General features: G+C 40.7%; 2 protein-coding genes, 2 long non-coding RNA genes and 1 pseudogene across 5 annotated transcripts; 3 read left to right on the forward strand and 2 right to left on the reverse strand.

Annotated features, from left to right (window-relative positions):
- The first annotated feature begins 452 nt into the window (after positions 1-452).
- Positions 453-8,642, forward strand: LOC139457692 (peptidoglycan-recognition protein SD-like). The gene is made up of 7 exons (XM_071239048.1): positions 453-681; positions 2,091-2,318; positions 3,115-3,160; positions 4,203-4,369; positions 5,311-5,560; positions 6,839-6,952; positions 7,729-8,642. Exons 2-7 carry the CDS (start codon positions 2,091-2,093, stop codon positions 7,956-7,958), a joined length of 1,035 nt encoding a protein of 344 aa, XP_071095149.1. The 5' UTR covers positions 453-681; the 3' UTR covers positions 7,959-8,642.
- Positions 8,643-10,250: 1,608 nt separating this feature from the next.
- Positions 10,251-33,876, forward strand: LOC139457695 (carbonyl reductase [NADPH] 1-like). Its single transcript, XM_071239050.1, has 8 exons — positions 10,251-10,318; positions 13,784-13,865; positions 19,202-19,380; positions 26,724-26,829; positions 29,733-29,868; positions 30,908-31,046; positions 32,436-32,499; positions 33,362-33,876. The coding sequence occupies exons 1-8, from the start codon at positions 10,286-10,288 to the stop codon at positions 33,472-33,474; spliced, it is 852 nt and encodes a 283-aa protein (XP_071095151.1). The 5' UTR covers positions 10,251-10,285; the 3' UTR covers positions 33,475-33,876.
- Positions 20,483-21,867, reverse strand: LOC139457997 (uncharacterized; annotated as a pseudogene).
- An 8,090-nt stretch (positions 33,877-41,966) lies between the features above and the next one.
- Positions 41,967-45,287, reverse strand: LOC139457693 (uncharacterized). Of its 2 annotated transcripts, none has more exons than XR_011652618.1 (4): positions 45,041-45,287; positions 44,509-44,567; positions 43,323-43,394; positions 41,967-42,566 (listed from the first exon to the last, which is right to left on the reverse strand). It is a non-coding gene; the product is annotated as an uncharacterized lncRNA (long non-coding RNA). The 2 variants fall into 2 exon arrangements; XR_011652619.1 differs by having other exon boundaries at positions 43,316-43,394.
- LOC139457694 (uncharacterized) lies at positions 45,131-51,227 on the forward strand. The gene is made up of 3 exons (XR_011652620.1): positions 45,131-45,633; positions 45,888-45,969; positions 50,864-51,227. It is a non-coding gene; the product is annotated as an uncharacterized lncRNA (long non-coding RNA).
- Positions 51,228-72,089: the final 20,862 nt, after the last annotated feature.

A 72,089-nucleotide genomic window follows, 5' to 3' on the forward strand; every position in this document is an offset into this window, starting at 1 on the left:
GAATATCTTCTTGGCAACCATTACCTCCAGAGATCATCTTCACTATCTTCTGCATCCTTGGTGTCTTCGTGACAGTCAGTTGCCACTGAGCATTTTCGTGGCAATCATTACCTCAAGAGGTATCTAAACCCTCTTCTGCCTCCAGGGTGACTTCGTGACAGTGAATTGCCATTGATATATCTTCTTGGCAAGCGTTACCTCCAGAGATCTTGTTCGACCTCTCCGGCCTCCAGGAGGTCATCGTGACATCACGCACGTGTGTCCTGAAGGCTAACACCACAACATCCTATATACAGCAGTGTATCACCAGCCAGTGTCAGAACGTATTCATCAGCAGTTCTGTGGAGCGTGGGGATATCAACATACAGGAAGTAGCCGGCTGTCATCCTATGACGTCAGGAGTCCGTGATGGGTTATACAGGAAGAGATCGTATATGGCGGTTAATGCGAGGGCAGCTGGACGCGTGGGGTGTGGAACGGTGGGATCCGACGGTGTGTTTTTCAGGGGGCTGTTAGGGAGGATGAAGGATAGTGTTCCCGAATATCAGTTGCAGGATGAGGATGTCGAGGGATTATAAAGACCCATAACCACCATGGACTCATCATACATTGTTCAGTCCACACCCACAGCGACATATCTGCAGGGACGGGATTGTTTGTGTCGGTCTATTGAGCATCAAGGTATTATATTTTTTATTATTATTATTATTATTATTATTATCATCATCATCATCATCATCATCATCATCATCATCATCATCATCATCATCATCATTATTATTATTATTATTATTATTATTATTATTTATTTATATTTGTTATTGTTGTTGCTATTATTATTATTATTATTATTATTATTATTTGAAAAATGCAACAAAGAGGGTTTGGGTGATCCTGGCACAGTTAGGCTGGTTTTCTTGACTTGACTTCTACCAGGAAGCTCTGCCCAGTCTGACCATCCCAGAACTTTTCGGAGAATGTGAAGACTCCTCAACACTGCAGCCTTCTGCATAACCCAGATTGTCAGAAGGGCTGTAGCAAACCCGCGTAGTCTCTCACTGTCAGTCAACGGATTTGGAGGTACATGTACCAAACCTAAGGCACCGAGAACAATGGGGAGTCGGACAACTTGCTACTCGGGATGCAAGCGTGACATTTCGAAAGCGAGGTCCGCATATTTGCCATGTTTTTCCTGAATCTTGTCAATCTCATTAGTGTCAAGAGGGACAAAAAATTCGGTGTTGTAAATTATTTCATTGCATTTACCAATAAGGACAAGATCAGCTTTGTTAGCCAGGGCCAAAGAAAGAACTTTGTACATTTATCATTTTCCATGACGCACTCAACATATATCATCATCATCATCATCATCATCATCATCATCATCATCATCATTATTATTAACCAATTATTATTATTACTATTAACCAATTATTATTGGTTACTACTCTACTTGTCATATTCCCATTCCTACACGCCAAACTGATCCCTGACATGCAGAGAGGCACGGGGTAGCCCAGTCGCAAGAACAGCGACATATTGCCATGATCCCGTGACCGTAGGTTCGAATCCCAACTCTCTTTGATTACGATGCTGGGTCTGGCAGTACCACACCCTTGCCCGTAGGAGTTATCAAAGTGACATACATCTATGACTTCTTATACGTGAGAGACTATGTTTTACGTCGATATTTCAAACCATATTCCAGCAAGTTCACGTCAGCGACATAAGCAATGGACTTTGCACATTTAAACCCACGAGGAACAACAAGAGACTCACACATCTCAATGGGCTAGCGCTGTAAAACAGGCTGTACAAGCTGCCACACATTGTGTCTCGAACGAGACGTTGAACCCCACCTCACCTCGCCTCACCTCACCTCACCCCACCCCACCCCACCCCACCCCACCCCACCCCACCCCACCCCACCCCACATTATGTATCTGTTCCGGCTCACACAATGAAAAAAGTAAAGTACTATTTTAACAACGGAAAGTATTTTCCTGGAAACTATAGGTGTATTCCTTCTTACAATAGCAGCGCTGTTTACAGAATTGCTGCTTATATAATTGATGCTTTTCCTGTTTCAGATGTTTCGCGTGCTTTTTTCGCTCCTTTTGGCAACATTCGCTCTTGGTATGAAAACTGCCGGAAAAAGATGCGCATGCGCATCAGTCGATACTGAAATAGAAATGAAATACGGATCAAGTGAAGACAACTTTGGCCTTCTGCAATCTCCGAATTGTCTCCCTTACCAAGGCCATCAGGAAGCCCTCGACGACGGCAGAATTTACGCCAACGTGTCCTACTACGGCCAGGTAAGTAAATGTGACCAACTGGATAATCTGTCAACTTGAAGTAAACTTAGATAAGACAAATATTATGATTTTTAGAATAGGAGGACCTACTGTATTGAGAGTGAGTAAGTGAGTTGGGTTTAACGCCGCTTTTAACAGTATTCCAGTTATATCGCGACGTGTCAGCTTAATGTGGGAGGAAAGCCCGAAGTGATGCAGGTCTCAGACGTTTACCACTTCGGTGAAACCCCCGAGCACGGGTATGGTGCTGACAAACCTAGAAACATAATCGGGGCGAACCGGGATTCGAACGCACAATAATAGGTTTCTGGCGTGCCCAAGGGACGCACAGCGAGTCGCGACGCCTTACACGACTGGGCCACCCGTGCCCCCTACAGCATTGAGACAACAGTGGACATACAAAGGTGAATATATGAATATTGCCGATGAATATAAATACCTTGGAATATTATTCACAAGCACATTAAACTTAAGTGAATCGGTGTTAAATCTTTTTACAAGATCAAAGAAAGTTTTCTTTCAATTGCATTCTGGTGTATTAAACCTGGCGTTGTTACACCTCACATTTTCTTTAAGCTGTTTGATTGTTAAAGCGTTCGCTCGTCACACACACACACACACACACACACACACACACACACACACACACACACACAAATTGTAGAGAATGAGCTTCACTTCCAATTACTACATTCCAACATTTTACAAGAGCCAATACCTCCGGCCCATTGTATGATGCATACACGCTCATTATGGTTATTTTAACTGGTTTGTTCTGTGTTTTTACATATTCCAGCCCGCCTGGGTTCTAACCTCGGACATCTACATTAAAGATTGCTACGGTATGTGCAGGCTTTCGTTTCCTTTGGCGTGCCATGATCCATTGTTTATGGGTTCGAATCCAGATTCGCCCTTGTTATGTGTCTTAGTTCGTCGCGCGTCTATCAATGTGTAGGAGTTACGATTATCACAAGTATGTGTTAATGTATGGAGTTACGATTACCGTAGCGCTGCGATTATCGCAAGTGTGAGTTAATGAAGGGGAGTTACGATTATCGTAGCGCTGCGATTATCGCTAGTCTGTGTCAATGTAGGAAGTTACCATTATCTTAGCGCTGCGATTATCGCAAGTATGTGTTAATGTATGTGAGTTACGATTATCTTAGCGATGCGATTATCGCTAGTCTGTGTTAATGTAGGGAGTTACCATTATCTTAGCGCTGCGATTATCGCAAGTATGTGTTAATGTATGTGAGTTACGATTATAGTAGCGCTGCGATTATCACAAGTATGTGTTAATGTATGGAGTTACGATTATCTTAGCGATGAGATTATCGCAAGTATGTGTTAATGTATGTGAGTTACGATTATCGTAGCGCTGCGATTATCGCTAGTCTGTGTTAATTTGGGGAGTTACCATTATCTTAGCGCTGTGATTATCGCAAGTATGTGTTAATGTATGTGAGTTACGATTATCGTAGCGCTGCGATTATCGCTAGTCTGTGTTACGCTGCGATTATCGCTAGTTTGTGTTAAAGAAGGGAGTTACGATTATCGTAACGCTGTGATTATCGCTAGTCTGTGTCAGTGAATGGGAGTTACGATTGTCTTAGCGCTGCGATTATCGCACGTCTATCAATGTTTAGGATTTACGATTATCGCAAGTATTTGTTAATGTATGTGAGTTACGATTATCTTCGCACGGCGATTAACTCAAGTATGTGTCAATGTATAGGAGTAAAGATCATTTTAGCGCTGCGATTATCGCACGTCTGTATCAATGTATAGGACTTACGAGTATCTTAGCGCTGCGATTATCGCTAGTCTGTGTCAGTGTATATCAGTTATAATTACTTTACATGGTATTCCTTGTTTGATATTCAGATTCATTTGACTGTGTCTGTGTCAAAGAAGATGTAGATGTGCATGAATCACATGACACGAGTGGTGTCCCCTTGGCGACCTTGACCACAGGACAGTGCAGAAGAATTCAGGGAGACATGTTCAACTGCACTAACGGAACATTCGTACCTGTTCAACACGGGAGTAAGGTACGGAGTCCAGGTGTAACTGACGATGTTATTGACTGTGTTTATTAACTCATTAATTGTACAGTCACGCTTTTAATCAAACTGCAATCCTTCGTCACTCGTATTGCTACTGTTGTTGGGTATTTTTTGTCACTGATGCGTCAAATCTGGAAATGTCTTCCGCATGTCTACCATAGACCTGTTTGAGAAGTTATGAGTGAGTGAGTATGGTTTCACGCCGCTATTAGCAGTATTCCAGCAATATCACGGCGGGGGACACCAGAAATGCGCTTCACACATTGTACCCATGTCGGGAATCGAACCCGGGTCTTCGGCGTGACGAGCGAACGCTTAAACCACCAGGCTACCCGACCGCCCCTTGAGAACTTACGAGGCCTTGCATGTTGTAACCTTGATGAAACAACTTTTGAGCAAGAGTCTTATGACGCTCTTGGACATCCTTGAAGAACGAGCATGCTCGGTTGCACCTCTAGAGCTGCTGGAATATTGCTCGACACAAAATGACAGTTGAATATTGGAAAGTTAAAGTCATCTGAAACAATAATTTCAACTAGAATCATTTAACAAACCTACTCTTCGGAGTAAAAAAACAAAATAGACTGGGCCCAAGAGAGTAAAATGTGGTGAATACCCAAAGAAAACTGTCCATACCAAAATTAAAGTGAGTAAATATTCAGTGCTTGAAAAAGTTATCTGGAACCCCGAGACTTGAATTTCGTTTCTTGACGCTACATGGTAGAACAAGCATGGGCAGATGACAGCCCCTTTTCTAAGACACCCTCATAAGAACCAGGATGCAATTGGTCGCTGTTAACCTTTGCTTGTAAGATGTGTAAATCGCTGTATAACAGAATAACGTGTCCCACTACCGTTTCACTAACATGATATGGGAATTGTGTCAATAATGAAAAAGCATCAATCCATTTGTTAAACCTATTCAGATTGGCTGGATCATGAAGGGGGAGATAACTTTCCACAAAGAATGCCTTACCGACAGTCATCTCGCGGGTTGTCCAGTCCTCATCACCCGTTCCGAATGGGGGGCACGCCCTGCGCATCTGGGGGTCGGGACTCTGGTGAAAACACCTGACTACGTCATCATCCACCATGGAGCTACGGCTGGTTGCAACAATAAAGAAGACTGCGTCAAAATAATGCAAAGCTACCAGAACTTCCATCTGGATGGACGCGGTGAGAGCGTGGACGAACCAAAGGGTTTGGTTTGGTTTGGTTTGTTGTTTAATGCCGCACTCAGCAATATTCCAGCTATATGACGGCGGTCTGTAAATAATCGAGTCTGGACCAGACAATCCAGTGATTAACATCATGAGCATCGATCCATACAATTGGGATCGATAACATGTATCAACCAAGTCAGCGAGCCTGACCACCCGATCCCGTTAGTCGCCTCTCACGACAAGCATAGTCGCCTTTTACGCCATGTATGGGTTGCTGAAGACCTATTCTACCACGGAATTTTCACGGGTCCGAAACAAAGGGATGTCATTGATATGATACAACTTATTTACCCGGCTGATCACCAAGCCCGAGTGAAGCCATTAAAGTAAATGAGTGATATTATTTGTCATCGTAAAACGCGCTTTCGGCAACACGCGTGGACCATCTTGTATGAGATTTGTACCATAATTGACTTTTCGGTGTCTCAAAGTGTTAGTTTAAAAACGTAAAACATGATATTTGTGTTTGTCATTGAGAGAGTTGTCACATGTATTTACTGACGCTAACTGTTTTCTCAAGTTTTCTAACTAGGACGTTTTAAATTGGAATATATCATAGTATGTACATGTACAAAGACACAGTTTTGTCCTTGACAAAATACCACATACCCTTAGCAAACCATTTAGACGTTTTCTTTGGCTCAGGTAAGGAATCTACACAGCTATCCACCAAAATAAAAGAATAAAAGTACTGAGTCTAATTTAAGTAATAAAATTAATTAAATTTAATTTCATGTCATCTCCCCAACTAACTTCTCCTCAATTCATAACTTAGTATGAATGTATAATGGTTCTAATCTTCTATATCCACCACATTGATTTTGAGACCCGTCAAGCTCCGAGGTAGAATAGATCTTCAGCAACCCATGCTTGCCGTAAAAGGCGATTATGCTTGTCGTACGAGGCGACTAACGGGATCGGGAGGTCATATGATCAGACTCGCTGACTTGGTTGATGCATGTCATCGTATCCCATCTGCGAAGATCGGTGCTCATGATGTCAATCACTGGATCGTCTTGTCCAGACTCGATTATTTACAGACCGCCGTCGTATAGCTGGAATATTGCTGGGTGCGGCGTTAAATAACAAACAAACGAACAGACAAACAAACATTGATTTCGATGCAAGCCCAAGAGGGTTTCGTTCAAATTTCCGGGTAAAAAATATGTCCTGCCCTACATGTCACACCAGTAGTGATTTGTAAATGATGATGGTGTTTGTTCATTTGCAGGCTGGTCTGACATCGGCTACAACTTCGCCATCGGCGATGACGGCAACGTGTACGAGGGAAGGGGCTGGGACGCTGTTGGGGCACACACTGGGGGCTGCAATAGTAAATCTATCGGTAAGCGGCGAAAACAAATCAAAATATTTTTTTAGACCTAATATTGGAATCACTTATCTCTTTTTGAAAAAATAGGATATATTTTATAAGAGAGCAGAAATGACTGTTTCTTATAGCCAAATATATACCCGGACAGTTACCTCATAGTTTAAGGCGCAATGACTGGTGAGAACAGGGTTGCGTCCCTTCCCTGCCGGGACCCGCTTGTACTATCCTTGGCCTGTGTGCTCGTTTGTTTCACCAAAGTGACAGACGTTTTACGAGCGCTCCCAGTTCCGCCGATTTCGAACAAGCTGAGTTTGTGTGTTCCTGAGTTCCCGGTCATACCTCATTCACTCTTACTTCGTCAGACCGCCTCCGTGGTCTAAAGGTAGAACGTCCGCCCGGAGAGGGGAAGGCCCGGGGTTCGATCCCCGGCCTCGTCATACCAAAAGACGTTTAAAGATGTTACGTGTTGTTAGCCTTCCTGGCGCTCGGCATTAAGTGGCTGAAACAAGAACAACAAACTCGTCAGTAAAGATGTATTTAAGATAAACTGTGGCATGGTATCTCAGTGGGCTAGCACTGTAAAATCGGCATTTGTCCGGACTAGTACAAGCAGCCACACCTGCCTGCATGTCGCTATATCTTGGACGCGACGTTAAACCCCATTTCGCTACCTCACCCAATCTTACTTCCTATAAATAGGCCTACAGACGTAACACACATTCATTTTATCTGTCCAAATATTGTCAGTTATACAACAAGTCCGTGCAGATATGTTTTTTTTTCACCAGGAATTGTTTTCATCGGCAATTTCAACAACCGGGAGCCCAGCGAGGCAGCACTTGACGCCTTGAAGAAGATTCTTGAGTGCGGCGTGCGTAACGGCAAACTGATGACGTCGTTCAGGCTGCTTGGTCGTCGAGACGTGACGATACGTTTTTGGTCGGAATCTCCAGGAGACAAACTGTATGCCATTATCCAGAAGTGGAAGCATTACAATGCCACTGACGCTTGTGCCTAAACCACTTTTAAAAGTTCAGCTGTTGAAATGGCTTGCTTTTTGCGCTGTTCCTCAATTTAATGACATTGTTATATCCCCCGTTGAAACTGAATGTCATGGCAAGAACACTTACAAGTGAGTGAGTTTGGTTAAACGTTTTTAACATTTATACCATGGCGTGACAGTTGGATGGGGAAAGCCCCCAGTGATGAAGGTCGTACACGTTTGACTTGTGAAACTCACAAGCCGGTTACAGCGCCGACAAGCGTAGAAACAGAATTTACTTTCTACTTTGGGTTTAACGCCGCTTTGAAAAGTATTCCAGTTATAACACGGCGTGTCAGCGGTGTTAGTGGGAAAACCCGACCCGATGTGGGTCTCAGACGTTTACCACTTTCGGTGAAACCCACGAACACAGGCATGGTGCTGACAGACCTAGAAACAGAATCAGGGAGAATTGGGATTCGAACCCACAATCATAGGTTTCTGGCACACATAAGGGACGTAACTCTGCATAACTAATGGTTAAGGTTAACACTTGAGGATAATGGCAACCACTACGGTGATGGCGAGGGACGGCAATGACAAAAAGTTGCCGGTTGCCAGGCTGACGTCAGTAATGTCTATAAATACGACTGAAGAAATATTCGAGAGAAATAATATCTTTAAGGGACGGAATTTAGGGCACAAAATAGGCGTACAGAGTACCGGGAGGAGGGTTGGGTGCAGGGATGCTGGCATGCGCGCGCATAACCACACGCGCGCTAACACACACACACACACACACACACACACACACACACACACACACACATACATACATACACACATTTTTGTAGCATACTAATCGTCCTGACGTATGAACAACCTGTAGTGAGTGAGTGAGTTTGGTTTAACGCCGCTTTTAACAGTATTCCAGTCATATCGCAGCGTCAGCACAGCGAATCGCGGCGCCTTAGACGACCGGGCCACTCGTAACAACCTGTAACTGAATCTTCTTTGCACTCATATCTTGAACACTCACAATTTGATGACGTAATTTTGGCTAACAAACCCGAATTATGTGCCCAAAGAGCGGTGTACCCATCCCTTTCTTTTTATTTGACCAGCAAATATTGCATGAACTAAAGTCAGCTGGACTATGAGCGTGTTGTGTATTTACTCTTGTTATACAGATTAGCTTCTCATGCATCAACAGACTTTATTTGATATGCATTCCTCTGCTTTATGTGTTTACAATAAACAGCTCTCAGCCTTTATCCGGTTTGCATTGGATCTAGTTTGTTTGTTTATTGATTGACGCCTCAATATTGATATGACGGCGGTCTGTAAATAATAGAGTCTGGACCAGACAATCCAGTTATTGACATCTTGAGCATCGTCCTACGCAATTGCGATTCGATGACATGCATCAACCAAGTCAGCGAGCCTGACCACAAGACAAGCATGGGTTGCTGAAGACAAATTCTAACTCGGAATCGTCACGGGACTGGTGCAACATTGATGTGTTACATAGCTGCTGCTGTTGCTGCTGCAACGTTCGGGGCGGGGCTTCCAATAGAAAAACAAATCACTCGCAATGTGTCGTTGTATTTGTGTATTAGAGACCAACTGAAAGATGAGGTGGTGGTGCGGTGGTGGTGCGGTGCACCTGTTGGTACTGCTGCTCGTGGTGCACGTGGTTGTGATTGGGGGGGGGGGGGGGGGGGGGGGGGTATAATGATCTGTTCCGAAACGTCGCCTTTACAGTATACATAAAGAAGTAGCTATCCAAAAATTGTGTGTACTTTGTCATTTGTGATGTATGTTTTAATTTGAAATTACTTTTTCCAAGATTTTATAAATGATATTTTTATCGAAGTTTACTTTTGATTTATTAAAAATGTTTAATTATTTTCCACACCATTTTGCACATGTTCTTTATACTCAAATTCAAAGATAGCTCTATACTTTATTACTTATTTCAATATCTATATATTTTTATCAAATTAATTCAGTTTTCTTCATAAATATATTTGTTGCTTTAATTCCATGTAACGGAAATATATAACATGCATACGTGTTTTTGTATAATTTTTTTTATTAATAATGTTTCAACCCTTCTATTCAAATTCCATTGATAAATCACTGTTTTCATTTAATTTAATACTTATTTATGTTTATCAAGCGTAAAAAGTGTTCTTTATCAATGTAGGCATTAACATTTATATTTATTACATTCCGTGTAACGGTGCACATGTATACAGTTGAAATGCAAGCATTTACATATAACGCGGCCAAGCGACTTCGCCCGCGAGTAAAGGTAGAGTTGCCTCCCTTTTAGCTGTGTTGGCCTCCACGCGCTGAGGATGGCTGGAGCTGTGCGGACACGCGTTGCTGTGGTAAGGAGAGCGAGTACGCCTCGACTGTGTGCTCATTTCAGATGTGTGAATAGATCCCAGTCAGGCACACGCACGTAACAGTTCAGTTCACGGGTGGAATGTCTCATTTCAAGCTTCGAGGGAAAGATTATGCGGGCAGTTAGATTTCCGGGTTGTTACTAAATGTAGGAATCGAATTTCGTTCCGCTTTCCGACCTCTATTCATGTCATGTGATCAGGTCGTCTGTCCACACAAAACATGGAATGTCTCATTTCAAGCTTTGGGGGAAAGATTCTGCGGGCATTTACATTTCCGGGTTGATACTAAATGTAGGAATAGAATTTCGTTCCGCCTTCCGACCTCTATTCATGTCATGTGATCAGGTCGTCTGTCCACGCAAAGCACCACTGCCACAGGCTCATTTGCATATCATGTGACCGGACTTTTCCTCGTTTGTAATTAAACTCACTTATTCTGAAATCAGAACGGATTAGCCCAATGCAAGTATTTTATGGCGCTTTGCACATTGTTTTGAATAATTATGTCGACGTGCTTCGAGTACTCGTACTTCAACTGCGACAGTGAGGTGCATGACAATACATATTTACACATCAAAGTGACTTTATCACCAGCTCACCGTAGGGCTTCGATGACAGCACGTGGAGCCGTACAACCAATATAAACATAGGATAACTACCCATATGGAAATTGTTTGTCACGTTTTTGGATATTTCTGAATGGAAGTTTACCTTTCTGCATCATATGTTTGTCTAGATATGTAGACTTGTCAAAACTAAAACGGATGAAAATCATATGCAATATCTTGAATGGATCGTGTCAGGTGTGACGAATCGTCTCATGCCGCTGGCCTGTGGCAGAAGGACTTTGTTGACGGAATGGAATTCTGGGTAGGAGAGTGGACGCCTATCATGTTTGTGTTGTTTCACTCGTGGCTTTCACAGTGTGCATTCACCACAATGTTCATTCCCATTCAAATTCAAACCCTGGTTCTCCCTGTTTAATGCCACATGACATAAGCTTAGTCAGTGACAGAATGTTATTTTATCTGCAAGTTTCCATCTTCCCAAGTCAAGAGAGTTAACTAACTTTTATTAAAGTCCAGTTTCCACCCTTGCCGAACTAGGCTGGTATTATGGAGTTACAGTTTGGCTGGACTAACGAGTCTATGCATTGTCCAATCAAATTCGCGCAACGCAATCGAAACCCGGTTCGTAAACTGTCGTGCAGATTTCGGTCGATTGCAGGATTTGCAAGGCATGTGCACCGCCAACTCGTTGTCAACAGATATTTTCCCAATCTTTTCATATTTTTAATCAAGGTGCTCGTGTGGTGTGATGCACTTCGCGATGAAAGACCCGTTTTATAGATCTTGATTATCGATCAGATCGTCTTGACAGGGCGCCGCCATTTTGTTTGAAACAAATGCAAGTGATACGAGAAGTGGAATCTGATTGGTCCATTGGAGAGGCTTAGAAGGGACATAACACTTAATAACCACTGGAGGCGCTACGATCGAGCCCAGGAATTCCAGCCTAGTTCGACATGGGTGGAAACTGGACTTTTTAGGTCAGTTAACTCTCTTGCCTCGGGGAGATGGCAATTTTCCAGTAATCACGGGGGCGGTCAGGTAGCCTAGTGGTTGAAGCGTTCGCTCGTCATGCCGAAGACCCGGGTTCGATTCCCGACATGGGTTTGTTGGTAACACCCAATCCTCAGTTGTGCGAACCGTGAAGAGTCCGGGTTAGACTATGTCTTCAGCAACCCATACTTGCCGTAAAAGGCGACTATGCTCGTCGTAAAAGGCGACTAACAGGATCGGGTGGTTAGGCTCGCTGACTTGGTTGATACATGTCATCGATCCCAATTGCGTAGATCGATGCTCATGATGTCAGTAACTGGATTGTCTTGTCCAGACTCGATTATTTTACAGACCGCCGTCATATAGCTGGAATATTGCTGAGTGCGGCGTTAAACAACAAACAAACAAACAAACTCAGTTGTGCATTATCTGTTTATCCAAACTGAACTGTTTGAGTAGGCGTAGTTTACTTTCAGTAAATCTCTTTGAATAACATTTGTTTGTTTGTTAAACGCCGCACTCAGCAATATTCCAGTTACATACGGTGGTCTGTATATAATCAAGTCTGGACCAGACATTTCAGTGATTAATATCATGAGCATCGATCCTCGCAATTGATCGATGACATGCATCAACCAAGTCAGCGATCCTGGACACCCGATCCGTTTAGTCGCCTTTTACGACAATCATAGACGCCTTTTACGGTAAGCATCTAACCCGGATCTTCACGGCAAGAATACTCGCCTCGTCCGAACTCTTTAAGTTTGTTCAGTTAATTCTTAAATATTCTTTTTCTTTTAATTATCATCGTCATTTAATAACATTGCTATTCTCAACATCAAATTCACTATTTGTATGCTATAAATTGCAAGTAAGTTGCAAGTGATTCCAAGACATTTAACTGGCTAACATTAGGCCACACCCACTACGTACCGGGCTACTGCTTCCTTATTGGCTGATAATAGAGTAGGCGGGTCTTAATTATTACGCTGAACACTGACACTGATATCATTTTGTTATCTTCTGTGTTTTGTGTTTCTGACTAAATATGCTCTATGTGAAGTTATCATTGTCGACTAATTTATTCGTATGAATTGAATACGCGGACTTGTGTTCACACAAGTGTTTACGTATTAACCCCCGTCATTATAATTGGATTGTATTTATATTTATACCTTAACAAAATCAAAAATAATATTTAAGTTTATTCATATTTTATTTTTTTATTATCATCGTTATTATTCACAGCATTGTTATCATCACCCTTATTTTATATGATTTATAAATACATTGCATTGAAATACATTGATACCAAGCCATTTCATTGGCCCAAGCGCCCCGTTCCATATTAAAATAAGGAGTATCGAATCTATAGAGGGACTACATCAAATTACAAAACACAGTAGGCTTATCTCATAAAAGACTTGGGGCGATCGGGTAGCCTAGTGGTTAAAGCATTTCGCTCGTCACGCCGAAGACCCGGGTTCGATTCCCGACATGTGTGAAGCCCATTTCTGGTGTCCCCCGCCGTGATATTGCTGGAATATTGCTAAAAGCGGCGTTAAACCATTCTCACTCACTCATAAATGACTTACCCGTGAAGATCCGGGGTAGAATGATTCTTCAGCAACCAAGGCCCGCTGACTTGGTTGAAGCATATCATCAATCCCATGATATCAATCACTGGATTGTCTGGTCCAGACACGATTATTTACAGACCGACATGTAACTGGACTATTGCTGAGTGCGGCGCTAAACAACAAACCAACCAACTAACCAATCTAATGGACCACGCGGATGTACACAGTGTTCACACCGGTTTCTACGTCTATACATCTATTATTATTTTTATTGTTGTTATTGTCATTGTTTGGTTTTTTTTCAGGTAACCGGGGGTAACAAAGGTATTGGATTCGAGGTGGTGAAGTCCCTGTGTCGACTCTTTCCAGGGGATGTTTTGTTGACTGGTAGGAAAATCATTTTTATGTAAAGTTTTTTCATACCGTCTGTACCTCATTTGTAAGCAAATTTATGTAGAGGTCACTTGATAGAGGTCAGGTGAAATGGGATTTAACGTCGCGTTCAAGATTATTGCACTTATATTGCGACGTGCATGTGTGTGGCTGCTTGAACTAGTCCGGACTGATGCCGATTTATAGTGCTAGCTCACTGTGATACCATGTCACAGTTTAACATGAAATATACCCCACTCAGACACAGGTGAGGTGAAATGGGGTTTAACGTCGCGTCCAAGATTATTGCACTTATATAGCGACGTGCATGTACGTGTGTGTGTGTGTGTGTGTATGTGTTTGTGTGGCTGCTTGTACTTGTCCGGACTGATGCTGATTTATAGTGCTAGCTCACTGAGATACCATGCGGCAGTTAAACATGAATACCCCACTCAGACACAGTATACTGACTCCGAGCCGACCAGTCCTTTTTTAGCCCCTTACTGCCGAGCCCCAGGCAGGGTAACAACAAGTACCATCTTTTAACGTCTATTGGTAAGACGCGGTCGGGGATCGAACCCCGTACCTTCCGCTCTCCGGGCGGACGCTCTACCACTAGACCACGGAGGCGGTCGTCTCTAACACAGTAAACTGCCTCCGAGGCGACCAGACCTAGCTTGTTTTCGCTTTTTAATGCCGAGCGAGAGACAGGTTAACAACATGTTGTTTGTTTGTGTTTTTATGTGTTGTTTAACACCGCACTCAGCACTATTCCAGCTGTATGTAAATAATCGCGTCTGGACAGGACAATCCAGTGATTTACATCATGAGCATCGATCCATGCAATTGTGATACGATGACATGCATCAACCAAGGCAGCGAGCTTCACCACCCGATCCCGTCTGGCAGGTCCAGATTACGCTAGGGCCTTCCCGGGTCTTCGGCGAGACGAACGAACGCTTTAACCACTAACCCGACCGCCCCCAATGCATACAGACTGATGGAGAACTGACGATGAGTGAGTGAGTTTATTTCGGCAAACACCCACAAGTACAATGACATTATAAGGTTCAACATTTGGAGCGCCATACAATTCTACAGATTCATCTTGAAACAAGTGTTCATACAATGTATGACAAATATAGTGCGTGACAATAGCAACAGTTGAAATATAATAGAACAGAAAACTTACAGAAATACGTTGGCAAAATGTTACATCTCAAGTGATGATAAGATGGACATTCGAGACAAAATTGACACTCGGATACTGTTTGTTTGTTTGCTGTTTTACGCCGCACTCAGCAATATTCCACCTATATGACGGAGGTCTGTAAATAATCGAGTCTAGACCAGACAATCAGGTGATTGATATCATGAGCATCGATTAATGCAACTCGGATACCGACAATGAGTACGAGAGATTACTGATAGCCCAATAGAACAGAGCTTCGTTTTATCACTGTGCCAGAATTAGTGTGAGTGAGTCGGTTTTTACGCCTCTGTGGGCAGTATTTAAGTTATTTCGTGGCATGTCAGCTGACTTTTGCTGTACACTGCGAATATGCTTTGAAATATGTGCATCTTTAATTTTTTCATCTGACAGACGCCTCCGTGGTCTAGTGGTAGAGTGTCCGCTCGGAGAGCGGAAGGTCCGGAGTTCGATCCCCGGCCGCGTCATACCAAAGGACGTTAAAAGGTGGTACTTGTTGTTACCCTGTCTGTCGCGCGGCGTTAAGGGGCTGAAACAAGGAATGGTACCGGTCGGTTCGGAGTTAGTATACTATGTCTGAGTGGGGTACTCATGTTAAACTGTGTCATGGTATCTCAGTGTGCTAGCACTTTAAATCGGCATCAGTCCGGACCAGTACAAGCAGCCACACAAACACACACACAGGTACATGCACGTCGCTATATAAGTGCAATAATCTTGGACGCGACGTTAAATCCTATTTCACCTCCCCTCTGACATGACCTGATAATATTGTTCAAAACTGCGTTAACACTATTCATCGGAGCGACACTGTTATTTGAACCTGGTATAAGAGATACAACTCGTAGCTTAAACAGCATCTTCCCGAGGCAAGAGAGTTAACTGACTTTAAAAGTCCAGTTTCCACCCTAGCCGAACTAGGCTGGAATTCCTGGGCTCGATCGTAGCGCCTCCAGTGGTTATTAAGTGTTATGTCCCTTCAGAGCCTCTCCTATGGACCAATCAGATTCCACCTCTCGTATCACTTGCATTTATTTCAAACAAAATGGCGGCGCCCTGTCAAGACGATCTGATCGATAATCAAGATCTATAAAACGGGTCTTACATCGCGAAGTGCATCAATATTTAAGGCAGAACTAATGGGCATGGCCTCAGCCCTCCATAATCAAGAATCCACACAAAAATCCTAATACTTACCGACTCCCTAAGTGGACTGCAAGCCCTCGAAAACAAAAACACCAAAAACCGTCCTAAATTAATAAATCAAATACTTAAAAGCTCCAACGACCTAACTAAGGCAGGCAAACAAATAACATTCTTATGGACCCCCGCTCACGTAGGAATATACGGTAATGAAAACGGCGATAAAGCAGCCAAATTATCCCTCAAAATCCCAGAAATAAGCCTAAACTTACCCATCTCAAAATCACAAATAAAAAGTGTAAACAAGCAAAAAATGGCCAAAAAATGGCACAACCTATATCTAAACTCAAATAGCCAAATCAAAAAAAGTACTCAGAAAACCTCTAATCAAACCAAAAAATCTCCATCCATCAAAAATAATCGACAGAGTAATCACTAAACTCCAAACAGGACACACACCAACCTAAATAACCACCTCAAAATTTAAAAAAAAATCACACTACAGGTAACTGCCCACACTGCAAACAACTAGAAACCCCAGAACACGCACTCATACACTGCATACACAACCTAACACACCGGACCACACTACAAACCACCCTCAATCTAAATAAGGCTCTTTCTCTAGAAACCCACAAAATAAACTAGAAAACTTCAAGGCCTTAGGCCAATAAACTACCGAATCAAAATCACATAAACAAACAAACAACCACCACACCCGGCACCCTTTGTTCTCCTCCCAAACCCCATCGGCATCTATTCCAAATCTCAAAATTCCAAAAATTCATATAAGCAACCCCTAAAGCCCCCTCCTGGGTTGCAAACACCACTTTCGGCCCTTTCGGAAACACATTAAATGGCCTGGGCAAGCCCGTGTGCGAAATAGTCAGTCGGAAAGCGCACGTAAAATCTCCAAAGTAAGTAAGTAAGTAAGCGAAGTGCATCACATCACACGAGCACCTTGATTATAAACATTAAAAGATTGGGAAAATATCTGTTGACATCGAGTTGGCGGTGCACATGCTTTGCAAATCCTGCAATCGACCGAAATCTGCACGACAGTTTACGAACCGGATTTCGATTTCGTTGCGCGAAGTTGATTGGACTATGCATAGACTCGTTAGTCCAGCCAAACTGTAACTCCATAATACCAGCCTAGTTCGGCAAGGGTGGAAACTGGACTTTTTTAAAAGTCAGTTAACTCTCTTGACTTGGGAAGATGCTTAAAGGGGCACTGATCTAAAGCAAATAACCCGGGACTGGTTGGTGCCTTTGTTATCCCCCCCCCCCCCCCCCCCCCCCCCCCTCCCTAGACTAGTTCGCGGCTTGTGCTGCGCATTTTGTAAGCGCATTTTTCACTTTTATTGATAGTATAAGGGAGTATGGTCACATCTATCAACAAAATGAAATACAGTTTTGGAAATAATAAGGAATTGTAGGTATCTTTGTGGGTAGCATCGGTAATGATGACGAACTTTTGATAAGTCACTTGCTTGGTAATTGTGCGATTTTCGTTTGTAAACACTATTTTGACTTTGAACACAACTCCTGAGCATTGCTTATTTTATCGTGTTTATATTTTGTACAGTCAAAATGTGCAACATTTTCACTTAGGAAATTTATTAAAAGCCTGAATATTCATTTATTTTACAAACTGACTGGAAAATATGTCCATCTGTATTATTATGATAACGAATTCCAAACATTTTTATGTTTAATATCATCACCAAGAGACGTTATGATGAAAAGTACATTTCTATATTGTTTGGCTTCTAATCCAACATAATAATCTGTTGTGATGTTTATAGGCCCTTTTGATCGTCTTGATCAGATTTAGTCAATCTGTTAAAGAAATGGACAGATTTTTCAGTCAAAATGACTGTGTTTGCCAGCGGCCAGAAAATGGAAGTACCAGTAACCGGAAGTTTCTGGCCGCTGCACGTGGCAAACACGTACGCCAGTTGATATTCTCACGATCTTACCAAACTGAGAAAGACATGTTTTATTGACTGCACTGTATTTTTAAAGTGCCGGATGTCTGATGAAACCTCCCGGACGTTTCCAGACGTCTGATGATACCTCCCGGACGCTCCCACCAGGTGCTCCCCGACGTTGCCCGGAAGCTATAGTTCCGGACGTTTTACACTCAGTTAACCATCTGGGGCCGCGCATGAACTTTTTTAAACGTCTGTGTTTCAGTATTACTTATGGAATAGTATACAGAACATGACACTATAAAAGAACATTATTTTTGTTCCATAAGCAAATTTACATTGTATCCTTAGAAGCCTACGTTACGAATACCTCGTCAGTTCGAATAAAATCAAATCGTATTTGCTTCGCTGATTCACCATTTAAAACGAATAGGGGTGTATGTAATTTTTTTTGCCAAATTGAAATCTTTGTCAGGTATTCTGAGCGGTGCTACCGGTATTTATACCTGTAATAAATTCATTAACTAAGCATCCAGTGAATAACGACAAATACACACAAGTGTAGGGTTATACCAGAAAACGTGGATGACAACAAGGGAGCAGTAATCGTATTATCGACGCAATCCGAAATCCAAAAATGCTTTCACTGCGTGGATACTCTTTTATTAGTAAACTATAAAAATCTCTATTTCCAAATGACGACATCCGATGAGCTTCTTTTTGTCTGCTTGTTTAGGCTGAAGAAATTAATTAACATGCGCCCTTTGTCGAAATCTTAATAGATCAGGGTTAACCAATCAATGTTCAAAAATGAGTAAAACAATTATTGCCTCCAAGTTTATTCAGCTGTCCTTGCAGACGGTAGCCCCGTCTCTTGTCACGCTCAGTTGCGTTGTGTATCATCCGGGTACTCACGGTGGAAAAAACAAAAACAAAGGCAACCACCAGTCCCGGGGGATTGCTTTAGATCAGTGCCCCTTTAAAACAGTGGCTATGATTGGCCATGAATCAACACCACAGACCTCACACCGCTCTGGTATAAAGATGGCAACTTTTGTCTGCAGCAAGGAACGAGAGCCTGGGTCGAGCAGCGGTGGCTAGCCTGGAACAAACTGGCCTAAAACCACAGTTCTTCCAACTGGACATCACTGACCAAACCAGCATCGCGTCCTTGGCTGCGCACCTGTCACACAAATATGGCGGACTGGACGTCCTCGTCAACAACGCCGGCATCATGTTCGGGGTACGATATTGATGATACGTCTCTATGTATAATTTGGGGCCATTGGCGCTGTTAGGAGTTGCGTCTCTCACGTGTGCCAGATACCCGTGAAGATCTTGGGTAGAATAGATCTTCAGCAACCAATGCTTGCCGTAAAACGCGACTATGCGTGTCGTAAAAGGCGACTAACGGGATCGGGTGGTCAGGCTCGCTGACTTGGTTGATGCATGTCATCGATTCCAATTTCGTGGATTGATGTTCATGATGTCAGTCACTGGATTGTCTGGTCCAGGCTCGATTATTTACAGACCGCCGTCATACAGCTGGAATATTGCTGAGTGCGGCGTTAAACAACAAACCAACCAACCAACGTGTGCCAGATACTATAGCGGTTCACTCACTTACTGTTATGTTGTTGGCAGGGACAACCTACATGTACTTAATCGCAAAAGAAACACATTACCAAAAATATGGTTATTGTTTATGTATATCAGATATGTAGATTTAGATAGTTTATCAGAAAATATGTTGGACCTACCGATACAAAGAGTGGATTATGAGATATATGTGAATTATTTCGACGTCAAGAATTGAATCTATCTATCTATCTATCTATCTATCTATCTATTCGGAAATGCTGGCAGAAGTAAACACACCCAGAACACAGTTTGGGATGTGGATGGCATGGTAAAGAGATCACATCAATATTATCGCTACCATGATCTCGTGGACAGAGCATCCTCCCAGAAAGTAAGGCCGTTATTTCGATCTCCGGTCGCGTCATACCAAAAGACGTTAAAAGATGGTACTTGTCGTCACCTTGCCTTAGACTAGACATTGAGGGTGTAAAACAAGGACTGATCGGCTCGGAGATAGTATATTGTGTCTGAGTGGGGTGTCCAACTGTTAAACTGCGGCATGGGCTTGAACACGCATCACACATACACGAACATGCACGTCGCTATATGAGTGTCACGACCTTGAACGTGACGTTCAACCCTATTTCACCTCAACTCGTCAGACAACGTAGACGACATCTCAACTCAGCCTCTACCCTCGATTCGGCATCCTATTGGAGTTGAGATCAATCAAGACACAAAGAGTCAGTTCAGTTTATCCCTGTTTAATGATGACACCTAACACACTTCAACTTAGATACAGGGCAAACAATGCGAAACAATGCAAACAATGCGAAAAAATGGATGACAACCTTCGTCATCGTCATCACACAGGCAGCCTGCTCATTGTTGCAACGAGTGCTGCTGTTGCTGCTGCTTCTGTTGGTGAGGGTGTTTCTGCTGGGGCTGTTACTGCCGCCCTGTATAGTGCTGAGATGAGTTCTGGTGCTGCTGCTGCTGGTGAGGGTGTTTTTGTTGCTGCGGCTGCTTCTGCTGCTGCGTGGAGTGCATCGAAGAGTTCCGATAGTGAGGGTGTTGCTGCTGGTGCTTCTGTTGCTGTGGGGGGTGGTGGCTGCCGTTGCTGGTGCCACTGGTTTTGATGTGGGTGCTGTTGATGAGGGTGCTGTGGTGGCTGCTACTGGTTTTGATGTTGTTGCTGCTGCATCTGAGGTGTCCACCGGTGATGGTGACGGTGGTGATGGTGGTGGTGGTGGTGACTGGCGAGGTTACTCCTGTTACTACGGCGACGTGTGCTGCCGCCCAGGATAGTGCTGAGGCGAATTTTTCTGTTTCTCCTGCTTCTCGGGGTGTCCCCTTAGATTTCCTCACACCTGCCACACATTGCGCCATCTGTAGTGCATAGACAGTGAGGGTGTTGTTGCTGCGTCTGCGGCTGCATCTTCTTCTGCCTGTGTGGTGGCTGCTTCTGCTGCTGCTACGGACGTTGTTGTTGATGTTGTCTGCGACGAGTACTGCTGCAGCCAAGGTGCATGTGAGGTTACTGTTTCAACGAGTGCTACTTCTGCCGCTTCTATTGCTGCAGGCGTTGCTGCTGTGGCTGCTAGTATCGCTGTCCATAGTGCTGAGTCGAGTTGTTGTGCTGCTTTCACTGCTTCTGAGGGTGTTGTTGTTAGTGTGGGTGCTGCTTCTGCCGCTGCTGATGCTGGGATGAGTGCTGAGATGAGTGCGTCTGTTCCTATTAACGTTCCCTCTGCTACCGCTGCGGTGAGTGTTGCGACGTGTGGAGCTGCTGCTTTTTTTGCTGCTTTGAGTATGGATGCTTTGAGTGCTGCTGCTTCAGGTGTTGGGGTTGACTTTTCCACGCATAGTTCCATGCTGGGGATGCAGTTGCCATACCCTGGAGGCAGAAATGTGACAACGACGCTCTTTAACTTTTCATGTATGCAGTCATGGGAAGCTTTTTACAAGGCACTCGCTCTCATCATCTCCCAATGTAGAACTAACCGCTCCTTCAGGAAGCCCGCCATTGCACAGCACAATGGTCACCATTGAGAACGTCCTCGTACTTGTCACCCTTCTCCTTCTTCTTCTGTTTAATGGTGATGCGGTAGTAGCTGTCGTCATCATACAGTGGTAGTAGCCGGAACATGATGGTGTTGCTGCTTGGACCGAATTCATAGCCATAGTGTTTGGGGCCTCCTGACACAGACGTCTTGATGGTGTTTCTGTTCACTTCGTCTGTAAACTCACCCAAAGAATGGCCCAGCTCTGGATTCGTGTCCGAGGGTCGATGAATGTAAATGACGCCGTCAGTGTCAAAGTACAAGACCCTGTGACCCACCAGTGCGATGGTCTCGTACAGCTTGAGACGCGCTTGTGCGGTGACCCAAGCAGCTATGGCGACATTGAAATGAGAATGAGAGGTTTGGAATTTTTCCTTGTGGGTATAGGTCACTTCCACCATGTGTTCGTTGACGACGGTGACATGTTTGATGGTATTTCGTTCATCTCTCCATAAGGCAAAGTACTGCTCAGGGTCGTTCACATAGACGTTCTGACTATAGTCTAACCGCTGTCCGAACTTGCCCCAGGGTATCCGCTGGCTTCGAGCTTCTCCTTGAAATGACGGTCAATATAAGTGTCAAAGAGTCCTTCTTGCTGGGTGTCGGGGTCATGCTGTGCAAAGGTGTCAAAATGCCAAACGTCGAAGATCTGAAGCACATTGTAGCCATACTTCTTCATGGCTTCATAGAGTTCTATGGTGGCATACGTGCGAACCAAGACCTCTCTTCGTCCGTGTGCTTGCAGGGTGAGTCTGACCGGGTATTGGCACACGTGCTGCACAAAGGACACAGCAGTTTTCCACCCGATCTGTTGGGCATTAGCGGATGGTAGAGTGGTTTCGGAGGTAGGACACGACATTGGATAAGTCCTTTCAGCTCAAACAACCTGTCAACAGGGTCGGGTGTCCCGTGGGAAATTGCAAATGTAGGGATAAAGTGAACAGATATTGATAGACTTGATGGTTTCACCATATTGGGCTTCGTAGCATAATCTAGAGGCATTGGTGCGTCCTCCATAGAAGGCGTCGCGAGGGTTGAGCAGACCAGGTAAGTGGATACAGTGGGATCCCTGCAAGAAAGCATGCAAAGCAGAGTCATCCTGTTGCATATATTTTAAACTCGCATTCCCACAGGGTGACGACCCATTTCACCTCATGGCGTTGCTTCAAGAGACTCGGGCGGTAGCGCATGTTGGTATAGCGTGCTCCATCGACGTGCCCAGGGCGGGATGAGGTTCCCCACTTTCGGTCTTGTGACATTTCTGACACTGATGCCAGAAACACCCCAGGAATTCGTAGATGGTGCCTGTCGCTGGATCGTAGCCATCCACACTGTAACGATGTTTACCCTCTCTGCACGTGAACTCTTTTCACCTCCATTCCTGGCGTGCTGGAGGTGCCGATCGGGATCGGTCTCCATGAGGTAACTGAACCAGTTCATACTGGCCTGGGAATAGTTTCTCTTAGGTTGGTAGCCTTGAGGTGGAAGAATGGCTATGGAATCGGGTTTCAAATCATGTTTTCGGAAGGATTTCATGGTGAATGCAGCAGCTGTCATCACCTCAACAGAGGGATCCATGCAGAGTCCTCCTGATGGCGTTCTGTCGGAAGTCAGCGCATCCACGTCTCAAATGTCGACATCACTCTGACAGTAGGCTAAGAGTTCTTCTTGCTAGTCAAACAAGGCTCCTTCTTGAACTTTTTTGGTATGCTCCTGGAGGGAAGCTGTGCGTTCCGCGGGAGACATGCCATCGGGATCGTACAAGGAGGCCTGAGAGGGTTCCATACTATTTTCTTTTACCTAGTGGTGCCGTTGTCCTCTTGCGTGCGCCTCCTTGGTTCTTCTTGGGTTTTTAGGCCAGAGTCGTCAACCAGACACACACTTTGCGTAGCGTGGTGGGACCTAGAAACAAGATCTCGTGGCTGGGACCGTAACCTTCTTCTCTCCATGGACAGTGTTCGCACAACTCCTTGGTCGCTTCACCGATGCATCGTCCACGTCCTAACTGCACCACGCACAAATTTGGAATGTTTCTCCCGTGTCTTGCTTACATTCAAAATCATAGAAGACGTATTTGACGTTGGCTCGTTGGATTTGGTTGTAGCATTCCTCTTCCTCCTCCCCCTCCTCCTCTTCATCGTGGGTTTTCACGGAGGGGTGTCATGGAATAGCGATGGTCTGGGGTCATGGGTTCTCAACACACTAAGCAGGGATGTCTTTCATCTGAGCACTCGTGATGTGCCATGGGGTCTCCAAGACGCGGACAAGCTGAAAACAGGTCGGGCACCTGTGAATCGATTGACAGGCGGTGGGTTTTCCCTCTGACGGTGACTGGAGATGTTGGGTGTAACACTGTTGATTTGGGAACCAGCGTTGACATGTCAAGCATGGGATCCCGTGCTCTTCCTTGGGCCCGCAAGAGCTAGTGTGGAGGTAGCGGTGGCAGCGGTATTGCTTGGTGCAGGGATGGTTTTCGGGATGATCGTAACGGTGGTTGCAGAGCTCGCAGTGATGGTTAGACGCATAAAAGGCTGTCATGGAAGTGATTACATCGTAGTGCTGATCATGATGGAATAAATGCAGCAGAGTGGCGTTGGGTGGAGCCTCATCACACTTGTACATCAGTCTCCAGTCCACCTCTTGACTGTAGACTTTCAGTTGAAAGTTGATTTGGGCCAAGGCACGTCCAACGTATGCTAGGTCGTCCAGGCCCTGACAGGGACCTCCAGGAATGCCAAGGCGCCAAAAACAAGTTCCGTGCCCGTATGCCTTGAACGTCGACTCAATCCATTCTCATCAGTCTCTTTCTCTGGCTTTCCCATTCTTGGGTCAGAGGGTTTGGCTTCTGGGCATAATGCTGTGCCACCACAAGGGCCTTTGCCAAACAGGATTGATCTTTTCGTTCTTGATCTGTCCAATATCCTGTTTGCGTTTGAAAAATGCTTCAAGTCCAACCATGTTTTACAGATGGTGGCCTTTGCCTGATCCTAGCCTGTCAGGATCTGCTACGTGTATTAAGGTCACAACTCTAGTGGCATCGATGTTCAGGGCTTTGTTGAACTAATTTTTTCCACGGTATGCAAGATATCTAACCCATGGAGATCTTCAAAGCGACGAAAGGGAATTTCTATTGGAGTGTTCAAAGTGGGGTGGTCGATACCTAGACCAATACGATCCCCCTTCTGGCCTGACATCTGTTGATAGAAGTCATCGATGACCCTGTCAAATAAAGACGCCAGTTCTACTGGAACGCGGTCCGGTGTTACGGTTTCCAAGTAGTCTGGGTTGAATGTCAAACGATACGACTCATTCTGCTTGCTCGTCATGATGGCGATGAGTGCCTGATGAACGTCAGCCCTTCCTTTTTATAGACAATTAAGAAGATCTATTTAGAGAAGGTCTCTGATTGGTCGAAACCTGACCAATCAGAAGCTCGGGTTTTCGACCAAGCAGAAGACAGCACCCGAGCGAGTTGTGCTTTCTCTCCCATGGAAAATGTATTTTCTTTCCTATGGCAGGTCATCCGTGCCTTTGCAGCACAACACCTAAATCAAACGGCCCTTTTCAGGGCCACCCATCTCTCCCGAAAGAATGCTTTTCATTCTTTGATTTGACTACCCTCTCACCACCCACCCACCAAAACAAAAAAACAACCTCTTCCTCCTCATCCCACCTCCGCCTCCGCCTCCCTCCCTCCCTCCCTCCCCCCCCCCCCCCCCCCCCCGCCCCCCCCCTCCCTCCCTCCCTCCCCCATATTGGAGGCGCCGTGCCGCCATCTTGGATGGGGACATGGCCGCTCGGAAACGGACATGCCGCCATCTTGGAGGAGCGCGCCATCGGATCCGATAATGCCGCCATCTTGGATGCGCGCGCCCCACCGGAACCGGAAGTGAAGTCACCCATGAACCACAATGCCCTGCGCAAACCGAAAGTGACGTGACACAGAAACCGACCAATAAGATGCCAGGTGCGGTCAACCAACTGCTTACGTGCTTATCAGTTTAACGCCCCTGGGTTGTTGGCTGGCTGTTTGGCTGATTAGAAAACCACCGTAAGATGATAGTGTTGAACATTTGTGTATTCATTATGACATAGAAGTGATTTAAGTGATAAGAACTGATAAATACCTCGAGCATTTTAATTGCTGTATCATCGCAAGGGTGAATGTATAAAATGCAAAGGAGTGAGTGAGTGAGTTGGGTTTTACGCCGCTTCTAACAGTATTCCAGTTATATCGCGGTGTGTCAGCTTAATGTGGGAGGAAAGCCCGAAGGGATGCAGGTCTCAGACGTTTACCACTTCGGTGAAACCCACGAGCACGGGTATGGTGCTGACAAACCTAGAAACATAATCGGGGCAAACCGGGATTCGAACCGACAATCATAGGTTTCTGGCGCGACCAAGGGACGTTACTCTGCACAGGAGCTAAGGGAGATGGGGTAAAACAGAAACGTCCCTCAACACAACTAGTGAATGCACTTTAGCATCATTCGATTGTCTGATCTAGACTCGATTGTTTACATTCTGAATCGTATGCCAGGAGTAGTTCTGTGCGGAGTCGGCAACAAACAAGTACTTACTTTTTTTAGGCTTTATTATGTGAGTTGTTGGTGCTTAACGGTAGGGCAGGACATGCTTACCCTTTTCGCGAACCTGTCTTCAGCAACCCATGCTTTCCGTAAAAGGCGACTAACGGGATCGGGTTGTCAGATTCGCTGACTTGGTTGATGTATGTCATCGATCTCAATTGTGTGGATCATGACATTAATCACTGGGGTGTCTGGTCCAAACTCGCTTATTTACAGACCGCCCTCATATAGCTGGAATATTGCTGAGTGCGGCGTTAAACAACAAACAAACAAACAAAGCCTTTTGCGTCGCATGGAACAGAGGGGGGAAATCGAGGTTGTTATTATCTGACTGACGTTTTCTATATTTCCAGAGGTCATCAACGGCTACCTTTGAAGAACAGGTCAAGGCCACTATGAAGGTCAACTTCTGGGCCAATCTTAACGTCTGCAAAATGTTCTTCCCGCTTCTCCATCCCATTCAAGGTAACGTACCATGTTTGTTTTGTTTGTTTGTTTTTTTCTACTCAGTCAGGATTTTCTAGCTTTGTCATGGCCGACTATTCAAGTCTTTTCCAAAGTGTTTCCGAGCATGAAAGCTCCACACTGTCGAGGATGTGGAGGTACGATGACACACAGTCTTTTTAGTCTTACGACCCGATCTATTTCTTAGACTCTCTAGACCGCCTCCGTGGTCTAGTGGTAGAGCGTCCGCCCGGAGAGCGGAAGGTCCGGGTTCGATCCCCGGCCGCGTCACACCAAAAGACGTTAAAAGATGGCACTTATTGTTACCCTGTCTGGCGCTCGGCATTAAGGGGCTAAAACAAGGACTGGTCGGCTCGGAGTCAGTATACTGTGTCTGAGTGAAGTATTCATGTTAAACTGCGGCATGGTATCTCAGTGTGCTAGCACTATAAATCGGCATCAGCCTCAGACCGGCATCAGTACAAGCAGAAACACATGCACGTCGCTATATAAGTGCAATCATCTTGAACGCGACGTTAAACCAAATTTCACCTAACCTCTTAGACTCTCGTACGTAATCTGAGTGAGTGAGTGAGTGAGTTGGGTTTAACGCCACTTTTAACATTATTCCAGTTATATCACGGCGTGTCAGCTTAATGTGGGAGGAAAGCCCGAAGTGATGCAGGTCTCAGACGTTTACCACTTCGGTGAAACCCACGAGCACGGGTATGGTGCTGACAAACCTAGAAACATAATAGGGGCGAACCGGGATTCGAACCCACAATCATAGGTTTCTGGCGTGCCCAAGGGACGCAACTCTGCACAGCGAATCGCGGCGCCTTAGACGACTGGGCCACCCGTGCCCCCGTACGTAATCTGACCAGGAACCCATGATACACGATGTAAGAAGTAACACCCCATGTAGCAGTATTACCGGGAACAGTTTTAGCTCACCTGGATCGTATGCCGATCGGTTTCTGGCGTGCCCAAGGGACGCAACACTGCACAGCGAATCGCGGTGCCTTAGACGACGGGGCCACCCGCTTCCCCTCCTTAGTATAAGCCGCACCCTTATTAGGGTATCATCCCACCTCGCACCTTAAGTATATCTCGCAGCCTTTGGATGTCTTGCACTTATAATATTTCTCACATCCTACCGCAGTCTGAGGAGTTATCGCCCCTGACAGATTTCTCACAACTCTGGAATCTTCCGGCACGTTGAGGTTATTCAGCACCTAAGTATATCTTGCACCTCTAGAATATCAAGCACCAGTACGGCATGTCACACCTGAAGAACGAATGTAATGTATTGGTTCAAGCAAAGTTCAGTCTCATCCCTTCGATTCCCAAACTAGCATATTATATTTTGGCTGCATTAACGAGTCTATGCATAGAGACAATGTTCACCGTGAACTGGGCGTCTACAGGTGTTTTAAATCTTTTAATATTTTTAAGTGCTCATGATCACATGATTTGATGTAGTACTTCGCGAGGGGAGACCCATATTATTACAATAAGGATCTTGACCATAGATTAGATCGATGGCGCTTCCATTTTGTTTGAAGTAAATACAAGTGATATGAGAGATGGAATCTTATTGGTCAATAGGAGGGACCCAGAAAGGACAAAGAAGGGACATAACTCGTAATCGCAACTGGTGGCGCTACGATCGAGCCACGAAATTCCAGCCTATTTCTGCAAGGGTGGACACTAGATTGTACACTGAAAGTGTGTTATTTCTAATGCTTCCTCTCACGGTAGTAACACTTGTTCTGGTTGTCACCTGTCCCACTTTGTCTGTAACATAGTTGGTTGTTTGGTAGGTTGTTTAACGCCGCACTCAGCAGTATTCCAGCTATATGACGGCGGTCTGTAAATAAACGAGTCTGAACCAGACAATCCAGTGATTAATATCATAAGCATCGATCCACGCAATTGGGATCGATGACATGCATCAACCAAGTCAGCGAGCCTGACCACCCGATCCCGTTAATCGCCTTTTACGACAAGCTTAGTCGCCTTTTAGGGCAAGCATGGGTTGCTGAAGACCTATTCTACCCCGGTTCTACACGGGTCCTGTTACATAGTAGTCAACACTACCATCTTGCTTGGTAGCTCGGCGTTGAGTAAATGTAATGTATTGGTTCATGGCACGAAGGTAGTGTGTTATTTCTAGTGTCTCCTCTCAGTAAAATCTCACAATCTCATTAAAATCAGATCTTAGTTCTCGCTACCGCTAACCAAAGATCTGAGGACATCCCATTACGGGTCACGTCAGAACGACCTTCGCGACCATTGACCGACCAATGAAATGACTGACAAGAACTCGACTTTTGCCAATCAGAAGACAGCTATCTCTGGCTTTACGGCACAAGTTTCAAACTGGCCATTACGCTTCGAAACATATTTTGACGTATTGTCGATTATTTTTTTTTAAACTGACCAAACAACATTCTGGAATGGCTTATAGATGGCCTAGATTGTATGGATATAATCATAAAACCCGTAACTGTCTTTCGGAATACCCCATGTTAAATATCTCGAGGTTGCATGATTAGAAAACACATTTCGACTGTCACTTTCAGGATCTGGTAAGCGACGCGCTGATTGGTTGGATGAAAGGTCGTGCTGATGTACGCGTGACCCGTAATGGGATGTCCTCAGATCTTTGTGTAGCGGCAGCGAGAACTAAGATCTGATTTTAATGAGATTGCTCCTGTCATGGTAGTAACACGTCTCGGGCAGTCAACTGTCCTACTTTGTCTGTTACAGGGTCATGAACGTTTCCAGCATGCTTGGAAGCACAGCGTTGAGTAAATGTGATGTATTGGTTCATGGCACGATGGTAGTGTGTTATTTCTAGTGTCTCCTGTCATGGTAGTCACACGTCTAGGGCAGTCAACTGTCCCACTTTGTCTGTTACAGGGTCGTGAACGTTTCCAGCATGCTTGGAAGCACAGCGTTGAATAAATGTGCAAAGGACATCAAGACAAGGTTTACCGCCCCTGACATTACACTGGATGAACTGGAAAACTTGATGAAACAATTTGAAACGTATGTCCTCTTAGTGTATTGTTAATGTTCCAGACGAGAAAAAACATGTGCTGACAACGTAAGATAAAGGCCGTTCTTGATCACTGGAATTGGAAAATTTGATAACCTTAAACCATTGGTTTTAAATTATCAAACATGTTCAACAGAAGTGATTTCTTTCTTACACATGCAAGCTTTGGGCTTCAAAGGTGATAAGCCAGGATTAAGAACTAAAAGAAAATCTACCCAGTTCGTGTCCCAAGAAGAATTTCTTACCAGATGTTTTAACAGTCTTTATCTACATCTCCCAAGGTAACCTACATGGGTTCCTGAAAATCTCTAAACTCAGCTGTTTGGGCACATTTGAACCATTGATTCATATAATTGGCAAAGTCGGGATGCAATGACACGCAATCATCGAAATCACTGATGCTAATCACTCGACCCATTTAATCACCCGGTATGACAAGCCTACTTTGCTAGGCACCTTGAATCCCAAGTACGCCTTCACTCAGTCGTCTTAAGACGCCACGATTCGCTGTGGAGAGTTGCTTCCCTTCGGCACGCAAGAAACCTATAATTGTGGGTTCGAATCCCGGTTCGCCCCAATTATGTTTCAAGGTTTGTCAGCACCATACCCGTGTTCGTGGATTTCACCGAAGTGGTAAATGTCCGAGGCCTGCATCACTTCGGGATTTCCTATCGCATTAAGCTGACACGCCGTGATATAGCTGTAATACTGTTAAAAGCGGCGTTAAACCCCAACTCACAGACTCACTCACTCAGTGGGTGAGTGAGTATGGTTTTACGCCGCATTTAGCAATATTCCAGCAATATCATGGCGGGGGACATCTGGGCTTCTCTCACTGTACCCATAATAGGAATCGAACCCAGGCCTTCGGCGTGACGAGCGAACGCTGTAACCACGAGGCTGCCCTCCGCCCCTGCCTTCACTCAGAAAGACTTATAGTAGATTCATGATCACAATAGATGAAACTTATCAGTGAAATACGTCCAATACAAGGAGACTGACCCGCGTCTTGATGACGTTATGTTGTAGTGATGTTTCGTCAGGGACGTACAGCCAGGCGTGGCCAGAGACGGCGTACGGAGTGTCCAAAATAGGTATGACAACGATGTCGCTAATCCAGCAGAGGGTGTTGGACAGAGAAGGAAAGACCGACGTCGTTGTAAATGCGGTAAGTTCCCTTTGATGATGTGTTCATCTGTCACCGTGGCCTTGTCATCTGTGACCATGACCTTGTATATGTTACTATGTTAGTCTATCCGAAACAACGTTTGTGTGTCTGTTACTACGTCGGTGCATCTGTTACTGTGTTGGTGTTTCTGTTATTATTTTGGGATATACAGTAAACTACGGTTAAAACGAACACGCTTATAACGAACTGGCGGATATAACGAACCAGATTTTAGGTCCCTGCTATTTGCTGTATATATGCTGTATCTATGCTGTATCTATGCTGATAACGAATTACGGTTAAAACGAATTAGAATTTGTGGTCCCTTTGAGTTCGATATAACCGTAGTTTACTGTATGTTACAATGTCGAAATACCTGTAACAGTGTCAGTATATCTGCTACTATGTCTGTGTAACTGTTACTGTGTTAATGCATCTGTTACTATGTTGGTACATCTGTGAGTATGTCGGTGTATCTTTTACTGCGACAGTGCATCTGTTACTATGTCTGTGTGACTGTTACTGTGTCTGAAGTTAGTATGTTGATACATCTGTGAGTATGCCAGTTCACTTTTACTACGACAGTGCATCTGTTACTATGTCTGTGTGACTGTTACTGTGTCAGTAGTTACTATGTTGGTACATCTGTGAGTATGTCGGTGTATCTTTTACTGCGACAGTGCATCTGTTACTATGTCTCTGTAACTGTTACTGTGTCTGAAGTTAGTATGTTGATACATCTGTGAGTATGCTGGTTCACTTTTACTACGACAGTGCATCTGTTACTATGTATGTGTAACTGTTACTGTGTCTGAAGTTACTATGTTGGTACATCTGTGAGTATGCCGGTTCACTTTTACTACGACAGTGCATCTGTTACTATGTCTCTGTAACTGTTACTGTGTCTGAAGTTAGTATGTTGATACATCTGTGAGTATGCTGGTTCACTTTTACTACGACAGTGCATCTGTTACTATGTATGTGTAACTGTTACTGTGTCTGAAGTTACTATGTTGATACATCTGTGAGTATGCCGGTTCACTTTTACTACGACAGTGCATCTGTTACTATGTATGTGTAACTGTTACTGTGTCTGTAGTTAGTGTGTTGATACATCTGTGAGTATGCCGGTTCACTTTTACTGCGACAGTGCATCTGTTACCATGTGTGTGTAACTGTTACTGTGTCTGTAGTTACTATGTTGGTACATCTGTGAGTATGCCAGTTCACTTTTACTGCGACAGTGCATCTGTTACTATGTCTGTGTAACTGTTACTGTGTCAGTAGTTACTATGTTGGTACATCTGTGAGTATGTCGGTGTATCTTTTACTGCGACAGTGCATCTGTTACTATGTCGTAATATCTCTAAAATTTTCTGTCTGTTGTAGTGCTGTCCGGGATGGTGTAGAACAGATATGGGAGGTCAGAAAGCCATCAGCTCCGCCGAAGAAGGTTTGTCTAACATTTTCTATAAAAAACTTCTTCTACTGACAATCATTGCTCAAGGTCAATGTACGACCTCCACCGACGACGATAAACAAAGCCTAATGTAAATTCCGAGAAACAAATTACAACAAATACGGTACGGAAAATTTAAATTACTAAATATCACAAATTTAGCAAGAGTGTGGCCCCCTTGATTAAGAACACCACTTTGTTGTAGTTCTTACCTCGACTCCGGCCGCGTCATACCAAAAGACGTTAAAAGATGGTACTTGTTGTTCCCCTGTCTGGCGCTCGGCATTAAGGGCTGATCGTTTCGGAGTCAGTAAACTGTTTCTGAGTGGGGTATTTATGTAAAACTTTGGCATGGTATCTCAGTGAGCTAGCACTATATGTTTGTTTGTTGTTTACCGCCGCACTCTGGAATATTTCAGCTATATGACAACTGTCTGCAAATAATCGACAATCCCGTGACTGACACCATTCAAGGAATATGTCGCCATTTACCTCTTGGTGGAGTCACCTATGATTGTGGGTTCGAATCCCGGTTCGCCCCGATTATGTTTCTAGGTTTGTCAGCACCATTCCCGTACTCTGGGTTTCACCGAAGTGGTAAACGTCTGAGACCTGCATCACTTCGGGCTTTCCTCCCACATTAAGCTGACAATAACTGGAATACTGTTACAAGCGGCGTTAAACCCAACTCACTCACTGTAGCTGTATAAAGGGATATGGAGTCGAGTCGATTTGCAAGATGCAGGTGTAAGGCTCTGATTACACTACTCACAGCACTAAATGTACCTTAGTGATTAGTTTTTTGGGAAGTATTGTAACATGCAGTAGACAAAAAGTACATCACGTGTTTTTCCAGGTGCAGATACCATTGTGTATCTTGCAACACTTCCGCCGGAGGTGATGTCACCACGAGGACAACTTGTAACTCGCCGCAAAATCAAGCCATGGACCAAAGGAAGTGTTTTGTAAAGGCAGCATATCATGGGTTACACAACGTCATACACTGACAAAAATGTCTCAGTGTATGTGGGCATAAATCATGATATTGTGGTTGTCCAATTATTGGCAGGGATCAGTGAGATTGTAACGTGGATGTACGTAAATGTAGGTCATACAGTTCATGTGCAGTGCAATAGTCACTTTGTAAAGTGGCAGAAATTACAATTAATGTGTGAAGTGATCATTGATATGTCTTATTCCCCTGATAAATATAATGAATGTGGACATTATGCAAAAAGATGAAATAACAGGGTGTTTGACAAGTGAAGATCTACAATGTTTTTGTCCCAAGTTTTTATTTTTGATTATACAAATTGACGTGCATTCCACTTTGACTGTATGATATGCAAAATATATGACAGAGAGAGAGAGTAACGGATATATATATATATATATATATATATATATATATATATACACATTTTGCAGTACTATATGTGTGTATATATATATATATATATATATATATATATTTATAAATAGTACTGCAAAATGTAACTGATTCATATGAAGTTCAATAAAAAAATTATCTGATCTTAAATTATGCATCTTTCAATATATATTCATAGAGACATCTCCACGACTACGAGATCTGACGTATAATTTGGATGTTTGTGTGTAGAGAACATAATACTCACAAACGTGGTGTCTTAAAGTGAAAAACACACAAACACTGTTGTTTTTTATATATATGTAAAGAGTTAATGATATATATTATCAACACAGTTCAATCAGTACAATCCACACCGCATTTAAGCCATCCAATTACAGTAAAATACGTTCATAACGAACACGCTTATAACAATGTGACAGATTTTTTGGTCCTATTTTTTGGTCCTGTCCATTTGCTGTATATATTCCGTACATTTGCTTATAACGAACTACGGCTATAACGAATAAATATTAGTGGTCCCTTTGAGTTTGTTATAACCGTAGTTTACTGAAGTGTCAATGATATTCCAAGATTTAATGTACGTTATGTAGTTATATTGCATCACACATTCACATTCTGTTAATATATGCTGGAGGTATGTGTAAATGTGATCAACAATGTTCCATCTGTATGACGGCGGTCTGTAAATAATCAAGTCTGGATCAGATAGACCAGTGATTGACATCATGAACATCGATCCACTCATTTGGGATACGATGACATGCATCAACCAAGTCGGTGAGTCTGACCACCCGATCCCTTTAGTCGTCTCTTGCGACAAGCATAGTCGCCTTTTCTCGCAAGCATGAGTTGCTGAGGACCTATTCTACCCCGGATATTCACGGGTATCGCCTGTAACTGAGAGGTTCAGAGGTTTAGTACCTTTCATATAAATCTATCACTGTATTGGTCAGTAATATATTAGGGTCATTACCCAGATAGAACAAGGACATTAGTTACTGGCTCAACTTCAAAACCTAGGTTTTATAATCACGTCACAATCCACTAACACACATACGACTCTGGTCAACACAACACAATCACAATTCAAACAATTTATTCCTAAGACGTAGTTGACTTTGCTGTCAGGAATGTCTGGTCTTCCCCTGTTTATTTGTCCTAGTTTGAACCTGACCTTTACTGCCGTTGTATCCACTCCCAGAACACGAACCCCAAAGGCCACTGCTGTCATGTGCTACTTTGAAATGCAAACTGTCAGCGTCCGCTCAAGATCATGGCGTGCCTGTGGGGCCGTGCTAATAATAGGGATCTGTGATACACTGTTAGGCGTTATTTAGAATGTACTTGTATATGGAGCATCACACCGTGATGAATGTGTTCACGCAGCTTCGTGGGACAGCGTCCGCTCACTGTGGGGCCGTGCTAATAATAGGGATCTGTGATACACTGTTAGGCGTTATTTAGAATGTACTTGTATATGGAGCATCACACCGTGATGAATGTGTTCGCGCAGCTTCGTGGGACAGCGTCCGCTCACTGTGTGGCCGTGCTAATAAGAGGGATCTGTGATACACTGTTAGGCGTTATTTAGAATGTACTTGTATATGGAGCATCACACCGTGATGAATGTGTTCACGCAGCTTGTGTGAAGCTAGTATATTACAGAAACAAACCTTTGCAATCAGGAAAACATTATGGGCCAAACGTACACTTGATACTACAACAGAATAAATTGTCGCGTCAATTTACAGAAATTACGTCTTCTTGAATCTGATAATAAAATATGTTTTAGTTAGGTAGCTACTGAAATGAAAAGAATGTTGTATGTGTTGCGAGTTGATCAAATTAATCATAGATATTTCAGATTCATTGTGATTTTTCAGGGGGTACGGGTGGCCCAGTCGTCTAAGGCGCCGCAATTCAATGTGCAGAGTTGCGGCCTGACCTTTCCTGCAGGTGTACCCATAGTCACTGCTGCCATGTGCTACTTTGAAATGCAAACTGTCAGCGATATGCTATTGGTGCTATTGCACAATTAGAACATATACTATAAACAATGCTATTATCCTTACATCTACCACACATATTTACATTAAAAGTATGCAGTGAAATTCTAAATTTACCTAAAGACCTTATTAATGATTTGTCTTGTAAGATCGACAAATACATTTCAGTTGAAGTTGCAACTTTACTTTACTAAAATTCACGATATTGTGAGGATGAAACCGTTTCATGACAGTTTTGTACAAAAACTATTCTCGCTGCGTACATTTTCTCATGAGCACTTTAATTTCAGTTCGACCCGTGAAGATCCGGGTTAGAATAGGTCTTCCGCAACCCATGCTTGCCGTAAAAGGCGACTATGCTTATGTAAGAGGCGACTAACGGGATCGGCATACCATGCCACAGTTTAACATGAATACCCCACTCAGACACAGTATACTGACTCCGAACCGACCAGTCCTTGTTTTAGAACCTTAATTCAGAGCGCCATACAGGGTGACAACAAGTACGATCTTTCAACCTATTTTGGTAGGGCGCGACCGGGGATCATACCCTGGACCTACCGCTCTCCGGGCGGACGCTCTACCACTAGACCACGGAGGCGGTCCCAGTTCAGTAAATAATGTTTACCATGAGCATTTAACTAATTTGAAAATTATAACACTGAAGACAGTATCTGCAGTTGTCCTTTCTCAGTAACTTTATCCAGTATTTAACTATTCTTACTTGGATATGTTCAAACCTATTGCAGCGTCCAGTTGCTCACTGAACAGAAATGAATTGACCAGGTGACATTGACCAGGCAAAGCATCTGTCTTTGCATGAAACTATCAGCTGTGGGCTAAGGGCGACACAAATATTCGCGTTGTGACATCGGTGGTGAAAGTACTATGCAGAAGGGAGTTGTCGCAAGACAACGTTCTCAATAACAACAGATGTCATTATAGCTTAAACTGGTGAAATCAGTGAAGGAGAATTTACAATGTTGCCAGGTTTATACGTTGGAAGAAAAAAAAAGTGTCAATTAATAATCTCACTCTTTTTATCTAGTCTTTTGATAAATGAATGATACCATATTTCTGTCATTTAGGACCATCTGACGTCTATTTGTATTGTCCTTATCATGGTTGTCATCATTAGGATGGCGCCTTAGTTCCACGATTTCGACCAGCTAAAAGTATGAAGGACCAGCGAGTGTCTCCTCCAATCTCATTAAAATCGGATTGTTCAACTAACCAATCACAGCGTCGCTTACTAGATCATGAAAGTGATAGTCAGAAAAGGTTGTCTAATGATGTAAATTCGAGTGAGTGAGTGAGTGAGTTGGGTTTAACGCTGCTTTTAACAGTATTCCAGTTATATCGCGGCGTGTCAGCTTAATGTGGGAGGAAAGCCCGAAGTGATGCAGGTCTCAGACGTTTACCATTTCGGTGAAACCCACGAGCACGGGTATGGTGCTGACAAACCTAGAAACATAATCGGGGCGAACCGGGATTCGAACCCACAATCATAGGTTTCTGGCGTGCCCAAGGGACACATGATGCAAATTCGAAAAAGTTAACACAGGGTATTTCGAACGTCAGTTACAGCCCGTACGACTGAATCAAAATTATCGTCTATCTCTCTCTTCCGTGGGATAAACATTTTAACGGAGGAGGCGTTGCAAGTACGTGGGAAGAACTGCCATACAATCTCAACCATATATTATACACTCAGGTGTGTCCGTTTGTTCAGTTTTCAAAATTTTAATCGAGAACCGTGTCAACATATTTTTCAAGCACAGTCTGAAATGGGAGCCGCCAGGTTGAAACTTCTTGTTAGTCATTTCAGTGGTCGGTCAAAGTTCGCGAAAGGTCGTTCTGCACTGACCCGCTATGGGATGTCCTCAGATCTTTGATTAGCGACAGCGAGAAGTTAGATCTGATTTTAATGAGATTGGTGTCTCCTCTTTGTTGGTAACGTTCATAAGTCACGTGACCCTTTACTTGCACACATCAGAAAAACAACTGATGATTGATGTAATAATTTTTGGATGAGTTTTGGAAAAGCAATTTGATTATTTATCTTTAGACATTATAGTGAAACTATATAGGAAATGTGTATATACACACTGACAACAACGGTAATAGACAAGAAGCATGCAGATGAAGCCAAGTGTACAGTAACGTCCAATTTAATTAGGATCCATCAGCTTGTCACAACTGTATAATCCCTTTGATCTTCATCGTGAATGTAAATCTAGATCTGGCTTCACTACCCGAGTGTTCCATTACCTGCGTGTTATTTTTTATTCTTACTGTACATTTGGAAGGGAATACATCACGTGTGGTTGCCACCTGGGGTGTTGAATAGCCTCAGCAACGTAAGTCTGTTTGCCCAAACATGTTTGTTTGTTTGTTGTTTAACGCCGCACTCAGCAATATTCCAGCTATATGACGGCTGTCTGTAGATAATTGAGTCTGGACCAGACAGTCGACTGATTGATATCATCAGTATCGATCCACGCAATTGGGAAACGATGACATGCATCAACCAAGTCAGCGAGCCTGACCAACCGATCCCGTAAGTCGCCTCTTACGACAAGCATGGGATGCTGAAGACCTATTCTACCCAGGATCTTCACGGGTCTTTTAAACATGTGTAACGTCATTGTGTAATACCATTTTGTGTAAAGCATACTGTTTGATGCTGGTTAAACAATTTGTATTGCATCTTGATATATTCAATTCATATTTTGTCAACAAAACGATTTAGTTTATGAATATGATGGTGCTATCACAAACATTTAGCTCATGCAGTTATGTCCCCAGATCACAAGCTGTTGCTATTCGCAATGCAATATGCTGATGCATTTTCAACACATTAAGATTACTGATTAAACAGAAATTAGCCCCAAGGTCACATACTATTAACTGTAATTTTAGGTAATGTGTAAACAGAAAAGAGTATCAGATTTTATATAAATCCAAATAATGATATATTGTTGACGTAGAGAATATGAAATGAGTATCACTGACATAAATTGCCCCCGGCTGTTATACCGCCGCATATTTCGACAACTTCCAAACCTTCATATTTTACTGATACATTTGATTTAATTGACCCCTATTTAAAGAACCATTTCTTGAACGCCTGTTACTTCGAGCCTAACTTGATGGACTTCAAGTGCCTTTGTTGAGAGCATATATATATGAGTAAATTATACTTCTCACCTTTGGACTTTCGTATTGTCACTATATATAGTGATTTTCAAGAGTATATATATGTGTGTGTGTGTGTGTGTGTGTGTGGGTGTGGGTGTGGGTGTGTGGTGGCGTTTTAGAATTTTTTTAGTACATTGGTACTCAACGGGCTCAACTTCAAAATCTAGGTTTTCAAACCATGTCACAATATCCAGGTTTTGTAACAGTATTATTTCAAAACCTAGGTTTTGACCTACTCCCAACATATTTCCAACATTTTTATATATCATGTTACTGTAACAAAACGTTAACTCTTGCACTCTTAACACTGTTGCCCCACTGAGAGGGTTCCACATCTTATAAAGTAAATTTAGAACTATTAATTGTAGTTTTGAATTGTAGAATATCTGTTGCTTCAATGTTAGGCTTATTTCTTTGACTCATATTTAAATAACCTGTAACCTAGATCGTAGCCCTGGTGCGCTTCCAGTGCTTTTGTTGAGATCAATGTATGGGTGGTGACATTTCAGAATTCGTTCCAGTACTCATATCTCCAAATGATTTAAACAATATCTTTTTTACGAAAAAAGGAATTGGTTTGGTAAACAGGCAAAGCCTATTTAAACACTTCTTCCTACAAAGGACATTTAATAATTAATAAGAGTAAACTGTACAAACTAAATAAATGTATATTAATTGTACCTACAGTTGAAAATAGGATGGTCCCACACAGACACACATATACATATATCGGTACATAAACAAACCGGTGCATCCATGCACATGTACGTATATACACAAATATGCTTGTACACCTATACCTCTAAATATCACACATACAAACAGCTAAATGATTGATTTAGTAGGACCCTCATAATGATATCGACAGGAGTAGGTGGTAGACTCATGAATATGTCTGTGATATTTGTGTGCATATAAATCACTGCATCCTAACCTGAGGCGGGAATGGATAATTGGACAGAAACGGGCACCATAGTGTAAGTCAAAGCCAAATATGTTAGGATTTTCTGTTGTGGTGATACATTTAGTAAAGTCATATACAGTATTTTTTGGACAAAACATTATCTGGTAAGTCGTTCCACATTGGTACTGTGTCGGGTAAAATTATTTTTAGTATTTAGCTATTCTAGCAATAACATTCTGGAGCTGTGAAGACGTTCTTCAATTGTAACGTGCGCCCGCTGAAATATAAGGAGGAGCAGGATCACACAGATATTCAATGGCCAACTTGTTAACCATTTGTAAAATGTTTTTAATCGATGAGATTGAGGTCTTTTGCAAAAGGGTGTAAGGTTAGTTTCAGAGTATAGAGACTCGTGACTGGTACACCGGGCAGCTCCACATATTGTTCTCTGTGCGTCTAAATTTCCTCTTTCCAACGGGTGGCCCAGTCGTCTAAGGCGCCGCGGTTCGCTGTGCAGTCAGCAATTTAGCCATTCTGTAACCTCTCACAGCAAAAAAAGTGTAGGTTTCCGTCTTCCGGAAACCTTCCGGAAACCTTCCGGATACCTTCCCATTTTGGATCCGGCCCGGATACCTTCCGGAAACCTTCCGGAAACCTTCCAAAAAAAATGTCAAAATTTGGGGGGTGCATTTTGTTCACTTAAGTGTGAAACACATAAAAAAATTAACTTGAAAATACCAAGCAATTTGAAGGTTGTTGAAGGCATCTGGAAGGTTTCCGTAAGGTTTCCGGAAGGTTTCCGGAAGGTATCCGGATGCAAATTTTCTTCATGACTTGCTTCTGGTAAATAATGTTAGCCTGTGCATTACAGATACCTGTTGTAATATTCTGTGTTATTTTAATGGTAAATATCCTCCTAAAACATTTTTGGAGAAGAAAATTGTTCAATTTCATATTTTGTCCTTTTCGGATGTTAATGGTATTTAATGAACAAACATCAGTTCTTGTATAATGATATCCTTAAATTTCATGTCCAGACTTCCAGTTTGTACTGAGAAAAAGAAAAAGTCATTGACAATGTGCTCACTTGGGCCTTTGGTCCTATTAGATGATAATAAGACTATTTGTAACGGTACATGTACTTGTTATATCCAAAATACTAACTTCATTGACATTTGCCTCACCCTAGTTTTATGGTACTACAGTAAGCTCTTCCTCAGTTACTGTGAATTATTTTATTAAAAGGGATTGACAGTTAATTTGACACTGGAGTTGTAACCACTGCACATATATGTGTATTCAAATAATATAACAACGATGTGCTTAATACTTCACAAATATCTCCAGAAGTAGGCATTTTAGTTATAATTGCAGAAATACTTTATGAATGACCCCTTCACTGTTGCCTTGATCTTACACTTCAACCCCTCATGAGTTATCACTTTTGAGTGTGAATTTGACCTTCAATATCAGTGATAAATATTTCAAAAACATTTCAAAGAGCTATCCAGCACATAAACCAAATATGCAGTCCTTTTGTAGAATTCAACATATCATTGACCAAAATATGGAAGTAATGTAACCAGTATATGTATAAGAGTTACTAAGACTTCTGTAGAAAAGGCAATTTAAGGGAAAATGTAGTATATATTGATCACACACGACCTTTTTCCAACTTCGACCCCTGCCCAAAGGAAGAGTTAGACCACAAACAAACTTTTTGTCTGGTTGTGACTTTAACCTTTGACATAACAGATCAATGTGTCATCAGACGTTTTCAGAGCAAAGGAAACATGTGTTATTTATCTTGAGATGCCCAAGCAATGCATAGTTTCATAAGATAAGTGTGGCTATTAAACTGAGGCAAAATCATGAAACATCCCCATTTACACAGCTGGCAAATGAAACATAAGCAACAATCAAATTATCAATTTCTTTTATTCATATGCCTATAGTATATCGCACATTGAACAGTGTTCACATGATGGTTCCTGATGCAGTATGCAATTTCATCCTATTCTTCAATACTCATAACAGAGTGTGATAACTGTTCGCTTGACAGTACCTACGGATTATGTTCACCAGTTCAGATAACTTACTTTCCCTCAATCCTCCTTTTCTTTCTATATTGCCATGGATGAACAGGAACCAGGATGAGGGGATACCAGTTAGACTCTATCTCTGCTGCATTGTGTTAGTAGAATTGTGCACTTTCCATTTGGTGTTTGGGTCCACATTTAAAGACAATAAGTCCCATTTATCATTCCTTTCAAGTGTTTACAAGAATTTCCTGAATGTCCTGGAAGAATTCCACTCCAGCTTGGCATTGGTTGGTCTTCTCACATTAGCCAGACCAGCCTTTGTGTGTCCCAGTACCATTTGGCATACAATTTCTCGGTCGGCCTCCATTGAAATAACAGGACCCTCATCATCGCTGTCTCCAAATCACCTCTGATATCTGAAGGGGTGCAGCCTCTGTTTAGGACTCCCTTGTCTGGTCCTTCCAGACTGTCAACCTGGAGTACTCATCCAGGGACCTCAAGCAGGACTTCAGTTTCTGCAGCATTATGTAAAAAGATTTTAGCAATCAAAAAGAATTGTTGCCACATGTACTTACAAATAGAAGGCAGCAAAATCACTTAAGTTGTCATATGTGAGTCTTGTTATATGCTAAACATTTAAGATAATCACATCTCAAATCTCAACCAGACAAACCAGTGACTAATGTTATGAACTCGGTCCAGACAAACCGATGATAACTATTATGGACAATATCCCACATCACTGTGGTATGATTACATGTGATCAATGAGCCTACTCAATCACAACCTTATCTATTAATTAGGCTTGGAATGCTGGGAATCTCTTTTGTCATTTCATCACTAGATGTCATTTAGTGATTGTTTCAACTCATCAACATGGAAAAATATATATTCACAATCCTTGTCATATAGCCAAACTATTGCTGGATGCAGTGTTAAATAAATGATTTGGCTTTAACACTGCTTTGAACAGTATTCCAGATATATCACCGCATGTTAGTTTGATGTGGGAAGAAAGTCCTAAGTGGTGCAGGTCTTTGATGAATCCCACGAGTATGTGTATAATGCTGACAAACCTAGCAACATAATCGGGGAGTACCAGGATTTGAACACATGACTATAGGTTTCTGCTAAGCCCAAGAGATGCAACTCTGCACAGAAAATTGTAGTGCCTTAGATAATAGGACATCCGTGCCTACAGCGATAAGGAACAAACTGAAGACATATTTGCTAAATAACCATATGAACCAAACAAAATATTTACCACTCACTGTTGCTCTTCTATGGTCTTTCTTTGCATTGATGCTGCACGGATGACTGTCTCTTTTATTCATCCGGACATTCTACAAACATAAGTAGCATTCACATCACAGAAATGTCCAAACTGTACATGTTGTACATTTGATTCAAATGAAAAGACCCCGGTTGTGATTCCGACTTAGAACTACCCTAATCATAATAATTCATGTCAAACATTCAGAGATGACATTTATCCCCATATTTAACAAATGTTAAAACAATATTTTGACAACAAAGTCAGGGTCATTCAACACATACATTACATAGGAAATAACTTGTTCGACAATGCAGAGAGATCCTCACCGAGGTGAATATCATTCCATGAATTATTGCCACATTTTCTTGAAATGCAGATTAATGCAATGCAGTATTTACTTTTATTTCTAGGCTATTTGTTTGGCTTTTCCATGACACTTTGTTCAGAAATGACATAAATAAGAGAATACTTTATTATTCCAGAGAAAATTTGGGTTACATTGTAAAAGCACAGAGAAACAAGTATAAGATTCATGATTTAAGTTAAATACACTCGACCCGTGAAGATTCCGGGGTAGACTAGGTCTTCAGCAACCCATACTTGCCGTAAAAGGCCATTATGCTTGTCGTAAAAGGCGACTAACGGGATCGGGTGGTCAGACTCTCTGACTAGGTTGATGCATGTCATTGATCTAAATTCCGTGGCTCGATGCTCATGATATGAATCACTGGGTTGTCTGGTCCAGACTCGATTATTTACAGACCGCCGTCATATAGCTGAGTGCGGCGTTAAACAACAAACCAACCTAAATACACTCATACATACACACACAAACACAACATCCAAACACCAGGGTTAGAAATTGGCACTGGTCATTTTGACATTTTAAAGGTTTTGCTATATGCTATCATTTTAGGACTGGTGGACTGAAAGTGTTAGTTTCTACCGCTGCAAACACTAATCAACTAATGAATTGAGTGGTCAGACTAGGTTGTCATCATACTCTGAGGGCATGGATCTTTGCTGAAAATAACAATCACTAGATTGTCTGGTCCATGTTCAATTATTTACAGGCTGCCATCACAGAGCTGGACTATTGTGAGTGTGATGTTTCACATTACATTGAAATATACCATGATGAATACATGTAGTTTGTATTTATCACAAACAAAAATACTCACTCAATACTTGGTATCCTCCCTGAGGATGTCTGTGAACCTGCCCACAAACCCTGAACATGCTGAAACAGAAAACAACTAACTTGTCTTTATCCTTTCAATGTTTCAGTGAGAATTTGTTAAAGATTGATAAGCTGTCATTATTCATTGTAATCCATATCTCACTTTCAGGTGGTTCAGGTGGCAACACATGATTGAAATTGAATGCCACGTTTTGTTTGACATGCACTTTGCCAGATTTATACCCTTGGTAACTAACCCTCATCATCAAATCCCAGCGTTATGTTGAGAATAAGGACACGACCCTTAAAAGTCCTGCACCTGTAGCTCTTATGCAATCCCAAATAGAAATACCATGTCACAACAAACACTTGATCATAATATTAACAAAGGGTTTCCGAAAACAACAAAACTAAAAGGCCCTTGACGTTTACAGTAGTAACATGGAGATCAGGAAAATATCTAAATCAATCCATTCCATAAGATCTCTGTATAGAAATCATTGACCATTATGTCTCGAAGCCCTGCTACGTACCTGGCATCTGCAAGCTGCTCTTCCTTCCTTCGGCTGTCAATCGAGTTTTCGAAATACTTGACGTCCTCGTTGTGGATGGCTCAGGTGGATTTCGACCGGGATTTCCGAGTTAGAGGTGATTGAGAACAATGTATCGATACACGAGGTAAGCATATCGCAATCAAGCATCACGGTGTACATCGATTACACGAGCTTTGAGTGTTTGTTTACATTTGTGTTCCAAAATGGCGCCTTCGGCCATACAGGGAATTATGGGTAGACTTGCTTGTCCCGGAATAACACGAGTTGGTCACGAATGACGAGCGGTCATTTCTGCAGCAGTTACGGAAAGAGACGAGGTTGGCCGATTACAGTTCATACAGGCCATATTGGGAGCCGCGGGGATTTCGACAGTGTGTATTAGGAAGTATACCTATGTGGTGTATGGGATATACGTTTGCCTACCATGCCAGGCAGTGTGACAAGCGATATCCCAGCGGATGTAATATCCCTACAGCAGAAATGTTTCACAACCTCGATTGCAGGGAGCTGAAGACGTGACATATTCAGACAGAGACCATAATACATAGACTGTTATATGGTCTCTGATTCAGGTAAGGAATATGTTAATAATATTGATCACGTATTAAAGTTATTTATCTTCTGTTAGCCACTTATTCTGTTTTATATATGTTAGTAAATGTGTGATTTAATTTTTGTAGGATAAGCAATCTACCTAACTTATGTTAATCCTTGCTAATGTATATGATGTAGAAATATGTTTGCTTATTTATATTCCTTTATCTAGATACTCTATAGTGACTCATTTTTTTAGTTCATACCGTACCGACTAAACTTACTTTTGCAGGTGTGAATAATCAAGAACAAATTAAATGACAGGAGTTTTGCAACAGTGAACATTGTGAAGTGGAAGATAAGACATTTGAAAGGTATGGATATTTTCACTTGAACTTGTTGAAGAATACCGTGATGACAACTTGATCATGTTGGGAATTTTGGCGGTGGGGTACCCTAGTGGTTGAAGTGCTGAAGACCAAGGTTCGATTCTTGTCATGGGTACAATGTGTGAAGTCTATGTCAGGTGTCCCTTGCTGTGGTATTGCTAAAAACAGCGTAAAACCATACCCACTCATTTGGGGATTCCGGGTTGGAATTGGTCCCCATCAACCTATGCTAGTTGTAAGAGAGGGTTATACTATAAAGGGAAATAGTACCTCGCCTACTATTGCCTGGTGAAAACAGCACCTTGTTATTTTTTTTAACTTGGGTCTGAATATGCCCGAATACATGAAATTAAACTTGCATGGTCACTTGTAAACACAAATAACTGAGAAATGTTCAAAAAGGTTTACATTAAAAACTAGCATCTACTTGCTGACTCTGATTTGGAGATGCAACTAAACGTATTGTGAAAATATAATATGCTTTGATTTCTTTGAAGTAAAATAAATGCAATTAAACTTGCAAACACAAATAATTGTTAAATGTTAGTCACCTAAAAATAATTTACATTAGAAAAATTTAAATGCTCAAATTTACTCATGATTCTGATTGGGAGGTGCAACTAAACTTATCATTGAAAGATCACATGCTTTGAAGTTTTAAGTAGCTTTACTCAGATTAGCTCAATGTCAAGCTGAACCTGAGTCTGGCGAAAATGTCAAGAAACTGGACAACAGGTATACTATATATGGCATATTTATTTGAGTAAGTAGGAAATAAATAGTAATTTTATAGAAATTTCATTTATATATATTTCGGCCAGGAATCAACATGTCTCTCCAGATAACAGACAACAATTAGTAGCCCTTTTTGCCAAATCAAGGTGCTGTTTTCGTTGGAGAAATCAGTGACATTTTGCTGAGGTGCCGTTTTAGCCTCAACCATAAGAGATAACCTAATAGATCAGGTGATCAGGCTCAGTGACCTGGTTCATGGCATCTGACAGTGACCATCTAACAGTGTGGATTGATGTTCATAATATCAATCACTGGATTGTCTAGAATTTTGGGCCTACCTTTAGAATACAGTACCTAACTTTTCAAACAGGTCACAGTACCCTGTGATGTAATTCGTAGTATTCTGTTGCCTGACACACTGGCAAAACAATGCCTTGTGATGTCAGGGGTCATTGGATGTGCATATATATATATGCTCTTTTCAGTGGTCTATCGTCTCCACACGCTATGTTGTTGCATGAGTTTAAATTATTTGTTTACTAAATATTGTTTTAAACATTTATATGTGAACTGGATGGGTAAACAAGCAAAAACTTATTTGAATACCGCTCCAGAATTAGAATACAATATGATATGACAAAAGTACAGTCAAGGAATACAATTATATACATGTTCTTATTATAGAAACTACGTTGTCGGCGCTGTCAGGTCGCATTTTTAGTAGTAATAGTGTACTGCAATATACGGCAAGGAATAGTATTATAAATTTAAGATGCTATGTACAATCACAAAACCTATTGGATAGCTGAATGTAGTCTTCTACTGATTTAAGAATTTCTAAGTTTATTTTTGACGTCCTTTCAGGATTACCTAATAGAATTGAATTTAGATCATATCCCTTAACATAATAGTACATATTCTGTCTTAAATCATTGTAATTTGGACATATGAGAAAGAAGTGAAGTGCATCTTCAGTGTGATGGCCACAGCTACATGCAGGATTATCTTATAAATATTGCCTGCGGATGCACATTTTATAACATTTCCTTGTTTATTTTCTATATACTTTTATTTCATTTTTTACTTATTACAGTGGTTAAAATGATTATAAATATAAATTGAAACTAATAATGTGCAATAAGCGGGTTATAGCTGAAACGACACCTTAGCAAAACAGCACTGACTGGCGAAATACTCGCCGAAAGCGAAAACGGCGATTATTACTTCTGACTGATATAAAAGATTTAACGTGCGCTTTCCGACTACAGCGTATTTCGCACACGGGCCTGGTCGGACCATTTAGTGTATTCCGAGAAGGGTGAAAGTGGTGTGTGCAACCCAAGAGGGGGCTTTTAGGGGTTGCTTATATTGATTTTTTGAAATTTTTAAATTTGGAATAAATGCCGAGGTGGGTGGAGGAGGGAACTAAGGGAGCCGGGTGAGGTGGGTGTTTGTAGATTATTACTTGACGAAAATGACACCTTATTTTTTATTTACCTTGGTAAAATAAATGAAATTAAACTAGGATTGATAACTTGCAAAGACCAATAATTGTGAAATGTTAAAACAAGTTTACAATAGAAATTAGCCTCTACTCCAACTTATCCTATACCCGACTCAATTTATTGTGATAACATGCTTTGAAGTAAAATATATGGAATTAAACACACATTGTCTCATACAAACACAAATGCATGTAGTTGTTAAACGTTGAAACAAGTTTACCTTCGAAATTAGTCCCCTACTCCAATTTACTCACCGACTGATTGGCAGACACAGCTCACTTGTTGTGAATGTATTTTTCACTTTAAAGTTTAAAGTACTCAATGTCAAGCTGAAACTGTATTTAAGAATCCTAACATGGTGCAATTTTTCACAATGCCCTTTCGATGTGTCATTTGAACATGTTGAAAGGTTTTACAAGGGATATTTGTAACCCAATACTTTCCGTAACGGGCGACAATGCTCGTCTAAAGAGTTGACTAACGCCATCAGGTGGCGATCAGGCTCGGTGACTTGGTTGATGCATGTCATTGATTCCAATTGTGTGGGTCGATGCTCATGATGTCAATCACTGGACTGTCTGGTCCAGACTCGATTATTTACATATAGCCGGAATATTGCTTGAGTGCGGCATAAAACAGCAAACCAAATCATAAGTGTGGGATGAATGATTTGAAATTAGCAAGTTTAATGTGGCCTTCAATCACAACAACCTGATCTGAGTCTTGAAAAGATATGACTTTGATTCAGTGAAAATTTGCATCATGATAGTTACAACTGTAGATACAGTTAATCTGTTTGTTGTACAGTTTCTGTATATCAATATATATGTTGTTCAAATAAGCTTTGCCTCTTCACCAACCCTATTCCTCTTTTGGAATAAATAGTGTCTAATAATTCAAACACCATCACCATCATCCTGGTGAACACAACAAAGAAATGCACATCAAAAACGTCATTATTATTATTTCTGATCTCTGATAAATTAGAAAAAAACTGTTATCCAGCAAGATACATTTCCTTGGTCCCAAGAAGCATGTTACATAGTAAACTGCCTCGATAAGTTGAATAGCAGTTGTAAAGGCACAACCGACTAAGCCGTCACTACTCAATTAAGTAATTAACAGACAATTGCAAGTACTAATACCCACCCGACACTAATTGCCCTGTTAATCCCTAGTCCACAATGAGTTGACATTGAGTTCATTTTGCTAATTAGCTGTAGTTTGAGTAGCAAGGTAATAAACATCAAAGGTGGGGCAGGCTTTGATCATGTGTTCTGTAGAAGAGATGACTTCACTTGTTTTATGTTTATTTAGGATTAGCTACATCCCTTGATGCTACCAAGGCAGCCCTTGAGATTATCAGACAGTTTGGCTAGACACAAACTGATGTCTCCCTTGTAGCACACTATGTGTCAGACACAGACTTTGACCACTCTGTGCAGATGCATATCAATGCATAAAGAACATTGGGTAGATGATTCAACAATGCCACACAAGTCAAAGTTGGGTTTCACTGTATTTAGAAACAGACGATGGATCCAAAACTTTATAACAGTAATTATGATTAATTTAAACTTTGCCAGGCCAATATTTTGGCAGATTTGCATGTTATTGTTAATCTTCATTTAGTTAATTTTCAAAAAAGATAGGATGAATGATAAAATATGATAATGAGTCATGAATATTTGAATTCAGATCAGAACAAACAGGGAGGGTCACCCCAAAATGTGAGAGTCTCTAGGGGAGACTTTTGACAAAATGGACAATAAAATATAAAGTGCTTTGCATTTTCTTTCAGGGAGGGTTGTGTCAAAAATGAATGAGAACATACCGGTAATACATGACCGGCCCCTTTAATGTAATATACATAGTTTTTAGTTGATGGTTCAGGTTGTACTTTTCAGTTGAATTTCTTATCACTGTCTATGATGGACTACCAATTAACGGTAGATATTTAATATCCATAATAACTTAGATAAATGCTTCTACAGTCTCATCCTAATTTGTCAAAATTTGAATTTCAATATAGCTTCCATTAATGAATTAATGAATTTGGTGAGAATATCTATTGTCTGAATTCCTAATATACTTTCTTTTGTATTTGGTGTGCAAGGGTAGCCTAGTGGGTGAAACAGTCTCTGAAACCCGGGTTCAATTCACCACATGGGTACAATGTGTGAAGCCCATAGCTGGAATATTGCTAACAAGCTGCATGAAACTATATCAACTCACTCGCTCATTATGTTGTATTTTGAGATCACTTACATGACATTTACATGTGTTTTGATAATTATGAATAGTTGCATTTATGTATTTATGTATAAGAACCTATGTAACTTAGTTTTGCATAGTCTTGTTTACCCTTCCTTACATTTTGATGTAATGCAAACATTCAAGCAAAATTCAGGTGAACCTTGTGGTATTGTTTTAGAAGACCGGATACATTTTTGTATTTTCTGAACACTTTTCTGTTTGCAATGGCTTATTTACATGTTCAAAGATTGGTTAAATATCAGTTGCAAGATAAATTGTCAATACCTCACTGTTTGAGAAAACAACTTTAAACATTTGTAAATATGTGTGTGTTTCATAACTTTTGACTAACAAGTTTCTAAAGATGTTATGAAATGTTTCAGGTACCTGGATTTCACAATCTGACACCAGCTACATTTAAGAAGATCTTGCTCACACAATTCAGACAAGGGACTCGCCGGAAGATGAACAGTACTCCTGATAACAACCAACAGATTCACCTCAGAAAGTGATGATTCTGAATGAATAATGCCACATCAGTGTGACTGTAGGTGGTTTTATTATGTCACTAATGAAGTCTGAATGAATTTATGCCAAAGCACTGTGACTATGTCCAGGTTGTGTACACCGATGCTGACCATACAAATCTGAATGACTTTTGTGGTTTACTGCAGAAACATAATTGACTTTAGATATTCTTCTTCAATAAAATTCTTCTGAGATTTGACTAATTTGTTTATTTAGAAAATGGCATTGAAGCGTCTGTTCTGTAAGGCCTTGCAAACACCACTGGTTACTTTATGCTAGTTCCTCTTCTTGCTTGATCAAATTTCAATTTGTGATATGTACCAATGAAATGCCATATAATCAATAAATAAGATTTTTTTCCAAAAACATGATTTGTTTTGCTTCATTAGCATAAAGATATATAATACTGATCAGCCATAACATAGGTGCTGAACAAATATGAAATGTACTAATGCCCTGAATGTTTTCCTACTATAAATACTTAACAAAAGTTGTAGTTCCACCTTAGTAGACAAATGACATTGATATTTTTTCTGTACTTTATTTAGGTGTTTTCTATGGATGCCATTAGTCTTATGCACCAATTTGGGACAATTGTATTCTGTTTTATATTCCCATGAAACTACACTGTCCCGATATAACAAGTACTGATACCGTTCCAAACTAATCTGTTAATCTCACCAGGGCCAAATGCCAAAGCACATAGCCAATGACTTTCCATTTTTTTCTGAGTGAGAATGCTGTTTTGCCACTTTTAGCAATATTGCAACAATATCATGGTGGCGGACACCAGCAATAAGCTTCACACATTGGACCCATGTCGCAAAACAACTTGTGAACAATGCATGCCCACATATCTCAGTTTGAGGAGGATATTTACCATTAAAATAACACAGAATATTACAAAAGGTACCTGTAACCTTTTCTTTTTCTCAGTACAAACTGGAAGTCTGGACATGAAATTTAAGGATATCATTATACAAGAACTGATGTTTGTTCATTAAATACCATTAACATCCGAAAAGGACAAAATATGAAATTGAACAATTTTCTTCTCCAAAAATGTTTTAGGAGGATATTTACCATTAAAATAACACAGAATATTACAACAGGTACCTGTAATGCACAGGCTAACATTATTTACCAGAAGCAAGTCATGAAGAAAATTTGCATCCGGATACCTTCCGGAAACCTTCCGGAAACCTTCCGGAAACCTTCCAGATGCCTTCAACAACCTTCAAATTGCTTGGTATTTTCAAGTTAATTTTTTTATGTGTTTCACACTTAAGTGAACAAAATGCACCCCCCAAATTTTGACATTTTTTTTGGAAGGTTTCCGGAAGGTTTCCGGAAGGTATCCGGGCCGGATCCAAAATGGGAAGGTATCCGGAAGGTTTCCGGAAGGTTTCCGGAAGACGGAAACCTACACTTTTTTTGCTGTGTCTCTATTTTCCTATGGGGAGTATTGTGGCTAGGTAGGTGGTTTGGTATGCATATTCATGTAGGTAGATGTAACCACATGTAGGTAGATGTAACCATTTGTACAGATCTGTATGATTACTGTGTCCCCTTCCATTGAAAATGTGCGGGGGTCTTATAATTAAAATGCAAACTTTATGGTTGGTTGGTTGGCCTAATGTCTGTAGTATGATTATACATAGCATTGCTTGAGTTTTCTCGGTGATTACATTATCTAGCCTTATTGATATTTTATGTCACTTCTTTACCTCCGGTACAGCTTCGGACTGGATATACATTATCCCTAATTTCACAGTATGAAAAGTTTTATAGAATTCATTGTAAGATTACTAAACAACTCTCATGGACACAGGGGCGGTCGGGTAGCCTAGTGGTTAAAGCGTTCGCTCGTCACGCCGTAGACCCGGGTTCGATTCCCGACATGGGTACAATGTGTGAAGCCCATTTCTGGTGTCCCCCGCCGTGATATTGCTGGAATATGGCTAAAAGTGGCGTAAAGCCCAAACTCACTCACTCACTCACTCTCATGGACACAATGCGTTCAAATATATTATATTTGTTTTGACACACACATATTCAAGCACGCACGCGCGCCTGCACACATGTCTTGTGAAACGTTTATGATATTGTCAACATCTCTATTGCCTTCGTGAATTCTTATTTATTTGAAGTCCAAGTCGTCCTCAAGCAATTCAACTTTTCATTGGATGTAGAGTCTGTTTTGGAATGTTTGGTGCCCAAAGACAGTGGTGTGAAAATTCAGTTTGCAGCCTTTATATTTTTAATACTAATAATGACCTACCGATATATTATAGGAATTAAAGAATAGCTGAGCTGTGGAAGCAAGTTTCGTGACCACAGAATATCCACACCTCAACAGAAACAACACAAAATACAACAATGTGGATCTGACAAAATAAATTTTATTGTTTTTTTGACAGGAGTTTGGGAAGCATCAATACAAACATGAAGAAAGCGGAAAATATCAAAAGAAGCAGCTTATGTTGAAAATGACAATATGTACTTTGACTGGCATTTCGAAACAACAATGATAAATAGTTCATACATTTAATTGTTTGCAAGAACAAAAATAGGCATTGACAACTTTCATTTTTTGGACTCTTTTTGAACGAACCATTTCTTGATTGCCTGTAACTTTGATCGTAGCCCTGCTGGACTTTTAGTTTTTTTAGTTAGAGCAATATATTTGTTGTGACGTTTTAGAATTTGCTCCATTACCTTGAAAACACTGTCATCCTTCTCAGCTGATATCTCCACATGTCCATGTTCCCATTCACAGCTGATATTGAGGTCCCTATAAACCCTTTCAATCTGGTCAACAGACTGACCAATGTCTGTCTTGTTAGCCGCAAACACAATGGGAACGTTTGCTCCTTTCTGATTCAGAATCCTTTCTCTTATGTTGACAGCCACCTGAAAGGAAGCATCGTCTGTGATTGAGTAGACAAGAAGGTAAACATCGCTTGTTGGTACTCGTTGCAGAAAGGACGTTCTACCCGAAGATGCTTCTTGAACATGTGTCTGCAGGGTCTTTCCGCCAATGCCCAGGATATCTTCTGTAGTCTGTCGAGAAATTGAAGTGGCGCTATCTCTCCAACAGTCTTCCAATCACTTCGGGCTTTCCTCCCACATTAAGCTGACACGCCAGGATATAACTGTAATACTGTTAAAAGCGGCGTTAAACCCAACTCACTCATTGTAGCTGTATAAAGGGATATGGAGTCGAGTCGATTTGCAAGATGCAGGTATAAGGCTCTGATTACACTACTCACAACACTAAATGTGCCTTAGTGATTAGTTTTTTTGGTAAAGTGTTGTAACATGCAGTAGACAAAAAAGTACATCACGTGTTTTTCCAGGTGCAGATACCATTGTGTATCTTGCAACACTTCCGCCGGAGGTGATGTCACCACGAGGACAACTTGTAACTCGCCGCAAAATCAAGCCATGGACCAAAGGAAGTGTTTTGTAAAGGCAGCATATCATGGGTTACACAACGTCAAACACTGACAAAAATGTCTCAGTGTATGTGGGTATAAATCATGATATTGTGGTTGTCCAATTATTGGCAGGGATCAGTGAGATTGTAACATGGATGTACGTAAATGTAGGTCATACAGTTCATGTGCAGTGCAATAGTCACTTTGTAAAATGGCAGAAATTACAATTAATGTGTGAAGTGATCATATATATATCTTATTCCCCTGATACAGAATATAGAATGTGGACATTATGTAAACAGATGAAATAACAGGGTGTTTGACAAGTCAAGATCTACAATGTTTTTGTCCAAAGTTTTTAGTTTTGATCATACAAATTGACGTGCATTCCACATTGACTGTAACATATATATATGTGAGAGAGAGAGAGAGAATGAGAGAGAGAGAGAGAGAGAGAGTTATGGATCTGACGTATAATTTGGATTTTTGCGTGTAGAGAACATAATACTCACACACGTGGTGTCTGAAAGTGAACAACACACAAAAGTTGTTTAGGTACTAAGTGCTCATAAAAACGCTATTGTATTTTATATATATATGTAAAGAGTTAATGATATATATCATCAAACCATCCAATCAGTACGATCCACACCGCATTTAAGCTATCCAATTACAGTTGTAAATTACGTTTATAACGAACACGCTTATAATGAACTGACAGATATAACAAACTTTCTTTTTGGTCCTGTCCATTTGCTGTATATATTCAGTACATTTGCTTATAACGAACTACGGCTATGACGAATTAATATTACTGGTCGCTTTCAGTTTGTTATAACCGTAGTTTACTGGTTTCAATGATATTCCAAGATTTAATGTATGTTATGTAGTTATATTGCATCACACATTCACATTCTGTTAATATATGCTGGAGGTATGTGTAAATGTGATCAACAATGTTCCATCTGTATGACGGCGGTCTGTAAATAATCGAGTCTAGATCAGATAGACCAGTGATTGACATCATGAACGTCGATCCACTCAATTGTAATAAGATGACATGCATCAACCAAGTCGGTGAGTCTGACCACCCGATCCCTTTAGTCGCCTCTTGCGACAAGCATAGTCGCCTTTTCTCGCAAGCATGGGTTGCTGAGGACCTATTCTACCCCGGATATTCACGGGTATCGCCTGTAACTGAGAGGTTCAGAGGTTAAATACCTTTTATATAAATCTATCAGTGTATTGGTCAGTAATATATTAGGGTCATTACCCAGTTAGAACAAGGACATTAGTTACTGGCTCAACTTAAAAACCTAGGTTTTATAATCACGTAAACATCCACAAACAAACATACAACTCTGGTCAACACAAAACAAATACAATTCAAACAATTTATTCCAAAAACTTAGTTGACTTTGATTCTCTTTTTCTCGGTTATGCTGTCAGGAATGTCTGGTCTTCCCCTGTTTATTTGTCCTAGTTTGAGCCTGACCTTTACTGCCGTTGTATCCACTTCCAGAACACGAACCCCAAAGGCCACTGCTGTCATGTGCTACTTTGAAATGCAAACTGTCAGCGTCCGCTCAAGATCATGGCGTGCCTGTGGGGCCGTGCTAATAATAGGGATCTGTGATACACTGTTAGGCGTTATTTAGAATGTACTTGTATATGGAGCATCACACCGTGATGAATGTGTTCACGCAGCTTCGTGGGACAGCGTCCGCTCACTGTGTGGCTGTGCTAATAAGAGGGATCTGTGATACACTGTTAGGCGTTATTTAGAATGTACTTGTATATGGAGCATCACACCGTGATGAATGTGTTCACGCAGCTTGTGTGAAGCTAGTATATTACAGAAACAAACCTTTGCAATCAGGAAAACATTATGGGCCAAACGTACACTTGATACTACAACAGAATAAATTGTCGCGTCAATTTGCAGAAATTACGTCTTCTTGAATCTGATAATAAAATCATAGATATTTCAGATTCATTGTGATTTTTCAGGGGGTACTGGTGGCCCAGTCGTCTAAGGCGCCGCAATTCAATGTGCAGAGTTGCGGCCTGACCTTTACTGCAGGTGTACCCATAGTCACTGCTGCCATGTGCTACTTTGAAATGCAAACTGTCAGCGATCTGCTATTGGTGCTATTGCACAATTAGAACATATACTATAAACAATGCTATTATCCTTACATCTACCACACATATTTACATTAAAAGTATGCAGTGAAATTCTAAATTTACCTAAAGACCTTATTAACGATTTGTCTTGTAAGATCGACAAATACATTTCAGTTGAAGTTGCAACTTTACTTTACTAAAATTCACGATATTGTGAGGATGAAACCGTTTCATGACAGTTTTGTACAAAAACTATTCTCGCTTCGTACATTTTCCCATGAGCACTTTAATTTCAGTTCGACCCGTGAAGATCCGGGTTAGAATAGGTCTTCCGCAACCCATGCTTGCCGTAAAAGGCGACTATGCTTATGTAAGAGGCAACTAACGGGATCGGCATACCATGCCACAGTTTAACATGAATACCCCACTCAGACATAGTATACTGACTCCGAACCGACCAGTACTTGTTTTAGAACCTTAATTCAGAGCGCCATACAGGGTCACAACAAGTACGATCTATCAACCTATTTTGGTAGGGCGCGACCGGGGATCATACCCTGGACCTACCGCTCTCCGGGCGGACGCTCTACCACTAGACCACGGAGGCGGTCCTAGTTCAGTAAATAATGTTTACCATGAGCATTTAACTAATTTGAAAATTATAACACTGAAGACAGTATCTTCAGTTGTCCTTTCTCAGTAACTTTATCCAGTATTTAACTATTCTTACTTGGATATGTTCAAACATATTGCAGCGTCCAGTTGCTCACTGAACAGAAATGAATTGACCAGGTGACATTGACCAGGCAAAGCATCTGTCTTTGCATGAAACTATCAGCTGTGGGCTAAGGGCGACACAAATATTCGCGTTGTGACATCGGTGGTGCAAGTAATATGCAGAAGGGAGTTGTCGCAAGACAACGTTCTCAATAACAACAGATGTCATTATAGCTTAAACTGGTGAAATCAGTGAAGGAGAATTTACAATGTTGCCAGGTTTGTACGTTGGAAGAAAAAAAAAGTGTCAATTAATAATCTCACTCTTTTTATCTAGTCTTCTGGTAAAATGAATGATATCTTATTTCTGTCATTTAGGACCAACTGACGTCTATTTGTATTGTCCTTATCATGGTTGTCATCATTAGGATGGCACCTTAGTTCCACGATTTCGGCCAGCTAAAAGTATGATGGACCAGCGAGTGTCTCCTCCAATCTCATTAAAATCGGATCTTTCAACTGACCAATCACAGCGTCGCTTACTAGATCATGAAAGTGACAGTCAGAAAAGGTTTTCTAATGATGTAAATTCGAGTGAGTGAGTGAGTGAGTGAGTGAGTGAGTGAGTGAGTGAGTGAGTTGGGTTTAACGCCGCTTTCAACAGTATTCCAGTTATATCGCGTCGTGTCAGCTTAATGTGGGAGGAAAGCCCGAAGTGATGCAGGTCTCAGACGTTTACCATTTCGGTGAAACCCACGAGCACGGGTATGGTGCTGACAAACCTAGAAACATAATCGGGGCGAACCGGGATTCGAACCCACAATCATGGGTTTCTGGCGTGTCCAAGGGACACAAGATGCAAATTCGAAAACGTTAACACATGGTATTTCGAACGTCAGTTACAGCCCGTACGACTGACTCAAAATTATCGTCTATCTCTCGCTTCCGTGGGATAAACATTTTAACGGAGGAGGCGTTGCAAGTACGTGGGAAGAACTGCCATACAATCTCAACCATATATTATACATTCAGGTATGTCCGTTTGTTCAGTTTTCAAAATTTTAATCGAGAACCGTGTCAACATATTTTTCAAGCACAATCTGAAATGGGAGCCGCCAGGTTGAAACTTCTTGTTAATCATTTCAGTGGTCGGTCAAAGTTCGCAAAAGGTCGTTCTGCACTGACCCGTAATGGGATGTCCTCAGATCTTTTATTAGCGACAGCGAGAAGTTAGATCTGATTTTAATGAGATTGGTGTCTCCTCTTTGTTGGTAACGTTCATAAGTCACGTGACTCTTTACTTGCACACATCAGAAAAAAAACTGATGATTGATGAAACAATTTTTGGATGAGTTTTGGAAAAGCAACTTGATTATTTATCTTGAGACCTTATAGTGAAACTATATAGGAAATATGTATATACACACTGACAACAACGGTAATAGACAAGAAGCATACAGATGAAGCCAAGTGTACAGTAACGTCCAATTTAATTAGGATCCATCAGCTTGTCACAACTGTATAATCCCTTTGATCTTCATCTTGACTGTAAATCTAGATCTGGCTTCACTACCCGAGTGTTCCATTACCTGCGTGTTATTTTTATTCTTACTGTACATTTGGAAGGGAATGCATCACGTGTGGTTGCCACCTGGGGTGTTGGATAGCCTCAGCAACGTAAGTCTGTTTGCCCAAACATGTTTGTTTGTTTGTTTGTTGTTTAACGCCACACGCAGCAATAGTCCAGCTATATGACGGCTGTCTGTAGATAATTGAGTCTGGACCAGACAGTCGAGTGATTGATATCATCAGTATCGATCCACGCAATTGGGATACGATGACATGCATCAACCAAATCAGCAAGCCTGACCACCCGATCCCGTAAGTCGCCTCTTACGACAAGCATGGGATGCTGAAGACCTATTCTACCCAGGATCTTCACGGGTCTTTTAAACATGTGTAACGTCATTGTGTAATACCATTTTGTGTAAAGCATACTGTTTGATGCTGGTTAAACAATTTGTATTGCATCTTGATATATTCAATTCATATTTTGTCAACAAAACCATTTAGTTTATGAATATGATGGTGCTATCACAAACATTTAGCTCATGCAGTTATGTCCCCAGATCACAAGCTGTTGCTATTCGCAATGCAATATGCTGATGCATCTTCAACACATTCAGATTACTGATTAAACAGAAATTAGCCCCAAGGTCACATACTATTAACTGTAATTTTAGGTAATGTGTAAACAGAAAAGAGTATCAGATTTTATATAAATCCAAATAATGATATATTGTTGACGTAGAGAATATGAAATGAGTATCACTGACATAAATTGCCCCCGGCTGTTATACCGTCGCATATTGGGACAACTTCCAAACCTTCATATTTTACTGATACATTTGATTTAATTGACCCCTATTTAAAGAACCATTTCTTGAACGCCTGTTACTTCGAGCCTAACTTGATGGACTTCAAGTGCCTTTGTTGAGAGCATATATATATGAGTAAATTATACAGCTCACCTTTGGACTTTCGTATTGTCTCTATATATAGTGATTTTCAAGAGTATATATATGTGTGTGTGTGTGTGGGGGTGGGGGTGGGGGGGGGGGGGGGGGGGGGGGGGTGTGGGTGTGTGGTGGCGTTTTAGAATTTTTTTAGTACATTGGTAAACAATGTCATCCTTCTCAGCTGATATCTCCACATGTCCGTCACCCGTCACTGAGAGGTTCAGGAATGTAGTACCTATTATATAACTCGACCACTGTATTGTTCAGTAATAAACTAGGGTTATTACCCAGATAGGACAAGGACATTAATTACGGGCTCAACTTCAAAATCTAGGTTTTCAAACCATGTCACAATATCCAGGTTTTGTAACAGTATTATTTCAAAACCTAGGTTTTGACCTACTCCCAACATATTGCCAACATTTTTATATATCATGTTACTGTAACAAAACGTTAACTCTTGCACTCTTAACACCGTTGCCCCACTGAGAGGGTTCCACATCTTATAAAGTAAATTTAGAACTATTAATTGTAGTTTTGAATTGTAGAATATCTGTTGCTTCAATGTTAGGCTTATTTATTTGACTCATATTTAAATAACCTGTAACCTAGATCGTAGCCCTGGTGCGCTTCCAGTGCTTTTGTTGAGATCAATGTATGGGTGGTGACATTTCAGAATTCGTTCCAGTACTCATATCTCCAAATGATTTAAACAATATCTTTTTTACGAAAAAAGGAATTGGTTTGGTAAACAGGCAAAGCCTATTTAAACACTTCTTCCTACAAAGGACATTTAATAATTAATAAGAGTAAACTGTACAAACTAAATAAATGTATATTAATTGTACCTACAGTTGCAAATAGGTTGGTCCTATACATATATCGGTACATAAACAAACCGGTGCATCCATGCACATGTACGTATATACACAAATATGCTTGTACACCTATACCTCTAAATATCACACATACAAACAGCTAAATGATTGATTTAGTAGGACCCTCATAATGATATCGACAGGAGTAGGTGGTAGACTCATGAATATGTCTGTGATATTTGTGTGCATATAAATCACTGCATCCTAACCTGAGGCGGGAATGGATAATTGGACAGAAACGGGCACCATAGTGTAAGTCAAAGCCAAATATGTTAGGATTTTCTGTTGTGGTGATACATTTAGTAAAGTCATATACAGTATTTTTTGGACAAAACATTATCTGGTAAGTCGTTCCACATTGGTAGTGTGTCGGGTAAAATGATTTTTAGTATTTAGCTATTCTAGCAATAACATTCTGGAGCTGTGAAGACGTTCTTCAATTGTAACGTGCGCCCGCTGAAATATATGGAGGAGCAGGATCACACAGATATTCCATGGCCAACTTGTTAACCATTTGTAAAATGTTTTTAATCGATGAGATTGACGTCTTTTGCAAAAGGGTGTAAGGTTAGTTTCAGAGTATAGAGACTCGTGACTGGTACAACGGGCAGCTCCACATATTGTTCTCTGTGCGTCTAAATTTCCTCTTTCCAACGGGTGTCCCAGTCGTCTAAGGCGCCGCGGTTCGCTGTGCAGTCAGCAATTTAGCCATTCTGTAACCTCCCTATGCAAGCGTAATATACATGTGTTGCATTCTTTTCCTATGGGGAGTATTGTGGCTAGGTAGGTGGTTTGGTATGCATATTCATGTAGGTAGATGTAACCACATGTAGGTAGATGTAACCATTTGTAGAGATCTGCGTGATTACTTTGTCCCGTTCCATTGAAAATGTGCGGGGGTCCTATCATTAAAATGCAAACTTTATGGTTGGTTGGTTGGCCTTATATCTGTAGTATGATTATACATAGCATTGCTTGAGTTTTCTTGGTGATTACATTATCTAGCCTTATTGATATTTTATGTCACTTCTTTACCTCCGGTACAGCTTCGGACTGGATATACATTATCCCTAATTTCACAGTATGAAAAGTTTTATAGAATTCATTGTAAGGTTACATAACAACTCTCATGGAAACAGGGGCGGTCGGGTAGCCTAGTGGATAAAGCGTTCGCTCGTCACGCCGAAGACCCGGGTTCGATTCCCGAGATGGGTACAATGTGTGAAGCCCATTTCTGGTGTCCCCCGCCGTGATATTGCTGGAATATTGCTAAAAGTGGCGTAAAGCCAAAACTCACTCACTCACTCACTCTCATGGACACAATGCGTTCAAATATATTATATTTGTTTTGACACACACATATTCACGCACGCACGCGCGCCTGCACACATGTCTTGTGAAACGTTTATGATATTGTCAACATCTCTATTGCCTTCGTGAATTCTTATTTATTTGAAGTCCAAGTCGTCCTCAAGCAATTCAACGTTTCATTGGATGTAGAGTCTGTTTTGGAATGTTTGGTGCCCAAAGACAGTGGTGTGAAAATTCAGTTTGCAGCCTTTATATTTTTAATACTAATAATGACCTACCGATATATTATAGGAATTAAAGAATAGCTGAGCTGTCGAAGCAAGTTTCGTGACCACAGAATATCCACACCTCAACAGAAACAACACAAAATACAACAATGTGGATCTGACAAAATAAATTTTATTGTTTTTTTGACAGGAGTTTAGGAAGCATCAATACAAACATGAAGAAAGCGGAAAATATCAAAAGAAGCAGCTTATGTTGAAAATGACAATATGTACTTTGACTGGCATTTCGAAACAACAATGATAAATAGTTCATACATTTAATTGTTTGCAAGAACAAAAATAGGCATTGACAACTTTCATTTTTTGGACTCTTTTTGAACGAACCATTTCTTGATTGCCTGTAACTTTGATCGTAGCCCTGCTGGACTTTTAGTTTTTTTAGTTAGAGCAATATATTTGTTGTGACGTTTTAGAATTTGCTCCATTACCTTGAAAACACTGTCATCCTTCTCAGCTGATATCTCCACATGTCCATGTTCCCATTCACAGCTGATATTGAGGTCCCTATAAACCCTTTCAATCTGGTCAACAGACTGACCAATGTCTGTCTTGTTAGCCGCAAACACAATGGGAACGTTTGCTCCTTTCTGATTCAGAATCCTTTCTCTTATGTTGACAGCCACCTGAAAGGAAGCATCGTCTGTGATTGAGTAGACAAGAAGGTAAACATCGCTTGTTGGTACTCGTTGCAGAAAGGACGTTCTACCCGAAGATGCTTCTTGAACATGTGTCTGCAGGGTCTTTCCGCCAATGCCCAGGATATCTTCTGTAGTCTGTCGAGAAATTGAAGTGGCGCTATCTCTCCAACAGTCTTCCAATCACTTCGGGCTTTCCTCCCACATTAAGCTGACACGCCAGGATATAACTGTAATACTGTTAAAAGCGGCGTTAAACCCAACTCACTCATTGTAGCTGTATAAAGGGATATGGAGTCGAGTCGATTTGCAAGATGCAGGTATAAGGCTCTGATTACACTACTCACAACACTAAATGTACCTTAGTGATTAGTTTTTTTGTAAAGTGTTGTAACATGCAGTAGTCAAAAAAGTACATCACGTGTTTTTCCAGGTGCAGATACCATTGTGTATCTTGCAACACTTCCGCCGGAGGTGATGTCACCACGAGGACAACTTGTAACTCGCCGCAAAATCAAGCCATGGACCAAAGGAAGTGTTTTGTAAAGGCAGCATATCATGGGTTACACAACGTCAAACACTGACAAAAATGTCTCAGTGTATGTGGGTATAAATCATGATATTGTGGTTGTCCAATTATTGGCAGGGATCAGTGAGATTGTAACATGGATGTACGTAAATGTAGGTCATACAGTTCATGTGCAGTGCAATAGTCACTTTGTAAAATGGCAGAAATTACAATTAATGTGTGAAGTGATCATTGATATGTCTTATTCCCCTGATAAATATAATGAATGTGGACATTATGCAAAAAGATGAAATAACAGGGTGTTTGACAAGTGAAGATCTACAATGTTTTTGTCCAAAGTTTTTATTTTTGATTATACAAATTGAATGGATTCCACATTGACTGTATGATATGCAACATATATGACACAGAGAGAGAGTAACGGATATATCTATATATATATATATATATATATATACACATTTTGCAGTACTATATGTGTGTGTGTGTGTGTGTGTGTGTGTGTGTGTGTGTGTGTGTGTATATATATATATATATTTATAAATAGTACTGCAAAATGTAACTGATTCACATGAAGTTCAATACAAAAATAATCTGATATTAAATATGCATCTTTCAATATATATTCATAGAGACATCTCCACGACTACGAGATCTGACGTATAGTTTGGATGTTTGCGTGTAGAGAACATAATACTCACAAACGTGGTGTCTTAAAGTGAAAAACACATAAACACTTTTTCATCACACATTCACATTCTGTTTATATATGCTGGAGGTATGTGTAAATGTGATCAACAATGTTCCATCTGTATGACGGCGGTCTGTAAATAATCAAGTCCGGGATAGATAGACCAGTGATTGACATCATGAACATCGATCCACTCATTTGGGATACGATGACATGCATCAACCAAGTCGGTGAGTCTGACCACCCGATCCCTTTAGTCGCCTCTTGCGACAAGCATAGTCGCCTTTTCTCGCAAGCATGGGTTGCTGAGGACCTATTCTACCCCGGATATTCACGGGTATCGCCTGTAACTGAGAGGTTCAGAGGTTTAGTACCTTTCATATAAATCTATCACTGTATTGGTCAGTAATATATTAGGGCCATTACCCAGATAGAACAAGGACATTAGTTACTGGCTCAACTTCAAAACCTAGGTTTTATAATCACGTCACCATCCACAAACACACATACGACTCTGGTCAACACAACACAAACACAATTCAAACAATTTATTCCTAACACGTAGTTGACTTTGATTCTCTTTTTCTCGGTTATGCTGTCAGGAATGTCTGGTCTTCCCCTGTTTATTTGTCCTAGTTTGAGCCTGACCTTTACTGCCGTTGTATCCACTTCCAGAACACGAACCCCCATAGCCACTGCTGTCATGTGCTACTTTGAAATGGAAACTGTCAGCGCCCGCTCATGGCGTGACTGTGGGGCCGTGCTAATAATAGGGATCTGTGATACACTGTTAGGCGTGATTTAGAATGTACTTGTATCTGGAGCATCACACCGTGATGAATGTGTTCACGCAGCTTCGTGGGTCAGCATCCACTCACTGTGTGGCCGTGCTAATAAGAGGGATCTGTGATACACTGTTAGGCGTGATTTAGAATGTACTTGTATATGGAGCATCACACCGTGATGAATGTGTTCACGCAGCTTCGTGGGTCAGCGTCCACTCACTGTGTGGCCGTGCTAATAAGAGGGATCTGTGATACACTGTTAGGCGTGATTTAGAATGTACTTGTATATGGAGCATGACGCTGTGATGACTGTGTTCACGCAGCTTCTGTGAAGCTAGTATATTACGGAAACAAACCTTTGCAATTAGGAAAAACATTATGGGCCAAACGTACACTTGATACTACAACAGAATATATTGTCCCGTCAATATACAGAAAATACATCTTCTCGAATCTGATAATAAAATATGTTTTAGTTATAGGTAGCTACTGAAATGAAAAGAATGATGTATGTGTTGCGAGTTGATAAAATCAATCATAAACATTTCAGATTCATTGTGATTTTTCAGGGGGCACTGGTGGCCCAGTCGTTGAGGCGCCGCGTGTCGCTGTGCAGAGTTTCAAATTGTTTTATTCATTGCAAACTGAAAGGCCATAGGCCCATAGTTCAACGTATTTACAAGGTATGGGTGTTTCTTCTAACTTACAATGCATGATGTATGTACAATGCAATATTTTGTAATAAAGTAATATTTGAAGTTGACATGAGTATGCAAAACAAATTAATATTTGGGTAAGTTATAAACTTCTTTGGAATATACTTGTTTCTTAATTGACGATAGAGTTTACACACAAGCAGAAAATGATACTCATTTTCTACAACATTAAGTTTACAAGATGTATAGATATTGTTAGATTTTTTTAATATACCTTTATAGATTTTTAAATCATAATATCCTGCTCTGAACTGCGCTGGCGATACTCGATTTCTTTTTATTGTAACAGATATTAAATATTCTTCGAGTATAAATTGTTGTTTGAAGAGAGAATAGGTATATGTACATTTGCTATTTCTTAGTTTTTCTATCCACATTTGCTGAAAACAATCTTTAGCTCTTTGGAGTAATATATAAACATAAACATCTTGACATTTCCAACACCCTGATCCATCCATGCGTATCCAAGGCCTAAACTGAAAAGGGTGATTTTGATATTTGTTGCCCAATTATTTTAATTGCGTGAGTGACTGGCATTTTAATCCAGATGGAACAGCATGTTATAGGCTTTTACTGGGTATCGCGTGGATGGAAGAGTCGTTAGTTTTAACCAATAATTTATACAGCGCTTAAGTGAAAATATGTACAATGGATATCTGCCACATTCCCAAAGTACAATACCATTTTGGGTGGAGGATCGAACCCCAATTACACGTTTACACGCATAAAGATGAACTTTTTCTATACACTCATATTTTCTATAAACCCATATTTCTGATCCATCAAGTAAAATTGGCATTATCTTTGTATCAAAAATTTGAAAGTATAAATTACAGGGTAGATTATCATATTTTAGCAAACTTTGTAGGATTGACATCAACACTTTCTAAGCCTTAACAGATGTAGATTCTAGATATTTTTTCCAACTCAAAGTCCTAGTAAACAATATTCCAAGGTAAGTATCAGATGAAACTACCTCTATATGTGCGTCTTTGTATATCCATTTCTCTAATTTTGCTAATTTCCCACCCCTTTTAAAAACAAGAACTTTAGTTTTATTTAGATTGACAGACAGTGATCACTTGTCACAATAATTTTCCAAAATATTGATTTGACGTTGAAGACCAATTATCGAATCAGAAAAAAGGACAACATAGTCAGCAAAAAGTAAAAGGAATATTTCTATTAGATCTAGATATAACTAGATGCCATTTTTAGATTTTGAGTTAATTTCAAGAACAAGTTCATTTATAAAGAAAGAGAACAAGATTGGGCTTAATACACAACCCTGACGCACTCCCAAAGGGCAATCAAACATACTTGTAAGGTTATTGCCATTGGTTCGGACACAAGCTTTAACTGATTCGTAAATGGCTTTTACTGATTTTCCCATCTTTGATGCCCACCCATGTTTACCAAATATGTGCCAGAGTATTTTTCTTTGAACGGAATCAAACGCCTTAGCGAAATCACCAACACATGCACATAATTTACCTCCCCTTTTTGAGAGATATTTTGTAATTAAAGCTTGTAAAATGAAAACATTGTCCATTGTGGAATATCCAGCTCTAAATCCTGCCTGTTCTTCATAAATGTTTCCCATTGCATCTGACCAAAACGTTAATCTGCCATTAGGAATTATGGTATATAATTTTCCAACTCAGTACAGATATTCCCCGATAGTTACTAACATTATTCTTATCACCCTTTTTATGCAATTGAACAATGATTCCTTTTGACCAATCCGAAGGAAAAACACCTTTATCATATAGAAAATTGAACAATACAAGTAAATATGGAACAAGGATATTATCTGAGCATTGAAACATTTCACTTATTACATAATCTGTTCCAGCTGCTTTATTACATTTCAACTTACGAATATTCTCTTGTATTTCCTCACTGCTGATAGGGGCATTAAATATATCATCAGTGACAGACGTAACCCAATTACCACCAGTAAAATTCATTCGTTAGTATACTTTCAGTATTTAAGGTTGGTGTATCTTCTTCATAAAAAGTAGATATGTCTGGCTCTGCAATACTGAACAGGTCTTTAAAATACTCCTACCAAGTCTCTGTATTTATAATTATTATTTCTATCCTTACTTGTACCTGATAAAGCTTGAACTTTGTGACAAAATGTTTTTGAATCCTTCATTGAATCTATCAATTCAGATTGTCGTTTAAGTTCGAAAGAACTTTTAGCATTCCTACATACAGCTTATACTTATTTCTTGCAGCAAGATAGTGCTGAAGAGACACTTTGATATATTTACGAAATACATTGAGATAATGACATTTCTGTTTTTTAAAACATTCTCATTTAGCATCATATCAATCTTTAAAACCTGAAAATGATCTTACACAACGTTTCATACAATCAGCTGATCGCAATAAAATATTTGTGAATAATTTAATCCCATAATCAATGTCTGTTAAGGCTATGTGTACCGCATCCTCCAATTCTTCATTGAGAGATGCTAACATTTCAATGAATATATACCTCTTATCCTCCTTCCATGAATACTTAGTACCACTGATAATTTGGTCATCTGAATGTACCTTTGTTGTTGCAGATAAATTAATATTCGTAGATAGATTAAAGGCTATAGGGAGATGTTCTGATTCACTTCTTGAAATAATTTTAAAAGACAGAACTTTCTCAAATAACCAGCATGATCCAATATCAATTACACTGCATCTCATTTTTCTCACAGTCAATGTAGCGAGCTCACAATAAGTGTGAAAATATCATGCTGTTATGAGGCCTTCGTTTTCCGAGCTAAACAGGCCTGAGTTATCCCCCTTAAATTATGACGTAATTGGTGCCAATTTAACTGGGCCCCTGTCTTGTCACAACGCAAAAGATATCAAGTACCAGTTTATGGCGAGACAACATGGCATCCGATACCTTGCCTGGTCCGAAGAGGTTCCCTTGACCCTTCAAAAAATCGCAAAATCATACGATTTTGAACCAAAACGAGCAAGCCTAGCGGTATGGAAACGATGAAAATCAAGTGGAAACAAGAGAAGACCCACATCACCTAATTTGTCACCCGACCCCGACTCAACATCTACACAATTAGGCCTACCAGTGACAACGTGGTAAGAATAACACTTGATGTGTGTATACCTAAATTACCTGTGTGCTCATTATTATGTTTTTAGAAGCGGAAACGTAATATTCTATGAGATTTTTGTCAAGCCTGGTGACCCGCATGCTTCGTCAGCAGGCCTATTCATCCTGTCCCACCCTGTTACAACCCTATCGCCGGTATCGGCATTGTCGTCAATCTGAGTTTGTCTGTTTTAGGTGTAACTATTCCCACCACCTATAGACTACAGATCAATGCTACTTGCCAATATAAAGTAACAAATACGATCTGTCTCCAAACGTTGTCTCAACAAGATTACACATCAGGCCCACCATCTGATGAGACCATATGCTTAGTGTAACACGAAAATGGGGTACGTCCCAGTACGTTTCTAAAGTCGGTTTGCCGAGTGGAAACGTACTGGGGGAAAAAAAGAATTTCTTTGATTTTTTTCCATCCGAGTTCAAAATACCTGCCATATTTATTGATAAGTAATTGGATGTCGTACTTCACACTTCACACCGTCCCCATTTGAAAGGGAAAAGATAGATCTCTCCATTGATTTTTTTAGTGTTTGAAACCAGTTACTGCAGTAGGACTACAGTATCTTATTCTATTTAATAGACAATTGGTTATTGGTTTGTTCTGACAACCATTCATAGAAAATGTATTGCAACTTTGCAGGGAAACTATTTATCATCTATTATGGGGCCAGATTTAAAAAAAAAATGTTTTGAAACTATAAAAAAGAAAAGAAATATCTAATATATAATTAATTATTAAAAACAGTGGGTTGTTTAACTGATTGGAACAGATATTTGTAAAATGTGTATAAAAAGCTCATTTACTGTCACAATCAATACATATAAATTATCTAAGATACTATAAGAAAAACTTGTTGAATATTAGTGAAGATATTTTAGATTGTAAATCTTTGTTTGGAAATTTGGACCTCCCAACCTGACCTTTTGAGCAAAACATCTGTAACAACCACCCCCTAAAATGCAAATGAAATATGCAATCATTTTCTATATGAGTGAGTGAGTAGGGTTTTACCCCGCTATTAGCAACATTCCAGCAATATCACAACTGGGGGACACCAGAAAAGGGCTTCACATGTTGTGCCCATGTGGGGAATCGAACTTGGGTCTTCAGTGTGACGATCGAACGCTTTCACCACAAGGCTACCCCACCACCCTTTTTTATATGAACACTTGAAATAAAGTTTAGAAAACATATAATATGATTTACTTTCATCAATTTATTTTATTATGCATTTTAAGATCTATCATGCACAACAAACAAATCTGACAAGTAAAATAAGAGATTCGAGTACCATAAATGTTTATTTGCCAGCAAGTTGTGAAAGCATATGTAACTTGTAAGGTAATTGACTTACATCAGTGATATTGAAACATGTCCACAATATTTCAAGAAGTATTGAAACCTACAGTAATAAACACATCATGTCAACATAATAGAATTATAAACTGTTTTGGTATTTATTGAATTATTAACATGTAATAAAAATTATGCATATATCATCAATACAAGTTACTTCTTATATAAGCATCCCTCCAGTTTTAATGACAATAATATATATGTAAATGGTATGATATTTTTTTTGTAATGTGCATTGCTTGACTAATAAAGACACTTTTTCATTTCAGAATTTATCTACACCTCATAAACAAAAGGTTGACTTTGGGGATTTGCAGAAATAGTTGAAGAATCTGAGAAAAGTTATTACATCTTGTGTTGTCGACGTGATTCATGAAAGATTTCCATCTGATGTATGTAATGTTTTTCTCTATGCTCATTAAAATAAACTTTTTTCATTGAAATCTTGTTTTATGGTCTCTGACAACAATCAGCCTTTGCTGTTTCATTTGATAAGTTTCTGTAATACAGGATGGCTGATGCTGGATCTGGTAGTTTTGGGCAAGGGCGAAGGCCGCGGAAAAGACTGAAAAAAATATCACAAGCACTGGCTAAATGCTCAGTGGCAACTTGTTAGTGCACTGGTTGACTATTTCAAAAGTACAGCTCTTTTGTTGTCTGAAGCACTGTACCTCACAAGACACTCTAATATTTTATGACTCTACATGAAAATAAACACAATTTGCACACAATGAAAATGGATCTCAACACCAGGGATTTCTTGTGACACCGGTGGGGCAGGACACTCTCACCTTTCGCGAACACCTGGTATTATCACTATTTGATAGCGATTCATTAACACATGCTCATGATTTAGTCAGAATTGTACCATCAACTGTTTTTTACAGAGATTTCATATGAATATGGAAAGGTTTTGTCACATTTATACTCTTCCATATCATTGTGGGACCTGAAAAATAGAAAAATAATTTTAACATAAATTTGTCAAAACAATATGTACACTGACAAAATAATTGTAAAAGAAGGTGGGAATAATTTTCAGCAGTGACAGGCATGTCACTGGGTGCCTGAATACAAATATCATCAGTTAACTGTGTACAAATTGTATCAGATCTAAACTTTTATATGTCATTCAAAGTAAACTTTCATTTGTCATCCACACTACACTTTTACAACAAAAGACAACAATAGAGAATGTAATAGATACACAAAATAGTTCAATACAGAAATTATTTGCATATAGTATTTACATTGTGTGATTATTCATTGTCAAAATATTATTTTGTACCTCATACAGTAAAGCACTGTGTGCCATGCTTCTTGTGTACATTGGACAGCGACTTTACACCATGATGGACTGAGGACCAGTACTTTCTGGGCATCAGTGTCTGGCATGACTTGGCTCGAAACTTCATACATGTATTTGAAAGATACAGCATAGAAACATTAACACTTTTGTCATCTATATCTCACTATCACAAAATATAAAATGGTAATTTGATTTTTTTCATGTATCAATGTGCTATAAATTGTATATATGTGTAAAATGCATTAAACATGAAATTTGAATATTTTGGGTGGTAGGTGGGCGATGATTTTGGACAGTGACTCGATATTTTGTCAGCTACAAACCAGCAAATCCAGATATCTTTTTGAATAAAAAATATATAAAGCCTAAATATAAAAAAATAAACATGTTTCAACAATGTATTTTTGCGGACAGTCTGAATCAAAAATATTGTTCATGATTATTTAAAGATTAGGTACACACACAAACACACACACACACACAGACTTTCAATGAGTTTATATAATTTAACATGTGATATTTTAATTGTTTTGCCTCTAAAACTGCTAGGTAAATACTTTTCATGATGAAAAAGTACAAGAAAAATAGGTTTATTTTCGTGTGAACCTGCCCTTTAAAAGTATGCAGTGAAGTTCTAA

This window comes from Haliotis cracherodii, unplaced genomic scaffold (genome assembly GCF_022045235.1).
Source record: "Haliotis cracherodii isolate W230 unplaced genomic scaffold, xgHalCrac1.p SCAF_12, whole genome shotgun sequence".
Lineage (NCBI taxonomy): Eukaryota > Metazoa > Mollusca > Gastropoda > Lepetellida > Haliotidae > Haliotis > Haliotis cracherodii.

Excerpts from the sequence above, each read along its gene's own strand:
- LOC139457695 (XM_071239050.1), top strand. The coding sequence starts at position 10,286 with ATGGCTGGAGCTGTGCGGACACGCGTTGCTGTG. Across the intron at positions 10,319-13,783 it reads TGCGGACACGCGTTGCTGTG|GTAACCGGGGGTAACAAAGG; the intron begins GTAAGGAGAGCG and ends GTTTTTTTTCAG. Across the intron at positions 26,830-29,732 it reads CTTCCCGCTTCTCCATCCCA|GTTACAGGGTCGTGAACGTT; the intron begins TTCAAGGTAACG and ends CCCACTTTGTCT.
- LOC139457692 (XM_071239048.1), top strand. The coding sequence starts at position 2,091 with ATGTTTCGCGTGCTTTTTTCGCTCCTTTTGGCAACATTCGCTCTTGGT. Across the intron at positions 5,561-6,838 it reads CTTCCATCTGGATGGACGCG|GCTGGTCTGACATCGGCTAC; the intron begins GTGAGAGCGTGG and ends GTTCATTTGCAG. Across the intron at positions 6,953-7,728 it reads CTGCAATAGTAAATCTATCG|GAATTGTTTTCATCGGCAAT; the intron begins GTAAGCGGCGAA and ends TTTTTTCACCAG.